A 72,089-nucleotide genomic window follows, 5' to 3' on the forward strand; every position below is an offset into this window, starting at 1 on the left:
TAACATGTACTTGTTCCCCCTAGAGGAGCGAGTGACGGGCCCGATGAAATCTACTTGTAAATCTGACCAAGGCAGTGTCATCCCCCTCTTTTGGATGGGAGCTCGGTGTGTGAGTGATGTTGGCTGAAATTGTGCACACACAAGACACCCCTTCAAGTATTTGTCGAGATCCTGCCCCATGTGTGGCCAGTATGCAACCTCTCACAAGATTTATAATGTAGTATGAAACCCCCGATGACCGGCTGTGGCCGCATTATGGGTGTGACTTAGCATCAGGCTTCGGAAGGAGGTAGGGACCACCCACTGGTCACAGCCTGATCTAGATCTCCTCACCAACAAACCGTCTTGGATTTGAAACATTTCTGAACATTTCATCAACACCATGAGGTCCTCTTTCCCAATGCAATCTGTATCCATCAGGGAAAGTTCTCAGGGTCCTCAATGTGTTGATAAAACTTACCAATGATTGGATCCCCTTTTTGAGCGTTGATTAAATCAGCATCTGGGGTCTCCTTACTCCACTGGGCAGTTGAGAGTTAATTGTGAGCATTTGTCTGGGACCTAGTGATAGCAGTGACCTGGATCTCCCCCAAAAGGGGCTCGATCTCAAGCAGATCCCCTTGGATGGCTCTGGTTTTGGCAGCTGTTCAGCTAGGTCATTTCCAGTTTTGTCTGGTCCCTCTATTCTGAAATGAAGCTTGATCTTTTTGCAGTAGATGTCATTCCACTAGAGGTGACCAGATCATAAATATTTTGTACTAGCTTGCCATGCTTAAGTGGTTTGTTGTTAGCACATAGCATGCCTCTGGTTTTCCAATTTACCAGGTGCTCCACGAACCTGTTCCAGACATAATCTGAATCAGTGATTATGACCAGTTTGTGGAGTTGGACGGCAGTGAGGATGGCTTCATGAACTGCCATCAGCTCTGCCACCTGCCTACTACGGGGACCGATTTTGTACCCAGCGGAGGTTTCAGGGGCATAATTCACTCAGGCATGCCCAACGCCAGCCACCAGTTCCTTTTCCCCATTGTTGTCAACTTGGAAGGAGCACCCATCCACATAAACGGTGGGCCTTCCCTCACACTTTTCTTCTTCATAGACTTTGTGCAGGGAATTAAGGTACGCCTCCAAGTTGTCCTGGGTTTTAAGACTTTCGTCCTCAAGACAGTTTTCTCTGGCACAATCATGCAAGTCAGCCAGACCTTGCGCGAGGGGACTCTTCTTGTTTTGGCCATATCTGACCTCAACAGGAAAGCCTTGCATTGACAGAATCCAGGAAGCAATTCTGGAATTGCTCACATTTCCGGACCAGATTCTGTCAATTTGGAGATATTGCAAAGGCTGATGTGGAGTCTTCACTATGATGTGTTCCCCCTGGATGAACGGGTAGCAATTTTACAATGCCCACACCATTTCCAGGAGTGCATTCTCACAATAATGGAATTTTTCGGCCACAGAGGATAAAGTCTTGCTTGGATAGGAGATGACTTTATTGACCTTGTCATGCTTTTGATATAATACTGCAGTCAAACATGTATTCGAGAACCCTGTCTCCAAGAATAACTCCTTGTTTTTGACAGGGTAAGCTAGACAAGGCACTTGTGAGAGGCTTCTTTTGAGTTACTTTACTGCCTCGGCTTGCTCTGGACCCCACTCCCACTTGACCCCCCCTTCAACAGATGGATCAGGGGTCTCGTAATCTCTGCGTAATCCTCAATGAACTTTCTACTGTAATTAGTCAGTCCAAGGATGCTTGTTAGCTCACGCAGAGTTGTGGGGTCTTTTAGTTTCAGGAGTGCTTCCACTTTCTTTCCTGGGGACAGAGACCCTCAGGAGTTACCTTATGTCCCAGAAAATTGGCACAGGTCCTGTACCCCTATGCCTTTTGGAAGGATAGTTTTGCTCCAGAAACCCTCAACTGTGTCAGAACATAATGGATTTCTGGTGTATGCTTCTCCACAGTTGAGCTTTTGATCAGGACATTATCTACATAGGCCAGGTTACCCCGTTCACCCAAGTCGGGCATGGCCTTGTGTAAGAAGATGTTAAATTCATTGCCGGAGTTGAAGTATCCAAAGGGAGTCCGGGTCCATGTATACTGCTGCCCCCCGAAGGTTAAGGCCAGCTTGTATTGGTCCTCCCTACTGACAGGTATGGTCCAGTCCCTTGGTCAGGTCAATGGAAGTGTATACCTTTGACCCCTGGATCTGGGCCAGCCCCTGGTCAATGTAGGGGAGAGGCCATCGGGATATATGGACCAGTTTGTTTAGCTCCCTTAGGTCAGCACAGAGTCTCCACTGACCATTTGGCTTTAAAATCCCCAGCACCGGATTATCAAAGGTGCTGTGGACTTGATGAGTTATCCCACGGGACACAAGGTTTTTGATAATTTCCGTCAGGGACTCCATGGATGCGAGAGGCAAGCAGTATTGCATCACAAACACTGGAGTCATACCAGGGTCTGTGGGAATTGTTGTTGTATGGATTTCGGTGCGACCACATTCATATGAGTCCATCGCAAAGAGATCTTGAAAATCTAAGAAAACTTGCTTCAACCTTTGCTTTTGCTCCAGACACTCACAGGCATCGGCTAGGTTAACTCTCTCTTCAACCATTTGCCTGAAGCCCGGAAAGACTTCTGGTTTGGCTATTTCAGCGGCCTCCTCCAGCTGGGTGGAGAGGTCCCTGGTTAAAGTATTGACCTGGACAGAGGGTTTCAGGCAGGGGATCCAGTCCCTGTGGACCTGGAAAATAACTTCAACCCTCCTGATATTTGTATTTTGTATTTTGTTTATTTGTATAGCGCACAAGGCCCGAGGGCAGCCGGGCGCATTATTTAGTTACAGTCAGCTTACATAGAAGTATTTACATTTAAAATATACAAAATATACATGCGACATAATCAAGGGTATACAATTTACAATATACAAGTGACATAATCAAAGGTATACAATTTACAGGATAGGGCAGAATGCAATGGCAGAGACATAAAAATAGCCTGTGGTGTCATAGAATATTGCTACAGTCAAAAGTCATCCTTAGTTGAGGGTGGATAGCCAAGCTTTGGCATTACGCTTGAAGGCAGTGAAGGAAGGTTCAGCTCTGAGTGGGTTGGGTAGTGTGTTCCACAGCTTGGCTGCTAGGACAGGGAAACTGCGACCTGCAGATTTTTGGAGGTTGAACCGTGGGATGACAAGGCAATTAGTGTGTGCGCTTCTGAGATGTGAGGTGAACCTGTTGGAAAGGTAGATGGGGGCTAGGTTAGCGATACTTTTATGTGTGAGTGCCAAGGCTTTAAGAGAGACTCTTTGGGTAACTGAGAGCCAGCGAAGGCTCCGTCTGTATTCAGAGATATGTGCAGCTCTAGGAATGTTCAGGGCAGCTTTAATAGCGTTGTATTGGATGATTTGAAGTTTTCTGATATTGCATTGGTTAGTGCCCAGATAGGGGGCATTGCAGTAATCGTTTTTGGAGAGGACAAGAGTCCTGGCTAGAGTTGTGCAATTGGCAGGAGACAGAAAAGGGCGGCAAGCTGTGATAAGCTTGCATGTGTAAGATGCGGCTGAAGAGGCTGCGTTAGTTTGTCTGGATAGGGAGAGGGTGGAATCAAGATAAATGCCTAATGTCTTGGTGTCCTTGGCCACTTTGATGGAGTTACCATTGATGCTGAAGGACTTGAATGAGGAGTCAAGTTTACTGAGTTTTTGGGGTGAACCTAAGATGAGGAGCTCAGTCTTCTCGTCATTTAAACACAGTTCATGCTGCGCCATCCAGGCCTGGATGACTTGATAAATGGCGTTGATAGCCAGGGAATCAATTTTGTGGTCACCTGTGATGGGAATAAGTATTTGGGTATCGTCAGCGTAGTTGCTGTACGTGACGCCCATACGGTCCAGTATGTCAAATAGAGGTTTTGTGAAAACGTTGTAGAGAGTCGGGGACACACATGACCCTTGGGGGACACCACATGTGACAGGGGAACGTTCAATAGTGGCAGAGGGGGAGAAGACCCTCATAGATCTATTGTCCAGGAATGATGTAATCCAAGCTGTGGCTTTCTCCGAGAAGTTAGCTGCTGATTTAAGGTGGTGGCAGAGGATTTGATGATTGACTAAATCGAATGCTGCAGAGAGGTCTAGAAGGAGTAAGAGAGCCAGTTTTCCCTTATCTTTTAAGTCTTCTATTTGTGTTTTTAAATCTACTAACACAATCACCTCTTTTCACAGGTCACCTCTTCATCGCCATAAGTGCACGAAGAGTACACCAGGAAATTCCCCCCATGCCGGGTGAAGATCCCGTCTGGTGTTATTTCATTGACGCTATCATTGTCAGAACAGTCATTGGGGATTGGTCCTACCAGTTCATTACCTAAATCTATGGAAAAATGTCGGTCATCAACCGCCATTCCAATAATGGTGCCTGCGCCCTCAGTGATATTCCTAAGGTCGCTGTTATCCATCAATATTGGAATGGTGTTGTGTTCTACATTCACTAATGGGGTTGGGTTTAACCCCAACCCTTGCTGTTGGAGACGGGCATTGAGGTGAACATATGCGTCAGGATTTTGGTGTTTCTGTCCTCTTTTAATTTTTAATTCAAGTGGGAATAGTCATGTCCATCCTGGGATGGTGATTTCCTCTCCAATTTGAACTTCAACTGCATACGGCAGCAATTGGGCTGACCGAAATGGCTTTTTCTGAAACATCAAAGTCCATGGGATTACCCCCTAGTCGGGACCAGGCTTTGTAATTTATCAGGTCCAAATTAATGGCAAAGCGATTGAGAATGTCACTGCCTAAATAGAATGCCGCAGGGCAGGCCCGGCTCCAGGAAATTGTATCTGGGTGGGCCAGGGTTTTGATCAGGGGGGCCCATATTCCATTGGGTGTGGGTCTAGGAGTACCCTCCACCAAGTGCTAGTGTTGATCCTGATTTCACAGACCCGTGATCCAGCAATAAATGTCATCCCAGATCTGCAAAAATATATTTGCATCCCTCTATAAAAAAACTTTTCATTTCAAAAGAGAAGCAAGGAAAATAGTGTTGCAACATCAATCTACCTATCTTCCCTTCCCATCTGCTCTCCCCTTTCTGTTATATCTGATCCTCCTTCACCTTTCACCATCCAGTCACCTTCCTTCAGCTGCCCTAACCCAGGTCTGCGACAACACCAAGGTGAAACTTTTGCTCCTAAAAGACGTTGACGCGCTACAACAAAGGGTGAACAACCTATAGGACAGGGCCGAGGAGGCGGAAGGGCGGGCACACCGAAATAACATTAGACTCTTGGGATTGCCTGAGGGCATTGAAGGAGCCGACCCCACTAACTTCGTTGAGAACCTGTTAATTCATGAGATCGGAGCAGGCAAGCTCTCACAGGGCTTTACAATTGAAAGAGCACACCGCTCACTTGCCAAAAGACCCCCCGGCACACCCCCCAGACCAGTGATAGCAAAAGTGCTGAATTACAAGGACAGCGAGACCATTTTAGCTTTCTCGAGGTCTGGTGGACAAATACAGCGGGACTCGGCGAAGATTGCTATTTACCCTGACTATACATTTCAGGTGCAGATGCAAAGAGCGCAATTCATTTATTCTAAAGCCAGGTTGAAGAAGGCCGGGTTGCGCTATATGCTCCTGTACCCGGCTAGGCTTAAAGTAATACGTAATAAAAAAACGTACCTATTCGATACCCCTGCGGAGGTTCGTGACTGGATGGACAGAGAGCAGATCCCTGACGTCGAGGACAAAGGGCGCAGCTTGCACCGAACTGCTTCATGAGCGATTGCTGACTTGGCAGGCAACACATAAATCCACGAAAGCAATGGGTAACTGCTGGAGAGAGCAGCAGGAATGATTATATAAGAGAGCATCGCTAGGAATGGAACGTCAATTCTTCAAACCCCAGACTAGTTTTTTTTTCTCGGGTGTGGTACACCCGCCCGTAGGGCACCACGAGACCTATGTCAGGTCGAATGGAGAGGAAACGGGGTAGTCTTAACAGGGGAAACCCCGCTGGACCAGTTTTCAGTTTGACTGTTTGTTTGTGTTGTTTACAGTTATTGGGGGGAGGGAGGGGAGATGCTGGCGCCAAAGTTGGAAATTCAAGCAAGGTTATAAACGGGAAACACAGAGACCAGGGGAGCCCTCTACACGCATTGCTGCACTGACGAGACCCCGAGTCCTGCTCGCCCCATATGACTGTCCACGCGACACCTATGGCTGACTCAGTAAAGATCGCCACTTGGAACGTCAGAGGCCTGAATAGCTTCGTCAAACAACAACGCGTCCACTTCTACTTGAAGAGATGCAAGGTCGGAATTGCCATGCTTCAAGAGACTCACCTTACTGCCAAAAAACTAGATGCCCTGGCCAAATCCTGGCGTGGCACCCTAGTGGGTTCCGCTTACTCCTCCTATGCCAGAGGGGTTCTAATTTGGATTGCTCCCTCGATCCCCTTCAGGCTTGTTAGTACTAAATCGGACAAAGAGGGGAGGATGGTTGTGGTTTGTGGCTCTATCGAGGGTAAAGAGGTATGCCTAGTTAGTACTTACGCGCCCAACCACAACGCACCTGTCTTCTTTCACTCCCTCTATACACGACTCACCCCATATTTGGACAGAATCATGATATGGGGAGGCGACCATAATTGCACCCTGAACCCTCTGCTGGATAGATCCGACAACAAGCACGATCGCCCCTCCCCCCCGGCCAAAATACTTTCCAAATTAGTCCAACACTTGCAACTCAGTGATATTTGGAGGGACCAGCACCTGGAACAACGCGTGTATTCATTCTACTCCCCACCGCATGCTCTGTACACCAGGCTAGATTACATTTTTCTCAGCCACACACAACAGTCTGCGTTTGTTAACGCGCACTATCTACCGCGGGTACTGTCCGACCACTCTCCTCTGTTGGTCACCTGGGAGGTGTTCCCGCCAAAACCCCCTATTCCTACGTGGAGACTGAGGGCTGAAGCCTTACTTGACACTGCATTCAGAGAACGCATAAGGGATAGTACCGAAGAATACTGGCAGAATAACCTACATAGTGCTGAACACATGAGCACTACCTGGGAGGCTTACAAGGTAGTCATGAGGGGCGAGATGATCGCAGCAGTTGGAGGGGCCCAGAGATCCATCACAACCCTGCTGGAGCGAGCCGAAAGAGACCTGTGTGTCCTCGAAGGCAGGGTCGACCCATACCCTGATCATTTACATAGAATAATCGAACTTAGACAAACCTGCCTAACGCATTGGGAAGCCCTAGGTAAACTGAGCTACGCCAAGCACACGGAAATAATCCATGCCCTGGGGGACAAACCGGGGAAACTCCTAGCTTGGCTCTATAAAAGGGAAACCCCTAGGCCACCTATTTGCCACATAAACACACCAGACGGCACTGCTGTGCACACCCAACAGGAAATTAATTTGGTTTTCTCTAACTTCTATCGGAACCTGTACTCTGAGACCCCGCCCTCTTCTGACACAGGGATCAAAGACGCCCCATCGACTTGCCTAAATTGGACTCGCACATGGCCGAGACCCTCGACGAGCCCGTCATGCCCAACGAGGTCAGGGTGGTCATCAGATCGCTACCAGCTGGGAAAACCCCGGGCTCAGACGGCCTCCCCAGGGAGTTCTATAAAACCTATGAGGAGACACTTGCCCCTATATTGGCCCAGGTCTATAGCAAGGCCTTCGAGCGTGGCGCCCTCCCGGACTCCCTGAGCGAGGCTGTGATAATACCCCTGCTTAAGCCAGGGAAAGACGGGGCAGATTGTAGCTCATACACGCCCCTCTCTATGCTAAATGTAGACTGCAAGATCCTTACTGCACTGCTTGCTAACAGACTACGTAGAGTGATCCCATTGTTGATCCATCAAGACCAGACCGGATATGTCCCCGGACGATCCATCACTGAGAACCTGCGTAGGCTACACCATATCATTTATAGTACCGAGGGAAGACCACAGAAACTTGCAGTGGCGTCACTCGACGCCACCAAAGCTTTTGATTCCGTGAGGTGGGAATGGTTATATGCTACCATGGCCACAATGGGGATAGGTCCTGTATTTCTGAAATGGACTGGTTTATGACGACCCAACTGCTAGGGTACGCACCAATAGAACCTATTCCGCTAAATGGTCCCTACACAGAGGCACCCGACAAGGTTGCTCTCTGTCCCCCATGTTGCACATTATTGCCACGGAACCTGTGGCAGCCTACCTGAGACAGGAATATGGTGATGGGGGCATTAAAATTGATGGAACGACGCATCTCGTCTCTATGTACGCTGATGACACCCTCTTGTACCTACAAGACCCTGAACACCTCCTGCCCTACATCTTAGAAACCCTGGACGGCTTTCACAAGCACACCGGGATCCAGATTAACAGAGGCAAATCTTGTCTCTACCCCCTAGCTGCACTACACAGTGAAGAATATGGATCTCTCCCCCCACTAGACCTCCAATGGCAGGTGACATCTTTCAAATATTTGGGGATCACTATACACAGAAACCCTGGTACGGAACATATTCTTAACACATTTGGGCCAAAGATTCTCTCACGAAATCCATGGAGTTTTGAGGGCGGCTCCTGCTTTTGGTGGCCGGGAGGGCGGGACTCCTTAAGATGGTCGCTCTTCCCTACCTTTTGCATAATTTCACTAATGTTCCCTTCGACATCCCCCCTCGTTTTTTAAGGACCTCAACAAACTCTGTGGGGGCTTCCTCTGGCAGGGTGGCAGGCATAGAGTGGCGTTGGAGGCTCTCCAGAGACCATACGAGAGGGGCGGACTGAAGATCCCTAATTTCGAACTCTACTTCCTTGCTAGCCAGCTAAGACATGTTGTGCAGTGGATGGCCGATGAGAACACAACGGACACTCGCCTCCTCCAACCGGCCCTCCCCCGGATGCTACTTAGAGATATGCTATGGACCAGAAAGGGTGCCCTTAAACACTGCCCTTACCTTCTCAAGCTAGGGATCCGACTTTGGAAAAGGGCCTGCAAGCTAGTGGGATCTGAAGATCCGTACTCCCCACAGATCCCCATTGCAGCACTCATGTCGAATCATACCTGGGGACAATTTGAGACCCGTACACAATGGGAGCCCTTTGGGGTGGCCACACTGGGCGATTTGATCCAAGAACAAGAGGTTCTAACCTTCTCGGATCTCTGCGATGCCACGGGCCTCCCAGCGGGGAAATTTCTGTTGCACAGAGTAGTCATACAGGCCTTGAATAGCAGATGGCCGGTCGCAGCCGACCAGACCGAAGAGGACGAATGCATCGAAACGATACTGAACACTGCTGAAGGGGGCCACGAAACCTCTCGTATCTATGAAGCCCTACTGCGGGGCACCACCAAGGTCGACCTCAAATGCCGGGGCAAATGGGAGACTGAATTAAACCTGATTTTTGAAGCCAAAGAGTGGGGTGATATAACCCACTACCACAAAAAGATCTCTCGAAACGCCCGCTTACAGCTCATCCAACTATATATCACGACAGAGCATATCTCACCCCGGCAGCTATATTGAAATTCACCGGCGCTGGCACCCAATTATGTCCCAAATGCAGAGAACCCAAGGTTGGTATGACCCATATGTTCTGGGGATGTCCAGTGATTAGAGAGTTCTGGTCACAAGTGAAGGAAAGAGTGGCCGGGGCAGACATTGAAATTGAAGTGGGCGAACCTTCGGCATGTATCCTGGGCAAGTATGGACGCAGTAGGAAGAATAAACCCCTAAATAAGCTCAGAGACCTTATATATATAACGCCCATAAGGCGCATAGCTATGGGGTGGAAAAGCCCCAGAGCCCCGCCTATGCCCCTATGGTGGGGGGATCTTTCTGAGTATATAACAGCTGATACAGCGGCATGGGAGACGGCGATCCAAGTGCAGAGACTTGACTCTAGCGAGGAGCTACACTGTTGGGTGGCCCTAACGGTACCCTTGCTGCATCCCGAGTCGCAGGAGGGCGAGCCGGACTGGGGAGGCGACCCGGGCCTGGGGCACGGACTCGAGTGGTACGATGAACTAACCGTGGTCTTGGAGGGGGGGAGGGGGGAGTTGCGGGCCTTATTATTCATACGCTTGATCTATTATCACTGATGCCAGTTCTGTTATCTTATGTTACGAAACTAATAAAATATATTAAAATATATATATATATATATTTTGAGCACAACAACATATCCTCCAATAACATACACATGTATACAAACCTCTCTTCACGCACCCATTCCACAAACTCCTTCCCCTCTTCTTTCCAACTGAACCCATACAGTAGTCCCATTCTTAATGTCTCCCATCAATGGTTCATGTCCAAAATTACATTTGAAACACAAAATGTTATTTTTTTGTTGCATTTGTGCAGCACATTTTAATTGCGTTGAGAGTGCAAGGGAGTGCTAGGGCTATAAGGGCTGCATCAGGAGGCAGACAGTGCTGGTTGAGGGGTTTGTGGCCTCCTGGTATTGCTCCTGGTGGGGCGTGCCCCTGTACATCATTGTCTGATACATACTGTTTACATACTGTTTACAATATGGAATTGTCCATGATGATTCTTTGTTTGATGTGTTTACGTTGATTTGCTATTGACTGACACAATTGTGTTCAATAAATGTGGCCCGGATATTTTCAAATTTAGATGTGTGTGTGTCCTGATGCCTGGGCTGCCCATCTATTAAACCATGAGTGAGGCTTTTTGGAATAGCTTATAATGTGAACTGAATCACTTCTAGGGGCAGCATCACACACTTTGGTGAAGTGGCAAAGCCATAATTTGAGCATAGCTTGAAATTTAGATACGTGACCACACATTTTCCAAACTGAAGTTGGTACAAATATGTGTTGAAGTTTGGCTTTGAATAACTAAAATAATACTAAATTGTATACAGATTACTTTAAAAAATGTACAAGTCACACGATAAACCAACCTGACCATCTATTCATCATTGTAGAAACATGTTGATGAAAAATTAAGGGGTGCATTTTGTTTTGAATCCTAAATTGCACAGATCAGAATTCTCCTGCTTGCCCATTTTTGCAAAAGAGGCCATTCATTAATTTTAATTATTTCCATCAAGCACTGGAAAAGTAAAGAGTAAAACACAGGCGAAAATCGCCTTTTCTATTTACTTTACCACTACGTGTCTGGAAAAGTGTAAATTACTTGCACAATTAACGATTGGGGGAGCCATCCAATTCAGGTGTAAAGGTCAGGCAGGTCCCATAGGAACCTATTGGTTTTCCGCCAAAGTAAAAATACATGCCGGTGGAATACCAATTGGATTTGGCAGGGGGGGCCTTGTTAAGTCCGATCTGCTATCCAACTTCACCTGTCAAATCATACAAAATCCTGCAGCACATAAAAAGTGAAACTACCTGCATTTAGCGCCACTTCTTCCACTCTGCTTGACCTGGGACATGATCCTCTATTACTGTAGCTTTATTTCCCCCCATCCTGAATGGAAGCCTACAAGCTCCAGCATAGAAATTAATGAGAACTTAAAAAAATCTTATACAGACACAAAGTGAAATGAAATGCATGACAAGGTTATTGTTTCACATAGCTTGTTCCGTATCCCTTTACTTACTAAGCACCCAACAATCACACTTAAATAGCTTCTTAAAATCCTATATATATATTTTTTTAAAGTGGCACAGCAATGGTCACTGCCTTTTTAACTTTTCTTATCTCTAATCACTACCTTTTGTAAATAATCTTCCTTTGAGACATGTTAAAAAGATAGGATCTCACTGGTAGGGCCTGATCAGCCATGGCTGTTTGTATCTGAGGGCAGAGAGTAGAGCAGTAGCGGGGGGGGGGATTGGCATTTGTCCCTTGTCCAAATGTTAAATCCACCTCTGATTGCACTCTTTAGAAAATATTTAAATACTGCTTTTTAGTTATAAAAGATGGACACATTTTATACTTTGATCGCAACATTATAGAAAACGCTCTTCTTTTTTGTTATTTTACGGGTGTTCATGTTTCATTTCCGGCATTGCCTAAACACCCAGCACCCAGGATTTACATTATACTTTCCAAACAAATCCCACAACACACATGACATATTCTGTTTGCATGCAAACTCTGTAATGTTTTTCAAACAGAATGAGGTTATCAAGTCAGTACTTATTAGTTTGAATCATGAAGCGTTCTGTCAGAGTAGACTAGCATTCCAAACAAAGATACATTGTATTTAGGTTGGAGCCCCACTGGTAAGTATACATGAGAAGATCTGAAAGTGGCCAATACTTGCCAAACTAGCCTCATCATTTTCAGGTAGGGCCTTGTTGGACCAGCTCAGTGAGGTGCAGCTTGATTCCCTGGTCGTAGCAAGCAAGACACCCACCTCTGGGCATATATACATTCACTTAGGGAGACAAACAGAAGCCAAAATGCATTGGCAAAGCCAACGTCTTGGGCTTTTGATTAGGGATGGATAGGTGTTTGCCAGGCACTGCCATAAGGGTACCACCTGGCCATAAAATGGGAACAGCTGGAAAATGGTGCCAGTAACTGGGCATATAATGGCATTGCCTGGCAAATGTCTGCTAATACCTATACGCAAGACAAAACTGCTGGCTTCATGATTGCTTGTTTAAGACAGGATTTCAGTGCAAGCCACAGAGCCATTGACAAATATATTGCTTATAAAATCAACTGGCTGAAGGCACACAATAAGAGAATGTTATTACACCAGGAGCTCATTTACAGAGGTAATTAAACACGCAAAAGAATGCTTAGATATAACAGTGACAGGCCCTATACAGCAAGACATTTGGTGTTACTTTGTGATGGAGCTTGCTCAAAGAGTTATAGAAAGGTTTGTTTTTGGTGGTGAGACATTGACATAGCCACGGCTAGTCGTTAGGTGGGTAAATGACCAGACACACCCATAAGATTTGTGTTTCTCCTCACATTTTATTGCCATCCTATCTGTGTTCCACAGCATGCATCATGGTTGTACCTAATAGCTCTTCCATACCATTTGCATATCAGCCATGACTCTGGGCCTCATCACGAGTCTGGCGGTAACCCTTAAATGCGGCGGTAGCACTATTACCGCTGCATTTAAGGGTCCGCCAGATCATGGCTTTGGCGGATTTCCCCCCAGCTCTTAGCTGGGGGGAAATCCGCAGCAAAATTGCCGATTCTCTGCGCGATTACTGCCGGCGGGAAATCCGCCGGCAGTAATAGCGTAAATTTTCCCCATTGGGCCCAATGGGGAATGAGGAATTTCCAAATGGGCCCAATGGGGAATGGGCAATAACCCTTCCGCCAAACCCGTGATCCGGCGCTAATAGCGCCGAGGGGTTTGGCAGTAGGCCTATTAGCGCCGGCGCTAATAGCTCCGGCGTTACCGCCCAACTCGTGATGAGGCCCTCTGTCACTAATGTCAGAGGCCCTTCCCAAACTGCTAGACCACAGGGCCTAAACATTCATATGGTTGCTTGTGTTCCAGTGCAGATGGAACACGGTCTATCAATTGAGATTGAACTGCTCCTTTTGGTGGCAGCACCAAAAGTCATTTGCTAATGGCTTTCCCCTTTTCTAATTGCACTGACATACTACAGAATTATGGCATGGAATGTTGTGCAGAGCAATGGTAGTGATAATTTTTAATTCAAAGCCTTGCATGTATCACTTTTTGATTTTACTATGCTCTCCCCTCCAGAATTACATTTTTGTTACTACCAACCTTATCTTTTCACTTATACTTAATGCAGCAGAGTATATACTTTGAATGTCATTTGTAAGGGCCCCCAGTCAGTTGATGCACTTTCTGCAGAAATCTGTGTTCAAGCAACTTTACTTGTCATTTATTGTTTGATATAGTTAACCATTTTATTAAGCATGATGTGAAAAACCACTATATTACCACAAAAAATAAACATACTTGAAATTACGGAAACCAAAATTGTGATTTTAGGTTTGAGAAAATAGTTGTAGGCAGCCTTCTTGAATAAGTGTGCTACCTCACTTAGAGGTGTGAATGTCCCCCATATCCCTAGTCATTTGTACTTTCATGGCGAGGGGCATAAATCTTTGTCTAGGGCAAGAAAACAAATCCTGGCCAGGCCTCCTGCAATTCAGCCTCTCAGAATGATGTCTCTGAGGTTGCTGCTGAATGTTAAGAGTGACATCCACACCCACTCGGTTGGTTACCAGTGGTGAATAACACCACTGACATGGCCTCCTTTCTAGGGGGGGCCAGAGGCTGGCTCTGGGGGGGCCTGGCCCCTTGGCCCCCCTGCTGGAGCCGGGCCTGCAGCAGGGACATCTCGCACGACCGAACAATTATGTACTATGCTTTTGTTGCCTATAGAAATTTTGAGCATACACCTGCTAGGCAGGAGATGTTTGGAAATGGGAGTTTCCAGCCCCATTTCCCACTTATTAATCAATTTAAATGTGGGAATGGCTGGATCTTTTGGGAGTTTTCGGACTATGGCTTCGCTGATGAAGCTCTTACCGTTGTTCACACACACTCAGGCGAGAACAGATTCTTTCCCCTCATTTAACTGAATAGGGATGAATAACTGTTCTCTAATTTTCTGAATGTCAGCTAAACTTTGAGCTGGTTTCTTATCACTCTTAGTATAGAATTTCAGAGTATTTCCTTCCAGTGTGGAATGCCACTTGAAACTGGAAAGAAGGTTGATTTTCAGAAATGGAGAGGAGTTCCCATCACCAGTTTGTTGTCCTACAGCAATTACTGTCACATAAGGGGTTTGGTTGTTCTGAAAATGGAATTCATTATGATCATGTTTTTGTTCAACCATGTGGCATGTGCCATTTAAACTAACATGGTTGACACTATGTTTTAATTTTATTGGCCGGTTAGTCTGGGTCCAGAGGACCTTGTTCACACAGTCTATTAGGGGAAACAACCTTTGCAGGATGTCATTCCCCAGTAGACAAGGTGTGCCCTCCGGAGTCACGACTGTGACCGGGTGTTTCACCTTGTGTCGCCCAATTTTAATTTCCAGATGCGCAGTCCCCTTGACAGGAATCTCATTCCCATCGAAGTTCTGAAGTTGTCCAGGAAGAGGAGAGAGAGGGATCTGGTATCTCTCCCCCTTCCTGAATTCAGCTGATCAAAGGCCCTCTTTGACAGAAGAGTTGCTTGGGATCCAGTGTCCACCAGTGCCGACGCTGTACACTGCCCTTGTATTTGGACCGGGGCATACAATCTTCCCTCCTTCTCCTCGAGGAGGCAAAGATAATGTGCATTTTGGGAAAGTTGGTTGGTCAATTTCCTGATTCTGGACTCTGACACACGGGTAGTTTGGGCATGATTCTGTGTTGGAGCTTGGGGATCTGCAAGAAAATTTTGACAGTTGGATATTTGGGGAGTTTTGGGCTCCCCTTTTTCTGATTCTGGGCAGCCCCCCCTTTTTGGAGGCAGTCACCAGAATAGGTTTGGGGAAAGGTAAGAGAATCCAAACTTGGGATCCTCCCGTTCCCTGCACACTTGCTACATATGCCCCATAGGGCGTTCAACTATATAGGCATACAGATGTCCTGTATATTATGAATAACAATTTATTTGGCAAAATGAATTATGTAGAAAGGTACTTTCAATTAAAAACAGTGTTTTATTACATTCAATATATTTAGTTGCGAAGAAAAAGCAAAGGATGCAAATAGCGGTGTCCAATTGTATTTTGGCCGACGCGTTTCGAGGATTCCCTCTTCTTCAAAAGGGCCTTTTTGGACCAGTCATAACAATTCAAAGAAACAGAGAAAAAAAATATAAGTAAAGAACAGTAAATTGATGTTTCAAAAGAGCAGATCTAAACACAACAGTAGTCAGATGTAGAGCGATTGAGCCATAGTTAAGAAAAGTTCCAGTACTGTATTTAATAAATGAAGGTTGCCGACCTTGCTAAGGTCACAGACAAAGAATCGAGCAAAAAGTCATTGTTAAAGTGACTAGAGGTTGAATTAGAGGAAACAATCATACTTATATATAAAGAAGGGGGGTATCAGAAAAGTTCCCAGTAGAGAATTCACAAGATAAGTAGCGCTAAGTATATTTATATAGCGGCCTATAACCAGTGATGGAATAAGTATAATGTACTCATGAATAAGCTCCACTCCTAAAGAGGTGAGTGAAAGCAATTCAACTCACCACTAAATGGTGTAATCTTCCACGCTTATTCATTTGATGCCGTCCGGTCGTGAAGACTAGGTTTCAAAGTCGGATGCCATTGAGGGAAAATGAATGCTGTGAGATAAAAGTATTATGTTATAAGCGGTAATGAGGTACATCTAGGAGTAACATACAGCTCGTTACGGGCCTTCCTATATCCATAATATAATCTTTCACAAGAAGATAGTAATACGCAAAAAAGTGCTATTTTGGCACAGCCACTAAATATAATGTGTCACTTATTAGTAGATATATCAACTCTGTATGTTACCAAATATTAGGAATACTGCGTGCATTACCTCGTCACAAAGCTTATGGAAATAGTATTGATATCCTGTGGAAGGTGTAGCAAAATGTATAAGTCTCGAGTAGTCCTAACAAGATTAGCGTATCCAGAGGATGACAGAGGATCTGTGTAAAAATAATTAGGAATAATAATAGAGTACATCAGAGTACATTTCTTCAATAGATAAATATAGACAGGCTCTACTATGCGCTGGAGTTAGAGAAAAGCAAGCAAGTACCTCCGTATATAAGTTTCTAGGATCCAAGGAACATCTCAGAAGGAGTTGCCCTGGAGACGGCGACGCCCGTGAACAATGCGGCTGCCGAACGTTAGCTGTGTTCTAAATCAGGAAGTGCACTGTAGAGTGAAGAAAGTATAAAAAGTGTAATGAACGCGTGTTATCTAATGTGTGGGTGGAAAACCCCACATCTATTAGGGCTCAAAAGACAGAGTATCGCATACCTATTAGATCCGAAGATGTGCTGATTGTGGACAAGAATCGGCGTGCAGAATCGCTGCACAATTGTTGCCAAGGAGACAGTCTCTGCCTGCGGTGCAGGCCGCCATATTTGTAAAGTGATATGATGGTCAGGTAGAAATGAAAAAGGGCACTATGGCTCCTGTGAGTTGCTTACCTCCATTTTAGAAGGGGGTAGAATATAATGTAACGAATAGGGTATAATGTAAGAAATATACCAAACAAGGAAGAAAGCAGACAGAGTCTGATGAAGCTGTTATGGGGACAGATCGAGACCGAAAAAATTCAAACATCCAGTGTTATAAGCGTAATTTCGAAAAGATCCCCAAAATTGGGTACGGGGTCCTGAACAAAATATATATAAGGAAATGTCAATAGAAGGCAGAGAGGTGCCCAGAGAAGCGGGGATATTTGAGGAAAACTTTGTGAGGGGGGAGCTATCCAAATTGCCAGACTTCTAAGGCGGCTCAATGGCTTACTGCTGACTACTGCATGATACAGTCCAAGCATATGTGTAGAAATAAATAATTTTCCATGTGCACGAAATTACTGCAATGATGGTTAAGTATATAACTACGAGATTCATAGAAGTAGTCACTTATGAGGAATAATACATAACGCAAGGAAAACAATCTTGTCATATTTTGATGTGTTGTCTAAATATAATTAGATCTTCATAATCAAGTAAGTAAACAAATACAAAGTGCTAATATGCATAGATTGTATAACTTGGCAATTGCAGTTATCAATATCAAAGTCAAGAGACCAACATGGTCTTTCAAGTTAAAACAGTTCAGGGAATATATAAGTCCTACACAAATCACATTTCAATGACAATGACAATCTTCGAGATACGGTCTTAAAATTACAAGTCATATAAAGATTGGTCAATGCATAGACTTATAGTTGTGAGTCAGGATAGGATACCTAGAGTGAGAGCAGGTGGGTATAACACATCATTGAGTATATAATCACTTTACAGGAAACAGCTCAGAGAAAATTCCTCATTCATGCCCCTGGGTTGCAGGGTATCAAGTGTATGCATCCAGTATTTCTCTCGCTGTGATAGAAGAGATTGGTAGTTACCACACCTTTGTGGTCATTTGATAATTTCTACCACTTGAAATTTAATTTGGGCTTCAGTATGTTGATGTTCAATGAAGTGTCTCGCCACAGGGGATCTAAGGTTCTAATACCTGATGGTAGATTTGTGTTCAGACCATCTCTCTTTCACGGGTCTCGTTGTTTGACCTATGTACAATTTGCCACAGGGGCATTTTAGCAAGTAGAGGACTCCTGTCGAAATACAGGTGGCAAAAACCCTGATTTTAAATTTCTTGCCTATTTGAGGGTGAGATATTATTTCGCCTTTGATCACATTATTGCAGTTAAAGCAATTAAGCCAGGGGAAAGTGCCCTTTTTCTTAGTACTTACCACAAGTTGCTTGTTTTTGGCAGGTCTTTCTGCTCTCACAAGTTTGTCATTTAAATTACGTCTTTGTTTAAAGGCCATCATGGGTGCTTTAGGGAATATTTTCAAGAGATCAGGATCATTATGCAATATGGTCTAGTGCTTTCTCAACATTTTACTGATTTGGAAACTCTGGCGTGAGTACTTGGATATGTACAATAGTGGTGTAGCCTTTGCCTTGACCTTTGGAATGCGCAGTTGTTCTTTCGTGAATGTGGCTGATCTAGTACAAGCTTCTCCTGTGACCTTCTCTGGATAACCCCTAAATTCAAACCGTTGAACATTCTGATTCCAGAGCAGCTGGATCCAAGATAATTCTCTTAAGTCTCAACATTTGCCTATACGGGAGACTTTTCAACATAGATTTTGGATGAAAACTAGTGAAGTGTAGGAGATTGTTCACATCCGATGGTTTATGATAAACCGTTGTGTCGATGATACCCTCCTTAATCAGTAGACTCACATCTAGGAAATGTAATGATGGTTCTCCTATTTCCATAGTGAATTTGATTGTGTTGTGTACTGAATTCAAAAATTCCAGAAAGAGGTCCAGTTCATCTCTCATGCCACACCAGATGCCAAAAATGTCATCTATGTATCGTTTCCATAGTAAGATCTTCATTGACCAAAATGGATGATCCAATACATGTTCCTTTTCAAATTTGTACACGTATGTGCTGGCATACACAGGTGCCATGGCTGACCCCATAGAGGTACCCGAAAGATTGTATATAGTATTTGTCCTGAAAATGGAAATAGCTGTTGTGTAGTATTATTTCCAACAATTCCACAACAAATTCCTTATTCCCTTTTATGTGTGAGTGATTCATCAAGAGCCAAAGTACAGCATTTATCCCTTCAGCATGTGGGATCGAGGTGTATAAGCTGCAAACATCTATGCTGAAAAGGATGCAGCTTGTATCTAAAGCTGTAATCTCCTCTCGGCAGTTTAAAAAATCAGTAGTGACCTTTAGATAGGTAGGTATTGCCTGGATTAAGTAATCGATCCACATAGATAGCCAATGGATCAAACATGCTATCTGTTCCTGCTACTATAGGTTTTAGGGGAGGATTTTTATTATCTTTGTGGACCTTTGGTAGGCCGTAGAAAACGGGCGTGATTGGGTGTTTATTCATTAGAAACTGGCTTGTTTTCTAACTGATCCCATCATTTTCAAATGCGTTGTCTATGGCTTTCTCAATGATGACTTTAATTCTATGTATTGGATCGCTATCCAGTTTGGTGTAAGTGACAGAGTCGTTAAGTAATTCCAGACATGTTTGTGTGTAATATGATGTATCCATAATTACAATTGCCCTTATCAGCAGGTTTGATGGTGAGTTCTTCGTCTCTTGCCAACTGCTCCACACATTCTAGTTGACTATTCCTAATGTTCAATGGTGCAGTACTCTGGTAGTTAATTCCCTTAAAATTATTAATCACACTTTTCTCGAAAAGGTCCAGAATGGAGTTTTGGATCTGTGGATCGAAAGTGCTTTTAGGGCATAGTTCCAAATTGTCATCATCCAGCATTTGGGATTCTTGTTCAGAATCGGATTCGAAAAAAAAATCTTCAGTCTGAGTTTCCTCATGAATTTATGCAGGCAGATTTTTTCCTCAAAGAGTGAGGTATTACAGGTAGGTACAAAAGAGAGACGCCGGTCATAAATTTCAAGTTGGCCGCTTATAAGATTTTTGCTTGAAAGATTAATAACCAAATTTTCACTCATTTGTTTCTTCCCTTTTGTGTTTTTCTTTCCTCATCGTGTTTTTCTCTTTCTCTTGGTCTGTCCCTCAGGCCTAAAAAAGCTCCTGATGTACTTGAAGTTGTTCCTGCCTGTGATGCTGTTGGGTGGGAGGTCGAGGTACCAGATGTTTCCTTTTGGTTTGCAGTTAGATCTTGCGCTTTATCTCACGTTATTGGTTCGCCTACACTGCTGTTGCTACTCTCACTGTCCGAGTTAGATGTATTGGGGTTGTTGGTTCTACCTCTATTAAGGTTACTATGGTGGTAGAACTCCAGCCAGGTGTAAACAATATCGTTTAAATAATGAAACTTATCTCGTTTGAATTTGCGAAGTTTTCTCTGTTCTATGTCTGCTTTATAGTTACTCAATTTGGAGTTGATGTCCTCCAGGAGTTGTGTTAGATCTTCAGTCGACTTAAATTCAGATAGTTGTGTTGTAAGTACTGTAATTTCCTTATCGATAGATGTCAAGGATTTGGAAAGTTCTTCAATAGTAAGTAAAATAAGGTCCAACAAGCACTTATTGAAAATCTAGTCCAATTTAGCAATGAATGCCTTGCTTTCGCTGCACAGGGTTGGTCTTAAATAGACCCTCAAACCTCTGGAAATTCTCTGCGATTTGTAGTACTCGATCAAAGTGCTAGCATGTAGTTTTTGTGATATGTCACATCTGATACATTTTTCTAATTGGAAAATTAATTTATCCGGAATGACTACTTTGTAAAGATTTGTCTGTATCTTTAATGAGAGCTAATATGCATTTTTCTTCCTTCGCATCAAATGCAAGTGTGGTTGAATGTTTATCAGTAATCTCATTAATGCGGGAGAATGACATTTTACGTTGATAGTTTCTTTATAAGGGTGCTGACCACTTGTTTGTGCCACACTGGACAACTAGTATGAATAAAAAACAGAAGAAAGAGATAAGTGGTGCACACTAGTAGGTAATAACTAAAGGCTACAATAAATTTAAATAAATCCAGCGTATGTTGGTTCACAATAGGTTTGGATAGTGTGGTTTCCTTGATTGTCATTCTGGGGTTCAATAATGGGCGATTCTGACTCAGTCCCCACATCCCCCCAGTCTTCATTAGGATCTCTTGGGACCCACTTTTCTATGGAAGGAGTTCCCCTGTCCCTGCAGGAGAACATCTTTTTCTCAGAATCCTCTGAGGACCTTTCCTCTTCAAATTTCACAAACTGATCTTTTGGGAGGCAGTATTTTTGTGGATCCAATTCCCTGACTCTCCCCTCATAGGAGTCTTCCTGGTCAGAGATATCAGCCCTATAATTTGGCAATCTGTACAGGGACGCCTGTCCATCAATTTCTGGGGGCGCTGATCTGTCAGTCCCATTTTACCAACCCTATTGAATTCTGCCATCCCCATGCCCCCTGGTTAATATGAGCCAGTAGACATTAAGCTGGCAGTGTTGATGGTATTGAAGGGGTTTGAGTCCCTGAGTACAGGGGTCCTTATGTTATGCTCAGGGGTTGCTCTGTCCCTCTCTACCTTTTCTTTGTCAGACCTTATTTCCTGGTGATAAGCAAACATCTGAGCCTTTTGTTCATCTATCAAGTCCTTACTGGTCTCAAAGATATGCTCTTGCTTTGCTACTTGTTGGTGGAGTTCATCATTCTTTTCACAGAGAGCCTCATTGTCACTCTGTGCTTACTGCAGGGTCTGGGAATACTGGGGCAATTTCTGCTGCATGAGACTCACCTCCTGAGTTTTAATATCTTTGGTCTGGGTGTTCTCTTCCAGAGCATCCTCCACCTGTCTGGCGTGTCACAGTAGCTTCACATACTCTGGCCCTCATTAGGACCCTGGCGGTAAGGGGTAAGCGCCAGCGTTAGCTGCGCCGACCCCTTACCGCCAACTACGAGTTCCCATAGCGCCATGGTCATTTTTCCGCCCGCTTTTTGCGGGCGTAGAAATCCATGGCGCTATGGGACCTTGGTGTTAATTACGCCACCGTAATTTACGGTGGCGTAATTAACTCCTTCCCCACTCCCATTATACCCTATGGGGCCGAAATGGGAATGGGGAAGGGTAAATGGGTCAATGGGGACTTACCGCCCCGCCGACCTCGGAATGGGGCGGTAAGTCCACCATCCGCCATGGCGTAAACGGACTTTACACCATGGCCGGAAAGTCCGTCGATGGCGGAAAAAATCCGCCAGGGTCGTAATGAGGGCCTCTGTCTTTAATTCATTGAGCTCCTGGAAGGCCAGCTTTCTTCCCTCTAACTCGTTTTTAATTGGCTTACTTCCTGACCTAAAGTGTCTCTCTCCTGACTTAGGGTGCCCCTCTGTTCAGCCAGATCGTCCCTTTGTTTTTTGATGGCATTACATTTCTGGTGCTCCTCATCAAATTCTGTTTGAGAGTGTAGGTCTCTCATAATTAATGTATTACTTTCCTCTTTCAAGGTTTCTATCTGGTTTTGTAGGGTAACTATATGTTCTGTGCAGGCTCTATTATAATTTAATTGTTGCGCCAGTTTCTGTTGACTCTGTTGCAGAGAGTCAACCCTTTCCTGACAATCCTCTTTTAGTGCCTATAATTGGGTGTCTTGCTCTGCATTCTCTTTCAGTAGGAGAGCCAGATCTTCTTTCAATTTAGTGACATAATCTCTAGATTTTGTCTCCAATTCTTGGCTCTTCTGTAGCCTTTGTTCTGCAGAGTCTAGATCATTCTGGATTCTCTCTAGTGATTCAATTTGATTCTGTGCCAGAACTATGTTTTCAGCGTGCTTTTCCCGTATCACTCCTATGTGGAGGTATAGGTAGGCCGCAATTCTGGCAATTTTACTTTGCCCCTCTTTAATTTTTGGGGCCATGTACAATTCACTAAGAGCTTGGTGTAATGGGCCCTTGTCCTGCTATGTATCCAGGTCAATGGCAGTGACCTGTTCTGTGATTTCCTGCAGCCAGAAATGTTCATTCTGTTCTGGCCACTTACCCCTGACAAAAAGCTTGTGCAGGGAGTGCTCCCTAGCCATTTTGATTTCCACTGGGATTGTCTAAAACTGGATCTGAATACAGGCCAGAGAGGGAAATTTTCAATGCCCATAAATCCACTAAGCATGTGGTAAACAATAGGTGGCCTAATAGAGTGGATTGGAGACCTCCTGCCTTCACTGATTGTCCTAGCATTATGCTCTACTCCATGTTCCTGCAAGGGTTTCCCTCCTCTTTGAATCGCCACAGAATCTTAACCTTATTCAGCGAAATTCCAAGGCTCTCCATGATCTCCTCAGGTGATATCAAACTGGTTGATTTCATCCATCCACTGAGACTGGACTGTGTTAGACTGGTATTTTTTTCCCAGGCTATCATGGATCTAGTCGCCTCAGAAATAGACTCTATCCACCCCTTTGGCTTTGATTTAGAACCATTCAACAATCAACTTATTAGCAGAGGGCTTGAGGTCGAGTCTTTCGATCATGTGGATGGTGACCCTAATATTCACTTTGAGGGGGTGGGGGGGTTACATCAGACAGAAGCAAACCTCTGAGTCGGATCTAAAACTGCTGGTGCAAACCTTGAGCGAGTCATTAGCAAAGATTCAAGCCTTGAATGTGAAATCATAGTCTGAGCCAATATTTTCAGTGGTATCTTGGAACTCTCGAGGTAACAAAACTTTGAGGACAGAGTCCGATAGTTTATGTTTCTTTACGGAGGCCAGCATTTGTTGTATTCAGGAAACTTGGGCACTTTCCCCGCTGGTGTTGGATGGGTACAGCCTACATCAAACAACAGCAGAAAAAAAAGTCCAGGGGAAGGCCCTCTGGGGGTCGGTTTATGGTGATACGTAACACCATGACCTTCAAGTGCCTCAAAGTTTTCTCTCCTCATAAAGGTTGCATTGCCATGTTACTACATTTTGCACCACCTGTTATCTTCAGTTACCTGTTGGTAGTTAACATTTACTGGAGTCCCGAGCTTGACCTGAAGGAATTCATTAGTATGGCGGATGCAATTATTCAGGAGTGTCAATCAGCATGTCAAATTCTGAATGTCATGGTTATGGGTGATTTTAACGCAGATGCGGGCACAAGCTCCGACAACCCTGGCTCATCAAGGAAACAAACACAGGGCTATCAGTGGAATGTCTTTCTGAGAAATTGGGGCCTGATGTGTGTAAATGATTACTTAAGTAAGGACATGAGTGCTTACACATGGTCTAATGGAAATGAATTCTCTACCATAGATTTTATTTTTGTAAGTGGGTCTTTAAGCAATTCTTTACTTGACTTTAAAATGATTCCATCTTTGGTTAGTGATCATAGTATCCTCAAATTGACCATTCGGGTTCAACCTACCCTTGAATCCGCTGAATGTTTTCCTTTGACAATGGAGTCGAACTCCGCTATGAATAGAATAAATAGGCATGGGGATAATGTTGAGAAAGTGAACAAGGTCTTTTTTGAGGACTATAACAAATATGGCTGTGAAAAAAAGATCTTGTTGTATGCACATGGGGAATTTAACAACTACATCAAGGAGGTTATCTTTGGGCCAAAAGGGATTGGGAGACCTAAGAAAAAGGGTACTATACACACTCATGTCTTTGATCCGGTTATACATCAGCTTAAAAAAGAGAGAAATCGTGAGATTCGGAAACTACTGAAACTCCCATTCACTCCATCTTTGGGAGAAACAATAAAAAAAGTAAAACAAAAATGGAGATCCAGGGTACGTGCCTTGAAAGCAAACATGGCGCAGAGGGATGCAGAAAATATACTGGAGGCTCTCTCAAAAACCAATACAAGACACTTCTGGTCCCTTGTTAATAGAAGAGGGGATGAGCACGCAAAAGAGCAAGGAGTGTGCATATCCTCGGTTGTCTGGGAAGGGCATTTTGGCTCTCTATATAAACCTTCGGTTTGTAACTGGGTGGTCCCATCTCCTCATGTCTGTGGAATTTCCCCTTCTCCTTACAGGATGTTCAAAGACTGATCTCTAGATGTTTGTCCTCTCGTGCACCAGGTCCAAATATGCTTGCAAATGTGTCTTCAAAGGTAACACGACTCTCTGAGCTAAAATTCTCTTTTTATTGTTTAAGAACATTGTTATAACCAAGGTCTTTCCAACCACTTGGCACATGTCTTATGTGGTCCCAATTTACAAAAAGGGCGATAGATCTACACCAACTAGTTATAGACCTGTCGCCCTGCTTGATGCGGATTCTAAGATATTTGCGTCCTTGGTCCTCGAACACATACATGTGTGGATGGAGGAAAAGGCTGTATTGTCACTGCAACAATTTGGCTTCAGGGAAGCGGTGGGAACTGATGCGGGGGGTTTCTTACTAACTATTATCCAGCAACAGACCAGACAAAGAGCTAGCCAACCTATATACTTGGCTTCCATTGACCTCTGTTCAGCCTTTGACCTAGTGGACAGATGCATATTGTGGAGCAAAATGCTTGCCCTGGATATGCCCCCACAGCTCCTAGCGATCCTATATTATCTCCATGCAGAATCTAAGATAAGGGTACGTCTGAATACTGAGGGAACTCTTTCAGAGGAAATTAATACAGGAAACGGTCTTAAACATGGGTGCATATTTGCCCCTACTGTCTTTAATTTGTACTTGTCAGATGTTGGTCTGCATCTGGAAGAGGCATCGTTTGCTGCACCAAAAGTGGAGGGTATCAGGATTGCGTGGACTGCATATGCAGATGACATACTATTGTTTGATTTAACACCCATGGGCCTGCAACGAGTTTTGTCTGCTTTTAAGAAATACACGGTAGATAATGCTTTAGTCATAAATCAAACAAAAACTTTTATCATGCAACTTAGTTACAGGAAAAGGCCAGCCAAATTTGCATGGTTTTTGGATCACGCTAAACTTACCATATGTCATGCCTTCAGGTACCTAGGCTACCCCATTTTTGAGACTGTTACCATGGTCAATCTATGAAATTATCTGGACAAAAAAATAATTCCATTAATTTCCCAACTATTTAAAAATTAATTGTAAATATGGGAAATTTTCAATGCTACCATGTATAAAAATGTACCGTAGTAAAACCATTGCCCAGTTTTGCTATGGAATGGAATTGGTCCCGTCTTGGTTTAGGAGCAAATTTTTGAAATATGAGGCACGTGTGCTAAGGTCCCTGATTTGGTATCTTCTGAAGTGTGTTCCACTAGCAGCAATACGTTTTGAACTTGGGTATACTCCCTCTCTAGAGTAATTCTTTGGCGTAGAGTCTCGTTGTTTAGGAAACTGCTTGTGAGTAAGGAATCCACTCTATATGGAATCCTTGGACGGTGCCTGGTCGCTGTTAAGGAATCCTCTGTGGTAGTGCGGGATTTGGAAAAGGAGGTACATGAAGTGCTGGCTCTAGTTGGGGTCTCTAAAGAACTGCGTATCAGCAATCCTACCAAGGTGAAGATACTTCTTCAACACGCAGACTGGAATCACACAGTCAACTTAATACAAAGCAAAAAACTATATGTGCATTTGGTTGGTAATCATAAAAAAATTGCTACAACTGAACCCTACCTGAGAAGATTCCCCAGCAAAGGGCATAGATAGGAATTCATGCGCTTTCGCTTCAATCTTCTTGATACGGGCCAAATCATGCCTATAATGCAATGTTTTCCCACTGCAGTGGCTAAATGTCTATTTTGTGACTTAGACATTGGAGAAGTAACTCTTCAACATCTGTTGACACAATGTTTGGGACTAAGATCTGCGCGCATTAAATTTTTTATTAAGTATGTGCCTAACCCAGAGTGTGTTGATTTGGAACCCCTTTGGAATGATATGTTGCATGGCACTAGGGCCAAACTACAATTGGCTATTCTACGCTTTCTAAAAGTTAAATGTGAATTATAGGGAGGCAGCTTGGCTATAAAAGAGGTCTATAAAAGATGGTTTTGTTTATGCATTTTGTATTTCTTTATTTGTTTTATTATGGTTTTATTTAGTTGCATAAGCCATTTATTCCTTTCTGTAAAATTAGGATTTGCTGTATTGCTATATTGCATGTTTTGGATTGTATGTAATCAAATTTTATGTAATGTAATTTTCTGAACCGTTCTTATCTGTTTTTATGAACCATTCTTATCTGTTTTTATATTTTGTAAAGGTTACTATGTAGCCAAAACAAATAAAATAAAAAATAAAAAAAAAATGGATTTCCACTGGGATCGTCATTTTGGAAATATCAATTTCTTTGGAGTATTTGTTTTGGGAGGCGCTTGTACAGTGTAGTACAGTACACCAACCAAGTAAAGTGTCACTACCGTGCAGGTTAGTCTGCTGTGCCAGACTGTCACGGGTGGTAATCAAACTCAAAATCACAGCACAAGCTCCTATATCTATTAAGTATTTCAATCAGGCAATACACCCTGGTCTCAGCCTAGTATGCAGTGCACCACCAAAATGCTTATTTAATTATATATATATTTAATTATATATATGGGTGATACACCACTCAGATCACACCCCTTTTTCAAATACCCCGGGTCAGAATGGACCAGGAATCATGCTGTTTGGTAAAGGTAATATTTATTTATTTATTTATTTAATATTCCAATCAAATATTTACTTTTTAATATATGGGGCAGCAATCACCAATGTGTTGACAATTGTTACGCTCCGGCACCGCTCAGGACTTCTTCTGTGTCCTTGTCACTACACAATAAAGACAGACCTACTACCAGGTCTCTCAGGAGAGGTTTAGCGCTTCATCGCGGCGTAAGGAATGTTGCAGCGCCATTCTTGCAGCACTGGCGTCTGCCCTGGAGAAAGCTGCACTGTCTCCCTTTACGACTTACATCTCCCATGGTTCCTCGCACCGCTTTATAGTCCATTGTATTCAGCTGCGAGAGCCTCGTTTTCATCTGATCATACCTCTTCCCTGATTTAATCAATGGCTGCCCGCAAAATGCTGCTTCTATTTGCATGTTGCTAATCGGCGCTCTCCTGACTTCTGTGTTAACTCTTCTGATTTTGTCTTCCTGTGAAACGAACCCTGGCTAACGTTTACGGACTGCCTCTGGATCACAATCTTCCATACCATTTACCTCTGTGTACCAAATCTTTGCAAACACCCATGGACTGTCTTTGGATCACGTTCCTGCACCCAACAACTTTCTTGTGTACTGAATCCTTGCAATCGCTAACGGACTCTCTGTGGATCATGTTCCTGCACCCAACGGCTTTCTTGTGTACCGAACCCTTGCTCACGCTCAAGGATTCTCTTGGCTTATTGCTCTACAGCGGCTCTCTCTTTCTCATTCGGGAAACACCGCTTACTAGAGACGTGACAATCATCAGTAGCCGTCCGTGCCCTGAGGACAGGTATTGAGTTATCTTCAGAGCGGTAAGTAAGATTGCCATTCACCAAGTACCTCATTGTATTTTGGAACAGTTTCCTTCTGCTCTGATTTAGAAGAGTTGTTTCCTCATCTCTGCCACCCATCTCCCTTCCTGTGTTCTAACTGTTTGGATTATACTCCTCCACCTGGACTGCCTTCATTCTAGTGCACGCTGGGACGCTCTGCTGAACAGTGCACCCACACGTCTTTAGTGCGCTCCTTGTGTCGCCCAGGCAAAGCTAACTTACTAACCATCCCATTTTTTATTTTACACTTTTGTTGTTTCCCTTCCTGGATATACAATCACCCATACTTCCAAGTAGTGGTAAGAATACTGCAGTATATCTCATATACTACATTATCTTTAGGAAGACTAGTGTTTGATAGCCTTTTCTGCTTCTAGGGGGATATCCAGTCCCTGTTCCATCAGGATAGAGGGAAAGGCGTAAAGGTAACAATGGTTAGCTATTAGATAAGGAAAGTGGCTCTCATTTTTCTTGGTTATTCACCTCTGTTCCTTTCTTTTCAGCTTGGTCCATGGCGGTGCTTTTCTCCCCGCTCTTTTATGCAATCAGTCTCTCTGTTTTTTACAGTTACAACAGAGGGTCATATCGCAGAAAAGATCGTCTTCCCTCATAGAGAGGAGGCTTGGTTGGAGGCTCCAACCAGGCTCTTCAAGCAACTATCCGAACCATCCAGGAATCCTGTCTTTGGGTACTTTCTGTTCGGTGAGTTACAACAATAACAGATAAGAAGGTATGTAATGCACTTAAATTCACTCTTTAGCAACACAGATGGAAAACATCAGAGAAAAGAACACTTTTGGCTTGTTTGGAGAGATAGCACTTAAGTAGAATTTCCCCCTGCAATATTCCTCAACTCACAAATAAACAATTCTAAATAGATATAAGGAGGTAGCAGGTAATCAAGAATAAGGAATAGAAAACAGAATTCAAATCCAACCTTCCCTCCCCAAACAACAGAGAAAAACGGATTTGAAACCCTACTGTTTAAAATGACATTTTAGAAATGGCTGAATAAAACACTGAAAATGTGCACAAATCCTAAATGAGTACACATTTCAATGGGAGCAAAATTGGCAAGATAATAGCAGTCATAAACAATAGTTTGAGCAAAAGTAAACATTTTGAATTTGAATGATACTCATCATACCTCTTCCATCCCGCCCCCCTTTTTCACTGTCTGCTCCCCCTGGACCATTTTGGATCTTTACTAGTTCCTGGTATTCAATTGGGAGTATCCCGGTAATTACCTCTGCCCCCACCCATTATTTTGTTGCCCATCCATTTTATCACTCCCCAGAGTGGGGGTCTGTATTTCATCATTTACGTAGTCACTGCCTGAGGTAGCTTGTGTGGTTGTATAGGTGTCGTCATATGACAATGTGTGTGCATCAGGGTTGGGGTCATTCATGTCGTACATGTTAAATTCATGTTCATAATAATCAGCTATGGAATAGTTCACCAGTGGGGCTCTAACAGTTTTATTCTTGTACAAGGTGGTGAGGTTTGTAGGGGCGCTGTGGGCCCATATTAGCTTAAAACCATCCCATAGCAGGTGGGAACCTTCTTGTATCAGTTTTACTCCTCCACCCCCCTCATTTACATCTATAGATATGAAAGAAATTTCCCAGTATAGTACTATGCTAAACAATAATGAGAAAAACAAAATTACAGTGAAACCAATCCCACACTCGTAGGAATGCAATTTAGTGCTACTGATAGTTCTCCTATTGCTATCTATAGTACAGTCGCTGGAATCGAGGGCCCTTGTTTCTGCCATTTCTGTGCCTACAGAGTGAGATACAATTTGGTTAGGTTCACATGCACATTTCTTCCATGTTCAATCTCTTTTCACAAATATATTTCTTCAATTAATAATATATATTGCGGTGGTCAGTCATAATTTAGAAAAAATAATGTCGAATGACAAAAATGTTGAAAAAAAAGGTTGAAAAAAAAATGTTGAATGTATTATTTTTTTATTTATATGTATTTTTTGGCTTTGGTAAGTATAAAAAATGGGTAAAATAAAAAAAGGGGGGTTGGGGGGAACCCCCCATTTAAAAAAGAACATATTGAAAAATAAATTTAACATTTTTTTTTCGACATTTCTTTTCTAAAAAATGACTTTCGACATTATTGTTTTCTAAATTATGACTATAAACCATATATTGCATAAAGCAAAGGAAATGAAACCAAAAGAGAACCAGACAGAAAGGAGAGAAAAAGATACAAAAAAGGTACAAGAGATGAACGTGAAAGAAGAGGGAAAAACAATTTAAAAACGTCTACATTATTCAATGGCTGCCTTCTGTAATTTGCATTTTTATGTCACTCTTATTCAATTTTATATACATTACATCCTCATTTATGATGTACACCTTTTTCTGCTTATGTATTTAACACTCACTGTTTCTTTTTCATCAATTGTATTTCCTTTGTTGCAGTAACGCTATAGAACCTCCTTATATTATCTGTGATGCTATGTTTGTGTTCTTCTTTCCTGATTATTTTATCCCTCAACAGCTGTAGCACTATTATGTGCTTTACGCACGTTTGACAACTGAATCCAATATTTCAGGCCCTTCACCTTCACTGCTGTGGGTGTACAATATATAACCTCGTAGGGGCTGTGAATTCTTGGAGCATTCCATCGTCTCACAAAACTGCATACAATACCGTCTTGCCAGGCATTCGTTGGACATTTGGGCTATCATTTGCCAGAGTTACTGTGTCACTTTCACTTTCTCGAGTGAATGGTGGCACTATTTGCTTTGCAATGATTCTTGATGCTCTGGTCAGTTTTCTTAGGTACTCTTGAAACTCCTCGCCCAATAATGTGGCTGTTCTGTGTGCATCTGACATTCTTCTTAGGGGTGACAAAGGTGTATGCATGCGTCTCCCTGTCTCTATCTCGTGGGGGGACAAGCAGTGGTCTTTGCTAGGCTGGTTTCTTAGTTCAAATAGTGCCAATGGCAAGCAGTACACCTAGTTCTTTTTTAGGTTATGGCACAATTTAGACAATCTGCTCTTAAGGAGGCTGTTTATATTTTCTACCATGCTGTTTGCTTGGGGGTGATAAATCGAACACAATGGGCCTCATTACGAGGTTGGAGGCAGCCATGGCGCCATTAGCGCCATGGCTGCCTCCAAAATTGTACCGACTCCGGTCTGGTGGATGGAGCAATTACCAGTCCATTGCGAGGTCGGAGGGACCAGTAATTCCCCATTCACCAGAGCCATTCCCCATTCCCATTTGAGCCCCCATAGGGCTCAATGGGAAGAGGGAAGGCGGCAATAATGGTAACGCAAATTGCGGTACTGTTATTGACCCCGGTATCCCTTTGCGGGTCCCGTCCTTAACGCCTGGTAAAACCAGGCGTTAGGGAAGGACCTGCAAAGGGAACTCGTAGTAGCGCGGTAAGGGATTACCCGCACCGGTGCCCTTACCGGTGCCGGTAATCCCTTCCCCCACACCTCGTAATGAGGCCCAATGTGTGTGTGATCCCCAGCATTGCAGTTACTGCTTTAAACAAGTTGTTGTCAGACCGTATGCTTTAAAGTGTGTTCTGTTGTCGGACCGTATGATGTCACAGATCTGCTATCGGGGAAAGACCTCTCTTACTAAGAATTTTGCTGTGCATTTCAGATCTGGGTGGGCACAGGGTCCTTGTTCGACCCAACGTGAAAAGGGAAAGACCACCACAATCAGGTATCGTGCTCCATTACACCGCTCTCCCATGTCTGCATAATCAATACGCAGTTCACAGAATGGTCCAATGCAGCGGGGCAGTGTTTCTCTCAGGGTTCTCAAAGTAATTCCTGAATTATAAGTTTGAGACGTTGTACATTCTATCACTAGCTTTGCCACGTGTTTCTACAATCCTGGTACAAACCAATTTTCTTGGATGTCTGCTGGTATGTGTTGTTTTGCTGTATGTGCAGCGAAGTGCAATTTTTGCAATGCTTGCAGTAATATTGCTACTGGCATCACTAATTTACCCGTGCAATTTTGCCGCCAGAGGAGGTCAGTGGATGATTGTGTGTATCCTCTTTTTGCCCATAGTTCTTTTTCTTCTGCTGGTGCCCTTTTTTGCAAATTTATTATTTGTGACACTGACATTGAGTTGTACCCTTCGCTTCTTTCTTCCTATCCATTTCCTTTTATCATGAATACTCCTTGTGCTTCTCTACCTAGGTAGGCTGCCTCTTTGGCAGCAGCGTCTGCTGCCACATTGCCCAAGGAGATGATGTCATCTTTATGGTGTGGGCTTGGCACTTAACTAGTGCTACTATTGTTGGTTCTTTCAATGCCTCTATAAGTTCTTTCAAAAGCTCAGCATGTTGTACTGGGGTCCCATCTTCTCTCCTAACCCGCTCCTCCCCCAGCGTGACAATCCTCCATGCACTGTAGTGGTCATGTAGGTGTAATCTGTATAAATGGTAACTGTACAACCTTTTGCTGTGTGCAATGCCTCAATTAGTGCTACTAGCTCTGCTGTTTGTGCTGAAAAGTGTGGTGGTAATCTTTCTGTACTATTGTCTCATATTCCCCATCTTCCATTCTTACCACTGCTGCCCCTACTTGTTTTTCCCCTGTCTCTGAGTTTATTGACGCTGATCGGTCCACAAAGTATATCTCCCCTTCCTCTAGGGCATTCTCGTTTGCTTTGGGCATGTCATCATCCTCCCCTTTGTATGTGGCACAGTCATGATATTTCATATCTTCTACAGTGCAGTCTTCAGTGAGGAACGTGGCTGGATTCACTGTCTTACACCTTACTATGTGTATGTTTACGCTAGACAGAATCATCTCATAGGCTGTGGCTCTCTGTGTTGTCAGCGTTGATTTTGCTCTTTCGAGTATGGCAAACAGTGAGTGTTTAACGAACAGCATCACTGAGCAACCCATTACAATTGTGGCACTTTTCTCAATCGTGAATGCAGTGGCTGCCAGAGCCTGTTCAGATACGAAGTGTCCTTGCATTACTGCATCATGTGTTCCGCTGTAGTACGCTAGAGGCTTGTGCCCTAGTGACATTTTTGTGTAAGCACTGCTGTCATCAGTAGTCCATTAGATTGTGAGAACAGATAGAACTTACGGTCATAATCAGGGGTTGCTAAAACAGGTGCTGTAGAAATTAGCTCTTTAAGTGTGCCAAAGCTGTGCTGATTTCTGGGGTCCACACTATTGTTGTGTTTTCTCTCTGTGCCTCTTTCAATGCATGCAATAAGTGTTTTGTGTATGCTGCATAGTCTAATATCCAAGCGCGACAATAATTGCACATGTCCAAAACTTCTGCATTTCCTTCATTGTGTTTGGTTTGTTTACTGCACGCACCGCTGCCATTCTGTCGAGTATTATTCACTTACCATCTTTTGATATGAACTGTCCCAAGTACAACACTTCAGTTAGGCAGTATTGCAATTTTTGTTTGTCTATCTTGTACCCTTTGTGTGCTAGCAGTGTGAGCAATGTTATTGAATTGTGTCTGCACTGTTCTTCATTCTCTCCACAAATTAGCAAATCGTCTACATATTGAATAACGGTACTCTTTGTGTCAATATTTCCGAGGTCTTCATGCAATAGCCTGTTGAAAATACTTGGGCTTTCGCAATATCCTTGGGCCAGTCTGCAATGCTCATACTTCTTTCCCCCCAGGATGAATGATGATAAACATTGCGACTCTGGGTCCAGTCGTACCGAGAAAAAAGCGTTTTTCAAGTCTACCACTGTGAAGCATGCCGCCTTTGGGATGCTACACAAAATGGGCGCAGGGTTCGGGACAAGTGGACATTATTTTTGTATGACGTCATTAAGAGGCTTTAGGTCCTGTATCATCCTCCAAGCCCCGCCCTTTGCTTTTTTGATTGGATAAATTCAAGTGTTACATGGTGAATTTGAGGGTACAATGATCCTTTGGTCTAATAGGGCATGTATTGTTTCCTTTATCTCCTCCTCTGCTTCTCTGGACATCGGGTACTGCTTTATACAGGGTAGTATTGCGCCGGGTTTAAGCTTTACCTTAACGTGGGTCGCTTCCTGCATTAGGGTCATGTCATGGGGCCCTGTGATTCATAATATGGACAGTACCTGTTGCATGTCTTCATTAAAAAATGCTGGCAGTGCACTGACAATGGCCATGAGGGGTGTTGTCACTTGTCTATGTTGGATCATTACTTCACATGGGATGGAAATCTCCATGATTATTTCGCCATCAGTGTCATTGTAAGTGAACAGCTCCTAGTCTTATATATTGTGCAGCGCTATGTTGGGCTTTATGAACAACACTGTCCGCCACTCACACCCATGCATGTCCATTCCTATAACCGCAATCCTTCGCGTGGATACTTGCACACTGTGCAAGTCTCTCGGGTAGCCATGGGGCGAAATACAAATTCTGATGTACTCGCCACTCTTGGAGTGTAATCTCTGGCACCACCCTTGCCAGCACCTGTATCCCTTGTATGAACATGTCTGGGTCAATTGGTATCCCATGTGTTGTCATCTCATTTTCTTGTGCGTGTATAAGCAACATGGCCCTCTTGGCACATATCCCTGGTGTTGAATACCCTATGCCTTTTTCCGTGAAGGATATCGTCATATTAAGTTTGCTGAGAAGGTCCCTCCCCAGCAAGTTTATGGGCGAGTCTTCATAGTACAGCAAGGGTGCTCGAACTATTTCCCCCCCACCCTTACATCCAAATCTTCAGTGTATGGAACCTCGATCATCGCCCCAGAAAATCCTTGCGTCTCCATCTTTCGATTCGAGAGAGGAAACCGGCCTTCTTTTAGACATGATTTTTCTGTTCCCAAGTCCACCATAAAGATGAACTGTTTGTTTCCTATCTCCGCCCCAACCAGTGGTTCCTGATCTGCACGAAGGGTCGTTGACAGTACTGGGCACGTAAGTGCTTTCTATGGGCTGTCCTATGCTGGGTGTCTTATTGTATCATGGTTGTTGAAAACATTATCCCCCACTACTGCTGTTGCTTTGAAGGGTGCCGGCGCTCGATTCGCTGTGGTGGCAAATGGGTTACCATGTGTGTGTGTCATATTGTTCTGTGATTGTGGGTGTTGCTGTGCGCTTTGCGGGGGTGCTCTGTGTTCATATGTGTACCGGGGATCTGCTTGCTCTTCACGTCTAAATCCACCCATAGGCAAGCCATATGGGCTGCCGGGGTGGGGGTGGCCATACTGGTGTTCGTTCTGGTAGGGTGTCATAGGGTGACTACGACATTCTTTCAAAAAATGACCCCACCTCCCACAGTTCCAACATGTTGTTTGCCCTCCTCCTCTAGGCCCTTGTCCTCCGTATCCCCCTCTCAACCCTCTGTACCCACCTCTTCCTCCTCTTCCGCCCCTTCCTTTCCATTGTGGCCCTCCATACTGCTCCTCGCTGGCCCAATGTTCCTGTCCATTTGCTGCCCAGTTTGCTGCCATTCTTGCCTGTATTGCTATTGGCCGCTCGTCCACATCTGCCAGCTGCTCTGCAGGGAGGGCGGCAGCTACTCCTGCAACCTTCACCAATTTCGTTTGTTCTCATTTGGCTTTGTCCGCCAACCTTTTCTGCACTATCTCCTTTTCCCTCTCTTTCGACCACCACATTCGGAAACTGGCTTTTTGGAAGCATATTTTTGTGGCACTCCGCCATTTTAATACATGCGCTAAACATGCGCACAAATACGGTACCCTTTTGGTGCCGTTAAACTGGAGGAGTGCCACAAGAAGGCTTGTTTGGTGTAAATGAAAGTGTTCATATACACCCATGTGTTGTATATGGACACTTTCATGTACACCAAAGCAAGCAGCTTCAACATTACATTGCAGCTGCTTGCTTTGGTGTACATGAAAGTGTTCATATACAACACACGGGTGTATTTGAACACTTCCATTTACACCAAACCTAGCAGCTTCAACGTTGCATACTGCAACGTTGAAGCTGCATGCTTTGGTGTAAATGAAAGTTTTCATATACACCGCACGGGTGTATATGAACACTTCCATTTACACCAAAGCGAGCAACTTCAACATTGCAGCATGCAACGTTGAAGCTGTTTGCTTTAAATGAAAGTGTTCATATACACTGCACGGGTGTATATGAACACTTCCATTTACACCCAAGCGAGCCGCTTCAACATTGCAGCATGCAACGTTGAAGCTGCTCGCTTTCAATCAAAGTGTTCATATACACAGCTCGCGTGTATATGAACACTTTCATTTAAACCAAAGCAAGCAGCTTCAACGTTGCATGCTGCAATGTTGAAGCTGCTCGCTTTAAATTAATTTGTTCATATACACCATAAAGGTGTATATGAACACTTTCCTATACACCAAAGTAAGCAGCTTAAACATCCTGCAATGTTGAAGCTGTTCACTTTGGTGTATAGGAAAGTGTTAATCTGCGTTCTCTGCAGCATTTTCGTAAAATAACGAATCTGACGTTATTTTACAAAAATGCTGCCGAGATTGGATTGCGCCCGTAACAGCTTAAAACAGGCGCAATCCTCACAGATCACTGTCGTGCTCTACGAGGACTCCCAGGCCCACATGAGAATAGCAGTGGAGCCTGGGAGTCCTCTTTTGGCCCAGTGAATCGTGCTGGTTAGCACCTTCACTGTGCCAAGATGAGAATATGGGCCTGACTGTTGTGTCACCTGCCTTCTGGAATCTCTGCTACTTTCTCCCGCACATTGTACATGTGTGAGAGTCTCAGAGAAGCTGCCCTCTGAGATTCCCTGCTCCATGTGCTCCACCCAAGTGTGAAGGACATACTGGGCACCACTTAGATTTTTCTCATGACATGTGTCCCTTTTACTCAGTTAGACACATAATTTCATTTGTTCCTCCTTTGTCCACCAACAATGACTGCTATATTCTCCAGACTTATAGATATCTCACATAAAAGCAAACGCCACATGCATGTGCCTCTCATGGTTACCCATTGAAAGTGAGTAGTCCGCCAAAATACAATCCAAACTCCCCAATGAGAGTCAGTAAAGGACACACCCCAATAGGGAATGATACCAAGGCTAAGAAAATAACCGCACAACAAAACAGGCCGCACTCATAGGAATAATTTCTTAAATTATGTTGCCTATTCCTATCTCTATCTATATCATTAGCGTTGACATTGGAGGCTCCCGTCGTTGCCATGGATGATCCTACAGAGTGAAGTATATAAAGTATGTTAAGTACATATCACATAAATATTCTTTCAACATTTTCAATTTCATTTATAACTCATCAATTTTTCTTATAATTTTCACCCATTTAACTTCTATCACAACATGTTAATTGCACATAAACTACACAGCTCAATTTTCTTTGTTCCACATGGAAAGAGAGAGAATCCTCTACTTATACATATATCCTCTACATATATCATCTCCCCTGGCATCAACCGGCAGTTTGGGCTGTCTGTGGCCGGTGTCATGGTGTCACTCTCATTCTCTTGTGTGAAGGGTGCTTCTAACTCTTTTGCTATCATCCTTGCTGCACTTGTCAGTTTTCTCGAATAATCCAGAAATTCCTCCCCCAGTACAGTGGCGCTTCTATGTGCATCTGATTGTCTTCTTAGTGGTGATACTGCTGTGTGCATACGTCTGCCTTTAACTACCTCATATGGTGATAAGTGGTGGTCTTTACTTGGCTGGTTCCTCAATTCGAAATAGAGCTAACAGCAAGCAGTACACCCAGTTTTTATTTAGGGTGGGGCATAGTTTGGACAGCCTACTTTCCAAAAGGCTGTTGATTTTTTCTACAATGCTGTTGGCCTACAGGTGATAAATCAAGCATAATTTGTCTTTAATGCCCAACAGTGTCTTTACTGTTTTGAAGAGATCATTGACGAAATGCGTCCCATTATCGGACCGTATGATGCCACATATTACCCAGTGGGGGAACACCTCTCTCACTGGAAATTTTGCCATGCATTTTGCATTGTGGGCTGGGAAGTGGAGCTGCAACCAACGATTTTGAAGCAGTAAATAGCATCGAGAGTGTATCGGAGACCCTCCCTGAGCCCGTGAGGCCTGGGGAAACAGCCATTTTGTCTCCACATTCTCCAACAGTTTTGTCTTGTGAATTTGTTCCGGATCTTGCATCCGATCTTGCTTTGGATTTGTCGCTTCCAACGGGGAGTGATGACACGTTGTTCACAAATCACTCAGTACCAGGAAGCACAAGGTACAATTTGTGTCCGAGGAAATAGACTTACTGCACGGTTCGGCTGTGCAATCGAAGGAAATCATCAAAGGGCTTGTCCTTTTAGGCCCGATCATTTGCATAGAAAGGGGATTCTGTTGGCAAGGGTTTGTGGAAGGACTAAGAAAACGCTCGGCCTGGAGGTCGCCAGCAAAATAACACTGGTGCTTTCGTTTGAAGACTACAATGCCTGCTTCCGCTCGTACAGGACTGATAAGAGAACGTGTGACCAGCTGCGAGAATGGACAAGCCACTGTGTGGGCCCCGAAAACGTATTGCTGTCTTGTGATAATGTTAATTAGTTTCACAATAATCATTGTTTTAGGTTTCTGGTATTTAGAAGAAGTACATCCGTTTGAGATTTTGTTGCCTACTGATAATGTACCTACTGTTTCTACTCCTTTCGTGCATCTGCATACTCTATCTCCTAGAGACTCTCAGCACAGACAGGATTATCACAACAACACACTTTTACTCATCATGAATGCTACACATGCCATATTTAACTAATCTAATTGCTGGGTCTGCTCACATTTACCGCAACATGGGGATAAGGGGCTAGGTTGGTATATTCATCCTCTACCCTTGACAACTGCATGTTGTGCTTCTCTTAGAGCACTATTCTTTGGCCGATGGAATGATAGCATCTCGGGGAACTTCGATAGGACTAACTTGAAAGAGTTCGAAAAACGTGTTCTGACACCCCAGGGATACTCGCTTTTTGCAAATAGGAGTAAGCTTAATGTTGCTTCTAATAGGCCGTCTGATGGACTGACCCGTCCTTTTCAATCTTTGATTTCTTTTAAGATGGCTCCTATAGGCAATAAGGATGCCACGCCTCCTTCTTACACTGTTAACCATAGCCCCGATTCAGTTTCTTTCTGCATACAAAAGAATGGGTGATTTTAAAGGTTGCGCCAATGTTGCGAATTTGACTGGTGAGGACAGACCTTTGTATGTAGGCGAACCTGTCTACTTTGTTTGCGGTAATGTAGCATTTCCATGGTTACCCATGGATTGGCAGGGACTTGTTATTTAGGGATTCTGTTACCCGGGGTATTCATTGCAAGTACTGTAGAGATTTCAAAGGCTCGTCCATGGCAAGACGAGAATGGTGACACTTCAGCACAAGATCTGGGAGATGTAGCTAAATCCTTTGTGCCATTTTGGGGACAAATAATGAACTCTGAAGATATCAGGAGACTAGCGAGAGTACTGGAGAGGACCATCAACCGGACCACTGACATACTCTATAATATGACTCTAGATCAGAAAGCAATAAGGTTAGTAGCACTTCAGAGCCGGATGACACTAGATGTCATCCTGGCTGAACGTGGTGGGGTATGTAAATTAGTGGGGTCCGCTTGCTGTGTTTTCGTGCCAGATTCCTCTCCAACTATCTTCAAGGCAATACAGAATCTGCACGTCCTAAGTTCAGAGGTACATTTTCCCGAGGGAAACTGGGATCTTAGTGCTTGGTTCTGGGACTTCTTGCGATCTTGGGGATTTAAATTACTTTCGGTCTTGCTGATCATTTTAGGTATTTTGTTGTTTCTTTGTTGTTGTATACAATGTCTTCCTGGTATGTGTTCGATGCTAGGGGGATGTTGTGCACAGGCGATGGTTACATTAGGACGCAAGGTATACGCTCCAACGAATATGTGCTGAAAGAAATCTTAGTATCTGATCTTATGGCAATTGACATCTCCGATAGTGATTCAGGATGTATGGACATTGAGACGTGGAGTTACTCGCAAAGTGACTAGAAGTAGTATAGCTCTTGGCTTAGGCAAAAAGGAGGGTTTGTTGAATGGAAAACCATATTGTGCCTCCTTTACTGTATTTATTGACCCAAGCCCAGTCGCTCTGCGAAGAAATCCGCGTTGCAAGGTTCTGACCTTAGATTGATTAAGCCGCCATTTTAGGTTCATCCGCCATTTTGATTCTCGCTCCAAAGTCACCCTGTATTCTAAAATGGTGGACAGTGTTCTTCTGTTAGTAACATGGCCGTCTTGACCTCTGTATGCATGTTAATGCCTAAACTGCCCGTAGGCCAAATGTTAGGTTCATGTAATGAGACCATGTCCTTCGTTGACCTATAGATCGAGGATTACCTGTGCCAACGTAACTGATCCGCGAGCATATATTAAGCACAATGTTGTGTAAATACTAAACACGAACACTTGTTGAACTGCATTGTATTAAAATATGTACTAAGGCTTATGTTAAATCCGAGAATATACTGTTGATATTGTGATTAGTTGAACATATAAACGGAAGGTGATCCATATGCATATAGCTGGGCGAGTCAGAGGCGAACTCGGCACAAACCCTACACTGGGAATTGTTAACGTACAGAGGGGCTGAACATCATGTTACAAAACTGTATAAAAGAACAAATATTCTGATGTACAGCCCCACTCACTTCACACACCGACCAGGGCTGGTATTCGCTGTGTTGTACTGAGGGCCAGATAGCTATCTGATACTTTTTGTTCCTTTGAAAACTGTTCAGTTACTTTGAATAAAGATCTGTGTATCTTTGTAAACCCGCGTTTGGTGTATTTCCTTTTGTGGTACTCAGCCTCGATATTTCCTTTTGCTTTTACACTGTTTGTGTATTGTTAACATAGCACGCATCACACATATTCCTGGTGTGGAGCACACTATCCCAATCTCTGTAAATGGTACTGTCATGTTCAATTTACAAAGGAGGTCCCTCCCTAATACGTTTATGGGTGAATCTTCATAGTACAATAAGGGTGCTCGCACTGTCTTCCCTCCTACTGTCATATCCAATTGTTACGTGTATGGAACCTCAACCACCGCCCCTGAAAACCCCTGCGTCACCATTTTATGATTTGACAACGGAAATCGGCCTTCTCTTAGGCATGATTTTTCCGCTCCAGAATCTACCATAAAAATGAATTGTTTATTTCCTATCTCCGCCCAAACCAGTGGTTCCTCAGCTGCATTGATGGTCGTTGATAGTACTGAACACGCAACTTTTATCTGTCGGCTGTCCTATGCGATGTTTTCACTATTGTCAAAACCGTTACCTCCTATCACTGCAGCTCCTCTGAAAGGTGCTAGTGCACCATTTGCTGTGGTAACAAAAGGATTTCCACGGGCCGGGGGCATGTGTTCCCTTAACTGTGTGTGTTGTTGTGAGTTTTGTGCCCTGTGTTCATCTGTGTACCGCTGATCGGATTGCTCATCCCTTCTGGGACAGCCATAGGTAATCCATAATGGCTGCCTGGGTTGGGGTGGCCATACTGGCCATACTGTTGTTCATTTTGATAAGGGCCCATGGGATGACTCTGACATTCTCTCGAAAAATGCCCCACCTCCATTTCGTGCCCATTTCACTGCCATTCTTGCTTGTATAGCTATTGGCCCTTCCTCCTCCTCCCTTTCTCTCTTTGTGGGGAGAGAAGCTACTGCTGCAGTGACCTTCACTAGTTTTGTCTGTATTAATTTAGCCTCACCTGCCAGTCTCCTTTGGGCTATCTCCTTTTCTCTCTCTTTGATCCTTTTACAGTGGTGCACTATAATGCTCTGTATTTCTGCCCAGCCCTTGGATTCTATCCCAGCTATTTTATCAAGAGCCTTCTGCAGTTCTTTCGGGAGCCCTCTTTTAATTATGAAATAAAACAGGGAGGTTGATTGATCCCAAGCCGTGCCTGTCTCCGCTCTCCACATCTCCTGCACCCGAATAATGTAAGCCATTGAATCTTCCTCCTCCCCATTGTACATTGCATCAATGACTGTAAATCTGGTGTATCCGGAAAACTCTCTCTCAGTGCATCCCATCTCTTGCTCTTACTGTGTTAAATGATGCCTCATCATGGCGGTCACAATCTAGTGTTATTCCGGGGAATCCTGCCTTTGCCCACACCCTGTTAGCTTGGTCACCTACCGCAGACACCAACAGGCTTTTGACGTCGTTGATTGCTAGGGGGACACCTGCAGTATTTTTCTCAAATACATATATCCACTTGCTTGCATCCCCCGAAAGGGGGGTAGCATCTTTAGCAATTTTGCTTTATCCATTTGGGCCCAAGAGACATAATTAGGCCTTCCCGCCCCTCTGTGTATCAGGGGTAATTGTAATTTGTTCCTTATCTTTTCTGTACTTACCTTTGTTCCCTTCTTCCCTAATATTGCCATCCTTCCGGTTCTGTTTCTCAACCTTCCATGCCCCTCTTCTTCCATCGCCCTCCCCAAGGGGGACTGTGCTATTCCTGCTGGCCCTCCACCTGTTGCACTCCCCAGTCTCCTTTCCTCTTCTTGGTCTTCTATGTCGCACCAGTATTCTTCCTCCCTGTCTGATGCCGCGTCCTCACCTTCTGCACCCCTCTCACTGGCCACTTGGTCTATTTCTATTATTCTTGTTGGAACAGTATTTCTCCCTTTTTCAAACCCTCCTGCTGATCTGTCCTGTGTTTGGAGCATTTGCGGCTGTTCTGCTCTGGGTGTGGGTGAGCAAATTTGTTCGCATATTCCTCTTAATCGTGACAATTCTGTTTGAGCCATTGTTAATCTTGAATCTAAGCCTTGAGTGAACTGCTCTTTTTCTATTGCTGGGGTACTCACCTGTGCACTTGCTCCCCGGACATTATATGGGGGTGCTGCTGGGTCTGTCGGTAAAGGCGCAGGGGGTGATGTGGGCTTTGACACATACACTTCATCACTATATCCTTCAGCTGGTGCTCTGCTTGGGGATAAATGGGTACAGCCGGGTTACCTCTACCCCTCTCTCTTTATTTTCCCCTTCTCCCTCGCCGCTACTTGTTGCAAGGGGAGATGCACCCTGCCCATTGATTTTGCTCAGGGGTACTTCTGAAAACAGTCTCAACAAGTCCAATATGTCTCTCCTGTTTTGGAGCTGTTTTCCCTTGTATTTTACGAACAGACATGTCGCTCAATATCTAGAACACTCTTGTCAAATGACCCCCCTTGGGGCCATACCTGGGGCAAGCCTTCCCCATTCAATTCTGTGATGCACTGGTCATTATATTTCTTTATTCTGTCTGCATACCTTGGCAAACTTTGACATATGTGTGAAAGTTTTTCTGCACCCATGTTTATTCTAACAATTCCTGTCTGTTCTACGTGTATCAGATCTAGGCAACCAATCAATAGGACACAATAATTCACCACTTCTTATGTCACTCTATGTGACAATACCTTTGATTGGACGTTGTCGGTCACACTAGCTCTAATAAAGCATTTATAAAATCACCTTTGTAATTACGCATTTTCTTTTTCAATACTTAGTCATAAAACATAGCGTGTAGCAAACATATATAACACATATTATACACCACAAGCCTTAGACATACCACACTTAACATTTAAACAAAAATCTTCCCTACTTGTTCCTCTCCCCCCTTCTAATATTTCCCCTGGTACTTCAGCTGGTCCGCTTATCTTAGTACCTTATGGACCTTCACCCCTGTCTATGAGTGCCCCATAACCAAAGAAAAAGGAAAGAAGATAAGCGTCTTCTAAATACTCTTCCGAGTCTTCCCCTTAAATGAGACTCCCACTGTTTCCACTTATTTTTTTCATTATGTCTGGTACTAGTCGAGATACTAATGTGCAGCGCCGCCTTCCACCCCCTCGCAGAGCTAGGTTACCGTACCTCTTTTCACCTTGTAATCCCCTTAGCTATACTAATGGCCATATGCAGAAAGAAAAGAATAGAGCAAAACCAGAAGGGAATATCTCCTAATTTCAGTGAATTTATGTCCCCTGTCCAATCCCAAACGCCCTTTTATCTGACTCCTTATACTACCATTTCTCCCCATCCCTCCCCCCTCTTACTGTCTTTTAATGTCGCTCGCACTTGATACTCACGTGTCTGTCTTGATCCGAGACCCTCCGGACCCGGTCTGTCAAGGTGCCGCCCCGCACTTAATGGCTGTGCCCGGCTCTGGCAAGCAGTACAGTGGGTTTTTGCAAAGCCGGGACCCGTACACTTGCTCCCCGGACATTATATGGGGGTGCTGCTGGGTCTGTCGGTAAAGGCGCAGGGGGTGATGTGGGCTTTGACACATACACTTCATCACTATATCCTTCAGCTGGTGCTCTGCTTGGGGATAAATGGGTACAGCCGGGTTACCTCTACCCCTCTCTCTTTATTTTCCCCTTCTCCCTCGCCGCTACTTGTTGCAAGGGGAGATGCACCCTGCCCATTGATTTTGCTCAGGGGTACTTCTGAAAACAGTCTCAACAAGTCCAATATGTCTCTCCTGTTTTGGAGCTGTTTTCCCTTGTATTTTACGAACAGACATGTCGCTCAATATCTAGAACACTCTTGTCAAATGACCCCCCTTGGGGCCATACCTGGGGCAAGCCTTCCCCATTCAATTCTGTGATGCACTGGTCATTATATTTCTTTATTCTGTCTGCATACCTTGGCAAACTTTGACATATGTGTGAAAGTTTTTCTGCACCCATGTTTATTCTAACAATTCCTGTCTGTTCTACGTGTATCAGATCTAGGCAACCAATCAATAGGACACAATAATTCACAACTTCTTATGTCACTCTATGTGACAATACCTTTGATTGGACGTTGTCGGTCACACTAGCTCTAATAAAGCATTTATAAAATCACCTTTGTAATTACGCATTTTCTTTTTCAATACTTAGTCATAAAACATAGCGTGTAGCAAACATATATAACACATATTATACACCACAAGCCTTAGACATACCACACTTAACATTTAAACAAAAATCTTCCCTACTTGTTCCTCTCCCCCCTTCTAATATTTCCCCTGGTACTTCAGCTGGTCCGCTTATCTTAGTACCTTATGGACCTTCACCCCTGTCTATGAGTGCCCCATAACCAATGAAAAAGGAAAGAAGATAAGCGTCTTCTAAATACTCTTCCGAGTCTTCCCCTTAAATGAGACTCCCACTGTTTCCACTTATTTTTTTCATTATGTCTGGTACTAGTCGAGATACTAATGTGCAGCGCCGCCTTCCACCCCCTCGCAGAGCTAGGTTACCGTACCTCTTTTCACCTTGTAATCCCCTTAGCTATACTAATGGCCATATGCAGAAAGAAAAGAATAGAGCAAAACCAGAAGGGAATATCTCCTAATTTCAGTGAATTTATGTCCCCTGTCCAATCCCAAACGCCCTTTTATCTGACTCCTTATACTACCATTTCTCCCCATCCCTCCCCCCTCTTACTGTCTTTTAATGTCGCTCGCACTTGATACTCACGTGTCTGTCTTGATCCGAGACCCTCCGGACCCGGTCTGTCAAGGTGCCGCCCCGCACTTAATGGCTGTGCCCGGCTCTGGCAAGCAGTACAGTGGGTTTTTGCAAAGCCGGGACCCGTACACTCTCTCGCCCTACTGAGTGCGCATGTCAAGGTGTACCGGTTGCCATAGGCGGGCAGCTCTTGAGGGGGTGCGCCCTTGGTCTCCGCTGTGGTCGGGGGCGTCTCGTCTCAGAAGGAATGGAATCACGTCCAGGAGTCACCAAATGAAAGTGAGCAGTCCCCCAAAATACAATCCAAACTCCCCAATGACAGTCAGTAAAGGACACACCCCAATAGGGAATGTGACCGAGACCAAGTGCGGGTGAGTTTAAGAGGTAAAGTTTATCTAGATAAGATAGGGCATGCAGAGAACTCTGCTTACTCCGAGATGGCTCTGCCAAACAATACATGGTTATTGCATTAAAAAGGTTTAAAGCGTCATCAGTGACGAGATCGTATATGGTACAAAAGTTGCATTTCAATTGGTGGAGCTGCAGATCCAGTATGTCTTCGTAAAGGCCGCTTGCATTCGATTGGTTGGTTGCTTAGCAGGAAGGCGGCCATCACGTGTGTCAGCTGGGCTGGTCAGTGCGAGGTGAAGGCCATGTGGTTCTGGATGAGGTGATTGATACTAGCTCTCTAATCTAAACACTACTTCAAAGTATGCAATAAAAAAGACAATCATTTGTATTCTGACAGGTTGGGAGAAAACCATATATTTCATAGATTGCTGTTATATACATTGTCCTGAATCACTGGTCAGGTGAAAGGTATGGGGGGTCATCTCTGTCAGGAAGAATGGGGGTGAACACTCCATGTGGCCCCAGTGGAGGGATGAGAGGATACATTTGTTGTGCTGGGACATCCGTGAGAAATGGGTCTTTAGCAGCATAGTCGCAGGGAGAGGAAAAAGTGGGGGCTGTTTCCACGCCATGCGTACGCTGCCGGGGAGGGAGAGAAGGCCCTGTGGCTGGTAGAGTGTGGCCTAGTTCAAATAGTGAAGTTTAAAATACACAATGAAATGGAGTTCGAGCAAGACTTCATGGTCTCTTCTGCGGGGCGTAGGGGAGGAGTTTTGGTTGTAACTCGGACCAGATCTTCATATATGTTAAGTATATGGGTGTAATAATGTCCGCTCTGCTGCAGGATGGCTCCATGGGCCACACATTATACATCATAACCCATGATTCCCTTAACATCTTCTATCCTTACATGTGCATACATTACACAAAGGGAATGGACCTAAAGCGTAGAACAAAAATATGTGGGACCAAATATCCTATCTACAATCAGTTAGCTAACACATTCGTCAAAAAAACATCCCTTTAAATCTCATAGACACAGTTTTATCACACGTGAGTACACAACAAAATATATGGTCACAAACAGGATTAGTATCAGGGGTGAATCTGGGTGTCATGCACTTGTGGGGCAGGCATTTGTTACATCAAATAAGGGGTGAGGGTAGAGGTTGTATGAGTAGTATGTCCTTTGAGTAGGGTCTGTGGGTGTGGAGCAGGTTTGTGGAGATGGATGGGTTTTTTTCCAAGACCAGGCCTTGGCCCTGTCATTTACAGGGCAGAGATGCTGGCAGGAAGACGCGAGATACAATGTTTTATTTGTAACCTTTCGCGGCCAGCTTTTCGTGGGAACAGGACAGTCACAGAGACACCGGAAGGGAGGAGGTGGGGGAGTAACAGGCTGACTGTGCGCGGCCCCATGAGAGACATGCAGGCCTGCAGGCTGGCATTTCTGTGAGGCCTGCGGAAGCTGTTACAAAATGGAGCTGATGTTTGTACAAAAGGGAGTCTGTAATCAGACTGCTTACGGATGTTGCACCTGTATGTGTCGTCCCGAGGCTGCCTGGCACCTTTGGCCAGAGGTGCATGGCAAGCCTGGGGACGAACATAGTGTGTGTATGGAGACAGGAATGGAGGGGAGGAGGCCAAAAAGACCTTTCCTCCCACACATTCCCCCCTTTCGTTACTTAAGTAACAAATATTGAAGTTCTCCTAACCTCTGGCACTCTTTTTCTTCTGCTATTGCCTCATCCCATGCAGGTGTTTCCTTTTGTGGCATCCATGCCCTGCCTACTGCCCTTAGGTTTCCTCCTGCCCTAGCAAATTCATCAGGGTGCAGGTCATGTAGATACATCCCCCATCACCCTCCAGGTCCACCCAAACTTCGTTGTACTATTCTTATTCCCGGGGCTCCTTGATTGTTGTATGATACAACCTGTCTACAATGCACCCTGTGTTGTATATTGCTGTCATTCTGTATTTTGACTCTGAGTCATCCCCTGTTTGTACTTGTGCCTCGTGTGTTATCTGTACCACTCCTTTTGCACGGCCTATTGTCACCATCATCATTGCACTGTTAGGTACCACATTTGCACAGTGCCTAGGGCCTAATTGGCACACACAAAAAATTTAAAGAAAAACGATGGTGGGTATCAAGAGTTTGACAGTAATTCCGAGCCAGGATTGAAACCACAAAAAAAGATTGTCGAACCATGTGCTAGGCTCCACTCCTTTTTCTTCCTTCATCCACTCGCTGAGGTTGTGTACTGCCGCTATAACATGAGAAAGCGCTCCATTGTCCACATCTGCAGAAGGTGTGAACATGCAACATGCGCTCCTGATTTTTCGGCAAACACCTCCATCCATTGCTGCCAACAGTTCTAGGAAATACCTGTTCTGCATTGTCATTAACCGCAGGGCTCTTAGCTCTACCTTTATCATGTTGTTCCCCTCTTCTGTGTCATTGGCTAGTTGGATCAACTCCCAGCGAGTGATCTGGAGTCATTTTGCATTGGCCCGTGCTTGGATGCTTGGAACGAGGGACGCAAAGAACGTCTCTTTGGATGTGAACAGCCAAAATCGATCAGTGATCTGTGCCAAGAGTTCAGAGGATGCCTCAGAGATGTAATTGGATGATCTTCGTTTTCGTGACACTGTACTTTGCAGCTTGTCCTTGGAGATGGCGTATAATGAGGGTTCTTCAGTTGTTGGCAGGGGATCTGGATACTTGATTGTCAACAACCCTCTCCCTCATTGGATATGACTTTCGGGTATCACCACGAGGGCGGAATGCAGCGTTGCCAGAGCGCATGTACCCCTCCATGTCTGTGTAAGGTGCAAGTACGCGTGTCTGCCACAAACCCAGTAAGTGTCCATTAATGTAGCTGTTCCTTTTTTCATGTCTGGAATGATGAGAGTTTTACTACAGTTCTTATTTGTGCCCAGATGGGTTTTCCCTTCTCCATGCAAGCATAACTCATATGGTATTTCTCTCTGTAGCTTGAATGGTATTGCGATATGTTCTGTCCATATCGGGGCACATGTGCTTCTGCTTTGCATGTTATTTGCTCTTCTTGCCATTTATTGTCCAGAAATAATGTTCTTTATAACCAAAAAATGTTCTTTTAGGCATATCACCCCTTGTGGTTTGTGGTAGAATGTCTTTGCGTTCTGCAGCATTTCAAATGAAACAGTGTGTGCTTGAAAAGTGTTTTTTATTCTGCACAATTCAAGATGAAGGAGACATTGGGCCTCGGCAATAGGCGACTCTTGTGGCAAAAGTACTTTAGGAGAACTTGAGGCGTGGGGTCTTATAGAGCACACGTAACAGCTCTCGTTTAGAGTTTGTTTTGCTGTTGTGCTCATGTCTACGTACCATTTGTTAGACTGTTGTGGGTGTTGTGGATCTTCTATGGTGTCTAACCCTAGCCCATGGTACTTGTCATATTTCACCCGCCCCACCCCCCTTTTCCTTCTTCTCCCCCCAGGTTGTGTGATGTTGTTCTTTTAGCCCATGTCCTATTGGGAATATTCCACCCCCCCTTTTCCCACTCATTATACATTGCAACATATTTATCTATAGTTTCAGCATTTGCATCTTGTATGCTTGTGGTTACTGAGGTAGCTTGGGTAGTTGTATGCAGTTCGTTGTTCCACCATAAAAATTCAGGTGCATCTATGTCCTCTTTCTCACAGTTGTTAAACACAGAATGGTTATAGTGGGCCATGGGATTAATTAATACATGGGCACTGGTTGTGTAGTTTACACCGTGCGTGTCATTTTTATGGGCCCCATGTGCCCAAATCAATTTAAATCTGTCCAATATAAGGTGGGTGCCCTCTTTTAATAATTTCACCCCGCTTCCGGCCTCCTTTATATCAATAGATATGAGGCTATTGCCCAGTACAGTACAAGGCCAAAAATCATGGAGAAGAAAATAATCGCACAACAAAACAGGCCGCACTCCTAGGAATAATTTCTTAAATGATGTTGCCTATTCCTATCTCTATCTATATCATTAGCGTTGACTTTGGGGGCCCCTGTTGTTGCCATGGATGATCTTACAGAGTGAAGTATATGAAGCGTGCTAAGTACATATCACATAAATATTCTTTCAACATTTTCAATTTCATTTATAACTCATCAATTTTTATTATCATTTTCACCCATTTAACTTCTATCACAACGTGTTAATTGCACATAAACTACACAGTTCAATTTTCTTTGTTCCAAATGGAAAGAGAGAGAATCCTCTACTTATACATATAACCTCTACATATATCATCTGCTCTGGCATAAACTGGCAGTTTGGGCTGTCTGTGGCCGGTGTCATGGTGTCACTCTCATTCTCTTGTGTGACGGGTGCTGCTAACTGTTTTGCTATCATCCTTGCTGCACTCGTCAGTTTTATCAAATAATCCAGAAATTCCTCCCCCAGTACAGTGCTGCTTCTATGTGCATCTGACAATCTTCTGAGTGGAGATACTGCTATGTGCATTCGTCTGCCTGTAACTACCTCATGTGGTGACAAGTGGTGGTCTTTACTTGGCTGGTTCCTCAATTCGAATAGAGGTAATGGCAAGCAGTACACCCAGTTTTTCTTTAGGGTGGGGCATAGTTTGGACAGCCTACTTTTCAAAAGGCAGCTGATTTTTTCTACAATGTTGTTGGCCTGCAGGTGATGAATCAAGCATAGTTTGTCTTTAATTCCCAACAATGTCGTTACTGTTTTGAAGAGATCATTGATGAAATGCGTCCCATTATCGGAGCGTATGACGCCACATATTACCCAGCTGGGGAACACCTCTTTCACTAGAAATTTTGCCAAGCATTTTGCATCTGGGTGTGCGCAGGGACCTTCTTCCACCCAGTGTGAAAACGGGTAGACCACCACTATTAAGTATTGTGCCCCATTGCACCTTTCTCCCATGTATGTGCAGTCAATGTGCAGTTCACAGAATGGCCCAATGGTACGGGGCAGTGTTCCTCTCAGTGTCCTTAACGTTATCCCTGAGTTGTACGTTTGACATGTTGTACACTCTATTACCATTTTAGACACATGCTCGTGTAACCCTGGCATGAACCAATTTTCTTGTATCTCTGCAGCTATGTGCTGTTTTGCATTGTGGGCTGGGAAGTGGAGCTGCTGGAAAGCTATCTCTAACAATTCTACTGGTATTACAACTTTACCTGTGTTGTTCTATCTCCATAGGAGGTCAGTGGATGACTCGCTACGCCCCCTTTATCCCCACAACTCCTTTTCTTCAGGCGGTGCTTCTTGCAGCAGTTCAATTATTTGAGAGATTGGCATTGAATTATATCCCTCACCTTGCCCTTCCTCCACATGTTTTTGTAGAACAAGTTCTCCTGACATCTCTTTTTTAGATAGGCTGCATCTTTTGCAGCAGCATTGTTTCCTAATGAGATGATGTCACAAGTGTTCGTGTGGGCTTGGCACTTAACTAGTGCTACCACTGTTGGTTCCTTCAGCACCTCAATCAATTCCATCAATAATTCAGCATGCTGTACAGGGGACCCGTCTGCCCTCCTAAATCCTCTTCTCCCCCATCGTGCTAGTCCCCCAGGCACTGTTGTTGTCATGTAGGCAAAGTCTGTATATATGGTAACTGCGGACCCAAGGGCTGCATGTAATGCTTCAATCAGGGCAACCAACTCTGCTGCTTGTGCCAAAAAATGTGAGGGCAGTCTTTTTTGTACGATTACCTCGTATTCCCCTTCCCCATGTCTCACCACCGCTGCCTCTACATGCCTTTCGCCTGTCTCACAATTTATTGATGCTGATCCATCTACGAAATACACCTCGCCCGCTGCGAGTGCATTTTCACATGCTGTGGGGGTGTCTCCATTCTCCCCCCATAAGTTGTGCAATCATGGTTGTGTGTGTCTTCCACTTTACATGCTTTCAAGATAAACGTGGCTGGGTTTACTGTCTTGCAACGTACTATATGTATGTTTGCGTTGGACACAATTATTTTATACGCAGTAGCTCTCTGATTTGTTAGTGTGCTTTTTGATCTCTCAAGTATTGCAAACAATGAGTGTTCCACGAACAGGGTCACTGAGCATCCCATCACAATTGTGGCACTTTTTTCAATGGCGAATGCTGCGGCTGCGAGAGATTGTTTGCAGGCTAAGTGTCCTTGCATCACTGCATCGAGGATGCCGCTGTAGTATGCCAGGCGCTTGTGGCCTAGTGATGTTTTCTGTGTTAGTACTGCAGTCATTAATGTTCCATTGCAGTGTGAGAACAAGTAGAATTGGCGATCATAATCGGGTGTCTCTAGGGCAGGTGCTGTGGAAATCAGTTCTTTTAGCATTTCGAAAGCAGTGTGCATTTCTTGTGTCCTTACTAAAACAGTATGTTCTCTCTCTGCTTTTTTGAGTGCATGTAGTAGGGGCTTTGTGTATGAGGCATTGTCTGATAACCAGGCATGGCAGTAATTGCACATGCCAAGAAACGTTTGCATCTCTTTCACTGTTTTGGGCTCGCCAACTGCTCGTAAAGTGGCTGCCCTGTCTGGTATTATTTGTTTGCCATCTTTTGATATCAGTTGACCCGGATATAGTACTTCAGTTAGGCAATATTGCAATTTCTGTTTGTCCTCTTTATATCCCTTGTGTGCTAACAAAGTGTGTAGTGCCACTGAATCTTTTCTGCATATATCCTCATTTACACCACAAACCAACAAATCATCCACATACTGAATAATGGTGCTCTCAGTCTCAACATTCCCAAGATCTTCAAGTAATATCCTGTCAAAAATTCTCGGGCTATCACAGTATCCCTGGAGCAGCTTGCAATCTTCGTACCTTTTCCCGCCTAGTGTGAACGCTGTCAAATATTGTGGTTCGGGTTCCAGTGGTAATGAGAAAAAAGCATTTTTCAAATCCACTACTGTAAAGTGCGTTGCTGTTTTTGGGATGCTACACAAAATTGATGCGGGATTTGGGACAAGTGGGAATTCTTTTAGTATGACGTCATTAAGGGGGTGTAGATCCTGTTTCATCCTGCACACCCATCCATTTGCCTTTATAATGGGATAAATGCAAGTATTGCACACAAAGTTGATGGTACAATAATCCCCTGCTGTAATAGTGCATGTATCGTTTATTTTATCCCTTCAGCTTCTCTTGATAGGGGGCATTGTTTTACTCTGGGTAGTAATGCTCCGGGTTTGAGTTTTATTTTTACAGGTGTCACTTCTCACAACAGCCCTACCTCATGGGGGCCTGTAGTCCACAATATTGGTGGTACCTCATTCATGTCTTCATTGAAATACTGTGTGGGTGCACTGATTATTGCCTTGAGCGGGTTAGGTACTTGTCTGTGTTGGATCATTATCTCACAGGGGATTGCTATTTCCATAATTATTTCCCCGTCAGAGTCTGTATCTGTAAACAACTCTTCATCAGAAAAATCGCATAATGCTATGTTGGCATTGATGCATAACACTGTGCGCCACTCACATCCATGCTCATCCATGCCGATCACTGCAATTCTTTTGTTTGATACCTGCACTCCATGTAAGTCTATAGACATTACCGACACGCTACTATCTCTGGAGGTGCCATGGGACAGAACACACATTCTGATGGTACTCGCCACTCGTGGCAAGTAAGATCAGGCACCACATACGCCAACACTTTTAGCCCCTGTATGAACATATCTGGACCAACTGGTACCTAACGCACTTGTTGTGCTGTGGCCTGTGTTTGTATTGTTAACATAGCACGCATAGCACATATTCCTGGTGTGGAGCACACTATCCCTTTCTCTGTAAAAGATACTGTCATGTTCAATTTACTAAGGAAGTCCCTCCCTAATAAGGTTATGGGTGAATCTTCATAGAACAATAAGGGTGCTCGTACCGTCTTCCCTCCTACTGTCATATCCAATTCTTCTGTGTATGGAACCTCAACCACCGCACCAGAAAAACCCTATGTCTCCATTTTATGATTTGACAACGGAAATCGACCTTCTCTTAGGCATGATTTTTCCGCTCCCGAATCTACCATAAAAATGAATTGTTTATTTCCTATCTCCGCCCCCACCAGTGGTTCCTTGGCTGCATTGAGGGTCGTTGATAGTACTGAAAATGCAATTTTTCTCTGTCGGGTGTCCTATGCTGAGTAGCTAACGTTTTCACTATTGTCAAAAATGTTACCTCCTACCACTGCAGCTCCTCTGAAAGGTGCTGGTGCACCATTTGCTGTGGTAACAAAAGGATTTCTGCGGGCCGGGGGCATGTGTTCCCTTGATTGTGTGTGTTGTGCGTTTTGTGGATATGCCCTGTGTTCATCTGTGTACCGCTGATCGGGTTGCTCATCCCTTCTGCGACAGCCCCCATAGGTAATCCATAGGGGCTGCCTGGGTGGGGGTGGCCATACTGTTCATTTTGATAAGGAACATGACCCCACCTCCCGCAATTCCAACATAATCCTTGTCCTCCTCCCCTGGGTCATTGGCCTCCGTATCCGTACCCACCCGCTCTATACCCTCTATACCCACCTCTTCCTCCTCAAGCGCTCCTTCCCTGCCATTGTGGCCCTCCATATTGCTCCTTGCCAGCCCATTGCTCCTGTCCACTTCCTGCCAGTTCGCTTCCATTTTTGCTTGTATAGCTATTGGCCCTTCCTCCTCCTCCCTTTCTCTCTCTGTGGGGAGGGCGGCTACTGCTGCAGTGACCTTCACTAGTTTTGTCTGTATTAATTTAGCCTCATCTGCCAGTCTCCTTTGGGCTATCTCCTTTTCTCTCTCTTTGATCCTTTTACAGTGGTGCACTATAATGTTCTGTATTTCTGCCCAGCCATCGGCTTCTATCCCAGCTATTTTATCAAGAGTCTTCTGCACTTCTTTCGGTTGCCCTCTTTTAATTATGAAATAAAACAGGGAGGTTGATTGATTCCAAGCCGTGCCTTTCTCCGCTCTCCACATCTCCTGCAACCGAAGAATGTAAGCCATCGGATCTTCCTCCTCCCCCATTTGTCATGGCCACTGGACAAGGGCCCATGTTTCTACCACCTACAGGGTCCAAATTGACCCAGTCCTGGCGCCTCTGGCACCAGGCTCATGTAAAAGTGTGCTTTGCACTTTATTCCTAAGGCACGTGCATCCAGGTCGGGCGTGGCCATAGGAGAACATTGGGGAGCACGTGCAAGAACCTCTGGGAGTGGCAAGGTGGAGCCACAAGGTGGGGCCAAAGGGAGGGGCCAGGGCCAGCCTATTTAAGATCAATCCGCCCGCATCCTGGTGCTTCGTGTTAGTCTGCTTTCTGCAGCGTAACACATACCACCACCTGCAGAGTCCTTACCTTTTTTCCAGCTCCTCACCTCGAAGCGCATCTTACCCGGCTCCAGCTACACCATCGCTGAAAGCGCATTTTACCTGGTTCCCGCTTGATGTCGCCAGGCCATCCCTGCAAGAGAAAAGAGCACACAAGGTTAGAAACTGCATAAATAACTTACGCTTGGCCGTGTAACACCTGAGTCTTGCGTTGTACCCTGAAAGCTAACTTACCACCTAGTTGGGAGCTTTGCCATTCTTTTGGGCTTCATTGGGGCTCGCTCTAAACACTGCAACTCCGTGTAGTCATCTTCACACCTATAGGGGAGCGAAAAGACATTGCAAGAATTACAAACTATAATCACAGCAAAAAGACATTGCAATAATTACGAACTATAATCATGGCAAAAATGACATTGCATTAGAACACCGACAATAATCATTGTTAAAAGACTCTTACCTTCCAAGTGGTTGGTTGCAGCCAGTCTGGGCTGCCACACCCACGGACCAGTGAAGCAACTAGGTCCATCCAAGGCACCCCTGCTAATGAGAAGCAGGACGGAAAGCTCATCCCTACAAGAAATCAGAGGCAGTACCAGCACCCGGAGCAGTCAACATTGCAGCAGCTGGGGAAAGAACCAATCCAGTGGAGCAAAGTCCAGGGAGGGCTCCAACATCCCCACAGATACCAGGTGAGCGTAACACCAGTGTACATTGCATCAATTATTGTAAATCTGGTGTATCCGGACAAGTCTCTCTCAATGCATCCCATACTTGTGCTCTTACTGTGTTAAATGATGCCCCATCATGGTGGTCACAATCTATTGTTATTCCGGAGAATCCTGCCTTTGCCCACACCCTGTTAGCTTGGTCACCTACAGCAGACACCAACAGGCTTTTGACATCGCTGATTGCAAGGGGGACACCTGCAGTGTTTTTCTCGAATGCATATATCTACTTGCTTGCTCCCCCCGAAAGCAGGAGTACCGTCTTTAGCAATTTTGCTTTATCCATTTAGGCCCAAGGGACATAATTCGACCTTCCCACCCCTCTGTGTATCGGGGGAAATTGCAATTTCTTCCTTATCTTTTCTGTACTTACCTTTGCTCCCTTCTTTCCTAATATTGCGATCCTTCCGGTTCTGTTCCTCAACCTTCCATGCCACTCTTCTTCCATTGCGCTCCCCAAGGGGGACTGTGCTATTCCTGCTGGCCCTCCACCGTTGCACACCCCAGTCTCCTTTCCTCTTCTTCTTGCTCTTCTATGATGCACGAGTATTCTTCCTCCCTGTCTGATGCCGCGTCCCCACGTTCTGCACCTGTCTCACAGGCCACTTGGTCTATTTGTATTATTCTAGTGGGGGGAGTCATTAATTCGGAACAGTATTTTTCCCTTTTTCCAACACTCCTCTGCTGATCTGTCCTGTGTTTGGAGTATTTGCAGCTGTTCTGCTCTGGGTGTGGGTGAGCAACTTTGTTCGCATATTCCTCTTAATCATAACAATTCTGTTTGAGCCATTGTTAATCTTGAATCTAAGTCTTGAGTGAACTGCTCTATGTCTATTGCTGGGGTACTCACCTGCGCACCTGCTCCCAGGACATTATATGGGGGTGTTGCTGGGTCTGTCGGTAAAGGCGCAGGTGGTGATGTGGGCTTTGATACATACCCTGCATCACTATCACTATATCCTTCAGCTGGCGCTGGCTTGGACATCATTGGGTGCAGCCACGTCACCTCTACCCCTCTCTCTTTATTTACCCCTTCTCCCTCGCCGCTACTTGTTGCCAGGGGAGATGTACCCTGCCCATTGATTTTGCTCTGGGGCACTTCTTCAAACAGTCTCCACAAGTCCATTATGTCTCTCCTGTTTTGTTTTCCCTTGTATTTTACGAACAGATATGTTGCTACCATATCTAGAACCCTCTTATCAAACGACCCCCCTTGGGCCATACCTGGGGCTAGCCTTCCCCCTTCAATTCTGTGATCCACTGGTCATGATATTTGTTTATTCTGTCTGCAAACCCTGGCAAACTTTGACATATGTGTGAAAGTGGTGTTTCTGCACCCATGTTTATTCTATCAATACCTGTCTGTTCTACGTCTATCAGACCTAGGCAACCAATCAATAGGACTCTATACTTCACCACTTCTTATGTCACTCTCTGTGACAATACCTTTGATTGGACATTGTCGGTCACACTATCTCTAATAAAGCATTTATCAAATCACCTTTGTAATTACACATTTTCTTTTTCAATACTTAGTCATAAAGCATAGCACACAGCAAACATAAACAACACATATTATACGGTATCAGCTAATATTATCCCCATATGTGGCCGCCGTATATAATATCGCTGGGCAAAGGTTGTGGCAATATTATATGGGTGACCATATATATAGGGACAGGGGCAGCCAAAAAAAAAAGAAAAAAACACAAAAAAGACAAAAAAAGGGTTTGGGGTTGCAGGGGTGTCCCCTGCATGTTCCATGCAATAATGTCCCCACAAAAAACGGCCATTTTTCAGCAATATTTTTGCATGGAGATATTTTTGAGGGGACATTATTACATGGAACCTATTATACACCACCGAACCTAGACATACCACACTTAACATTTAAACACAAATCCTCCCTACTTGTTCCTCTCCCCCTTCTAATATTTTCCCCTGGTACTTCAGCTTGTCCGCTTATCTTAGTCCCTTATGGACCTTCCCCCCTGTCTATGAGTGTCCCCTAACCAAAGAAAAAGGAAAGAAGATAAGCGTCTTCTAAATACTATTCCGAGTCTTCCCCTTAAATGAGACTCCTACTGTTTCCACTTATTTTACTCGTTATATCTGGTACAAGTCGAGATACTACTATGCAGCGCCACCTTCCACCCCCTCGCCGAGCTAGGTTCCCATACCTCTTTTCACCTCCTAATTGCCTTAGCTATACTAATGGCCATATGCAGAAAGAAAAAGAATAGAGAAAAACCAGAAGAGAATGTCCCCTAACTTCAGTGAACTTATGTCCCCTGTCCAATCCCAAACGCCCTTTTATCTGACTCCTTATACTACCGTTTCTCCCAATCACTCCCCCACTTACTGTCTTTTAATGTCGCTCGCACTTGATACTCATGTATCCGTCTTGATCCGAGACCCTCCGGACCCGGTCTGTCAAGGCGCTGCCCCGCACTCAATGGCCGTGCCCGGCTCTGGCGAGCGGTACGGTGGGTTTTTGCAAAGCCGGGACACGTACACCCTCTCGCTCTAATGTGTGCGTACATCTAGGTGTACTGGTTGCCGTAAGCGGGCAGCTCTTGAGGGGGCACGCCCTGGGTCTTCGCTGTGGTCGGGGACGTCTCGTGTCAGAAGGAACGGAAGGACGCAATCACATCCAGGGGTCACCAAATGAAAGTGAGCAGTCCCTCAAAATACTAAACAAACTCACCTATTACAGTCATTAAAGGACACACCCCAATAGGGAATGAGACCAAGTGTGGGTGAGTTTAATAGGCAAAGTTTATCTAGATAAGATAGGGCATGCAGAGAACTCTGCTTACTCCAAGAGCGCTCTGCCAAACAATACACGGTTATTGCATTAAAAAGGGTTACAGCATCATCAGTGACGAGATCGCATTACAATTGGTGGAGCGGCAGATCCATCATGTCGTGGTCAACCATACCACCCTGCTCAATCGTCTTTGTGATAACCTCGGTATCACTGATCAGGCTCTGGCCTGGCTGACCTCTTTTCTCTCTGATCAACCCTCCCAGGTACAACTTGGGTCCTTCCTATCTTCTATCTCCCTCTTCACATGTGGTATTCCCCAGGGGTCTATCCTCTCGCCCTGGCTTTTCAACCAATACCTGGAAACTCTTGCTTACTGCATCTCAATGTTCTGCTCAACTTTCCAGTGCTATGCTGACAACACCCAACTCATTTTCAGGCTTCCTTCAGCCTCCTCCTCTCCTTCCCTCATCTTCGATTGTCTAATCGGCATTCAAAATTGGTGTGCCGCCAATGATCTTTGTCTAAATGCCAACAAGACTGAGATCCTCCTTATTGGTACACCATCTCCATCCTTTCCTCTCACTCTCTGGCCGGCCTCCTTTGGCCCTCCTCCCACCCCCACTTGCGTGGCTAAGATCCTTGGGGTTATCGTTGACTCTACACTTTCCTTCTCCACACACATCTCTGATGTCTCCAAAAAATCTAACTTTTTACTTCACCTCCTTAGAGGTACTCTACCTTTCCTCTCCTTCCCTCAAAAGCTCACTGTCTCCCAAGCTCTGGTTCTTTCCAGACTGGATTACTGTAACAGCCTCTTCCTAAATCTACCTGCCTCCACTCTCCGCCCTCTACAACTAATCCATAACAGGACTGCAAGACTTGTCCTTGGCCTCAAGCCCTGGGATCATATCTCTCCAGCCTTGAAATCCCTTTCTTGGCTCCCAGTGGATGCAAGGATTAAATTTAAAACCTTCTGCATTGTCCACAATGCTTTCTGGGGCCTGGGTCCAAAATACCTTCAACTATCCCTCCGTAAATATCTCCCCTCTCGAGCCCTTCGCTCCTCTACTTCTAACTCCCTCAGGGTTAGTCGTTTTGCAAAAAAATGAGCTGGGGGTAGATCCCTGTCTTCGGCTGGTGCCTCCCTTTGGAACAGCCTCCCAGCCACCTTGAAAGTTGAGGAAAAACATCTTCGGTTCTGGAAACTTCTCAAGACCTTCCTCTTTGCCTCTGCCTTTGCCCCCCTTCTCCCCTGTTGATCTGTTTCTTCTCATGGCATTGTGCACCTGGCCACCCTCTGTTCTTTCGGGCCCAGGTATCTGCTCACCCTGCCACCCTCCTGCACTGCCTCCAGGGCACCATCTGCACTAGGGTTCTGTATCTGTACCCATACAGTCCCCCTCCCATATTTCTTCTGCACTTATCAGATATACCTTTCTGACTAACTTTCACCTGCCACTTGCTGGCTGCACTACCATGGTTTAAAGCCCTTATTTATTATGTATTCTATTTAATATTTATGTATGTTTTCTCTCCTATCCTTCGCACTTTCCACTCCCCCCCCTTCCTTGCACTTTTCCCCCATTTTCCTTTCGCATGCACTTGCACTTTCTTAAATGTCACTGGGCATAGTAAGATCGCTGTTTTTTTCAGTTTTTTCTCTTCCTTGTTCCCCTCCCTTTTTGCCTGGTCGCGCTCTGAAACACTTGTGTACGGGCGCGATATAAATAAAATATAATTTAATTTCATTTCTTCATAGGGGCTGCTTCCATTTGATTATTTGGTTGCTTGGCGGGAAGGCAGGCATCACATGTGTCAGCTGGGCTGGTCAGTGTGAGGTGAAGGTCATGTGGTTCTGGATGAGGTGAATGATACTAGCTCTCTAATCTAAACACTACTTCAAAGTATGCAATAAAAAGATAATCATTTGTAAACTGACAGGTTGGGAAAAAACCATATATTTCATAGATTGCTGTTATATACTTTGTCCTGAATCACTGGTCAGGTGAAAGGTATGGGGGGTCATCTCTGTCAGGGGACATGGGTGTGACACTCCGTGCAGGCCCAGTGGAGGGATGAGAGGATACATTTGTTGCGCTGGGACATCTGTGAGAAATTGGCCTTTAGCAGCATAGTCGCAGGGAGAGGAAAAGGTGGGGGCCATTTGCCCACCATGCGCGGCACTACCGGGGAGGGAGATAAGGCCCTGGGGCTGGTAGAGTGTGAAACAAAAGAGGTGATGGCTGGAAGGTTTAGAATGAATCTTAACCTCTGGCATTGCTCTGGGCAACCCTGCAGACCATCGTTCTTCGCCTGCCAAGCCATTACAGAAGGGGAAAGACCATATGCAAATCAGGTTTGGCCCCACCCCCAAGAGAGAGGGTATGCCCAGACGTGGGTCCCTTGCTCGCTGCGCCATAGGGAACCAAGCTGCACCTCACTGAGGAGGCCCAACAAGGCCGAAACATGTCTGGGGTTGCTTGTGTTTCCGTGCAGAGGGGACCTGGCCTAGCAGTTCGGGCTGGGCTGCTACCATTGGTGGCAGTACCTGACTAATTTTCATATGGCTGGACCCCTTTTGCAATGGCGCAGACGGGCTAAAAAACGGTTGTGTGGAAGGTTGCCCAGAGCAATGCCAGTGGTTCAGATTCATTCAAAAGCTTCCACTCATCACTTTTGTGCTTGCTGTTAGAGTGTGGCCTAGTTCAAATAGCGAAGTTTAAAATACACAATAAAATGGAGTTCGAACAAGTTTTCATGGTCTCTTCTGCGGGCGTAGGGGAGGAATTTTGGTTGTAACTTGGACCAGATCTTCATATATGTTAAGTATATGGGTGTAATAATGTCCACTCTGCTGTAGGATGGCTCTATGGGTCACACATTATACATCATAACACATGATTCCCTTAACATCTTCTATCCTTACATGTGCATAAATTACGCAAAGGGAATGGACCTAAACCGTAGAACAAAAATATGTAGGACCAAATATCTTATCTACTACAATCAGTTAGCTAACACATTCATCAAAAACATCCCTTCAGATCTCATAGAAACAGTTTTATCACACGTGAGTACACAAGAAAATATATGGTCACAGACGGGATTAGTATCAGGGGTGAATCTGGGTGTCATGCACTTGTGGGGCAGGCATCTGTTACATCAAATAAGGGATGAGGGTAGAGGTTGTATGAGTAGTATATCCTTTGAGTATTGTCTGTGGGTGTGGAGCAGGTTTGTGGAGATGGATGGGTTTTTTCCAAGAAGAGGCCTTGGCCTGGTCATTTAAAGGTCAGGGATGCTGGCAGGATGGCGCGAGATACAATGTTTTATTTGTAACCTTTCGCGCCCAGCTTGTCGTGGGAACAGGACAGTCGCAGAGACACCAGAGGGGAGGAGGTGGGGGATTAACAGGCTGACTGTGTGCAGCCCCAGGGGAGCCTGCAAGCCTGCAGGATGGCATTTCTGTGAGGTCTGCTGGACCTTTTACAAAATGGAGTCGATGTTTGTACAGAATGGAGTCGCTAATCAGACTGTTTACGGATGTTGCACCTGTATGTGTCGTAACGAGGCTGTCCGACACCTTTGGCCAGAGGTGCATGGCAAGCCGGGGGACAAGCATAGTGTGCGTGTGGGGAGAATGGAGAGGAGGGGGCCAAAAAGACCTTTCCTCTCACAGCCCATGCAGCTTTCCCTCTCACGTATTCCATCTCCCTACACTTACACGAGATGACACTTGTGTTGTTTGCCAATTTCATTTCAAATCATGGAATTAATCATACAGTGAAGAGGACACATGATGCGAGAGGATGTTCAGTGAGAAGGAAACTCGAGGAGGGGTAGTTAGGAGAAAAAGAAAAGAGCGAAAGGTTAAAGAAGGAGAACGAGAAACGAGAGAATGAGAGAAGAGGAAAGAGATACTCGAGAAGGACAAACGACGTGTCAGGATGACGTGTCAGGGAAATGAGTCAGGGGCACCTGCACTGTGTCAGAAGGCTAAAGATAAGGACGATGGGGGAATAGGAGTGACGAAGTCATGTGACACCGCAGTGTGATTTAGGTGGATGAGTGAAGAGACATGTGGACACGTAGGCTTTTCTAATACTCATAGAAACAAACTCTGAAGGACGCAAGCCTTCATTTATTCTGCAAATGGATGACGCTCGTACAAATCATTTCACTTGTTTCTCCATCGATTTTTGATCCCCTCTAACCCCAACGCCACTTACGAAGAATATCCTGAATATTTCACTACGCTCTTGTTTGCGCTTTCTAGCTCTTCTCGGCGGCACTATACATTCACTGTTATTGTGCACTATTCTAGAAATACCTACATCTCAATATAGGTCAAAAGTGAACATCTGAAATCGTTGTTAAATATTTGGCATCTTTTTGTTGGTATGTACATAACACGTGTCTAATGCTATGCTTACCTTTATTTGTATAATGCCTATAATCATATTTCCAGGAAGTGCACAGCGGTGCTGTACTAGAAATATGCGCATGGGGGCAGTAACAGACTATCAAAAAACTCACCATTTATCAAGACTGCTTTTCTCGAGCTTCACCCTTGAAATATAGAGACCGGGCTATCAAAATAGTTAGGTTGTTTGATCCTGATGTTCCCACATCTTGTAATTTTGATCAAAACATCTATCATACCGCAGCTCTGGCTTTTGCAACTAAAGTGAAATATGAGTATTTGCGTTAGTCCTATTCGACCATTTCAACGGCACACTTTTTTCATGTAAAGTTCAGAGACTACAAATACAAACAGGTAAGTAGCATGGACAGTACTATTTCTTTCCTTAAAACGGATCAAAACAAGTGCGTGAAGGAACGGTAAACATATCAAAGTTCCAAATCGAGGTCATAGGCAGACCAGCCACATTCATCTCTAAAATATGTGCATACAAAACACATATGTTAATGTAGAAAGAGAAACACAACATCAAGAGAATTTGAAACAACAAGGGCAGGCGACCCCGACAGCAATAGCGGCGCTCGGCTCCACTTTTCTGAAGTCTACTGAATTACAATTCTTTTTTTTTGGTTCCACAGCTTCTAACATACCATTTCCATTGAACCTCTGGCTTCTTTTGGGTCACTGATGAAGAACGGGGAACTGGTGACTGTCGCAGGGGGTCAGCTGAGGACACAATATAAGCCGATAGCCAGAGAGGTAACTGCCTGGAGAGCGCTGCACACAGGCTGGCGGACACACCGGTAGAAAAAGGACGCTTCTTGTGGGATGGACAAACAAGTTTGAAGATGTGCAGTGCGCCTAAGTAAACTATAACAAGCATTGGTAATGGCATTCGTTTTCGCTTACGTGCTGTTAATTGTGTTTTACATTTATTAATTTAGATTTGTGTTCGTCCTATAAAGAAGGGTCTAAACTCACAAAACATGCACACTGAAGGCCCATCACTTGACCAATGCTAGGTGAGCGGTCAGCTTCTGCTGGCCGATTCCATTTTCTTAAATCAGCAGCTGAGGCACCAAGCTGTAACTTACAATGCCTGATACCAAGACACATACACCGTTTTAAATCTCTATTTCACCCAACATGCCATTCTCAATAATGTTAAAACCCTTCTTCAAATTGAAATTACCAAATACCAGAAACAGTGCACAACAGAACAATCCATTACTACATGGCCAAAAAGTAGGACTGCACCAGTCCAAAATAGAATAGTCATACATGATACACGAGCCCATGCATAAAGAAGGCATGTACTATTTGATAACTATAATGTATCGTAAGGTGAGAACATTCTACTGTGCCAAGACTGAGCATGAGCTTACCAGTCATGACCAGGCAAAGAGGGTATCCACATTCATGCAACCATGTTAGTCATAACTGATGAAATAAAGGTCGGATAGTGTGAGCGTCATATGCCAATTTCTGGCTTGGAAACAAAACATTAGATCAACATTTATTTCTTAACTTGTGTGTTCAGGATAACTGAGGCTGCTGCTGCACACTGTCTGCACGTTTCACACTTAAGGACAGAGGTTCAATTCTTAACCCTGCAACCAAGCTACAAAGTGTGATAATACCACAAGCACATAAATATTCAGGCTTTGGGAGTGAGTGCAGCACAACTGTGTGCAATTCTCATACATTACATCTGTGGGCGCAGTGGTGGTAATGGCATCATCTTTAAATCTTCTTGCACTCTACTACCTGCCCTCGGGTCTTCCTACCTAGTATTCTTTCCAGTATCATTTCTTCTCTTTTTCATATCCTTTTCCCGTATCATTTCTACATGTTCACCGACCTCCTGGTCCATCCACCGGCTTCACTGATCATCTTGATTCTCTTCTGTTTTATCTTCTTCGCTCTTCCTCGCCTTTTCTTTCCTTGGTGATTTTAATCTCCCCTTCTCTCTTCCTCTAATCATTCTCCACTTTTATCATTTATTGACTGCTATCATTTAAACTTCATTCCTTCTGCCCCCGACGGCTCTTGTCTCAACCTCATTTTCTCCTCTTCCCCTGTTCCTGACTGCATTTTTGCTCACTCTCTCTACTCTTTGGACCATCATCTACTTTCTCTTGCTATTTCTCTTCCCCCCTCCTCCACCTTTCCCCTCTATTCCTACCTTCCTTCATAGTAATCTCTGCTTTTTCAATCTTACTTCCTTTTTCTCCTCACTTCATGCTTCTCCTTTCCTTCTTACTTTCCTAATGATGCGGCCAGTATTCTCGGTATAGGGCGATTTTACCGACAAAAAATGGTTGCAATGACTAAAAGTTCTAAAAATGCTACTACCAAAGGTTCCAACACCAAAAGTTCGAACCTTTGGTGGTAGCACTGTAAAAAAAAAGGGGGCTGCAGGGGTGTCCCCCGCATCGCCCCGATCACTATACATTATGGTATAGTTAGCGGGGTCTTCGGGGGCCAACCCGCAGCCTTCCATTAAAAAAAAAAGGAAAGGACCCTGTGGCGCCAGTTCCAGATCACGGAAGTGAAAGGGAACTGGCGCTGCAGGAACCCAGTGTGAAGATGAAGTTAAGTGGGGTTTGTTTATGTTGGGGGTGTGCTGAGAGTGTGGGTGGGGGAGTGTAATGGGTGTGTTGTGTGTGTGGGTGTGAGTATGTATGTGTGTTCGCATGAGTAAGGTGCAAACCTTTGGTAGTTCGGACCTTTCTAATGCGAACGTTTCGGCCGTGGTAGTTCCAGCCGTGGGCAAATCACTTAGAACTGTATTCTCCAGTCTATCTTATTGTCTACTCTTGATTCTAAATATCCTGCTCATCCTTTCTTACCAACTCATAAGGCTTCTCAACCTTGGATTACATCTGCCCTAACCTCCCTCTGTCGTAACCGCTGTAAAACTGAGCGACACTGGAAAAAATATCAATCTACTCCTTATCTTGCTCTACTCTCCTCTTTACACTATTCTTATGATCTTACTCTGCTTAATGCTAAAAAATCTTATTTCTCTGAACTTACTATTTCTCTCTCTCATCATGCTTGTCACCTATTTCAGGTACTTCACACCATTCTTTCACCTAAACCCCTTGATCCATCCCTTGTTTCTTCTTTTTCATCCTCTGAGTTTACAAATTAATTCACATCGGAAGTGGCCACTCTTCGCTCCGCCTTTGTGCCCCTGCTCCTCGACATCCCCCTTTCTGTTGCCTCACTTCATTACCATCCTCCGGATCTCTTCTCTCTGATCTTAATACTTTTACTCTTCTTACTCGTGCCCACCCTACTGCCTCACCTTCTAACCCAATTCCATCTGCTCTTATTCCCAAGATCTACCCTCATCTTCTCCCTTATTTCACTGCTTTCATTAACTCTTTGCTTAATAATTCTTGCTTTCCTCCTCATTTTAAATGCGCGCTCATTCACCCTATCCTGAAGAAACCATCTCTTGATCTCTTTGTTCCTGGCAACTTTCATCCAGTTTCCCTGCTTCCCTTTCTATGTAAACTTCAAGAGCGTGCGGTTTACTCTGAAGCCTCCAATTATATTAATCTTCATTCTCTTTTACCGCCGCTTCAGTCAAGCTTTCAACCTTCCCATTCAACGGCAACTGATCTTCTTCCTGCCCAACATTCTAAATGCTCCTCTATTCTCATCCTTCTTGACCTTCAGATGGCGTTTGATACTGTTGGTCATTCCATTCTCATGCCTTCTCTCTCCAATCTTGGGCTATCTGGTTCGGTTCTTAAATGGTTTCTTTCTTACCTTTCTCAGCATTCTTACTCAGGGACCTGTGCTGGTCAGAATTCCTCTTTCTATCATCATCTCTATGGTGTTCCTCAAGGGCCTGTTCTTGGCCCCTTGCTCTTCTCTCTTTATACTGCCCCTCTTTCTGCTCTTATTTCTTCCTTCAATCTTTCCTTTCACCAATACGCTGATGACATCCACATTTTCTTTGCCTTTTCTACCTTTACTAATACTTCACATTCTACTGTTTCCAACTGCCTCTACACAGTTCCAAGTTGGATGTCCTCACACTTTCTTCATCTTAATCCCTCAAAAACAGAGGTTCCATTCTTACCCTCTACTACAATTCCTTCTCCTATCCCCTTTCCTTTCTTTTCCCCCCTCTTCCCTTCCTTTTCTAACTGTTCATAATCTGGGTGTAATTTCTGTCCCCTTCTTTCTTCTACAGCTCGATCCTGTTGCTACGCTCTCTTTAACATTTGTCACACTGAATCATTTCTTTCTTTTCACACTACTAAGGTTCTTCTTTCTTGTTTAGTTTTTTCACGTATTGCCTATTCCTCTGTTCTCCTTTTTGGTCGCCTGGCCTCCCATCTCCTTCCCCTTTGTTCTGTCTATAATTCTTCTGTTCATCTTCTTTTCTCTCCTTATCCTCTCACTTCCATGACTCCCACCTTACTTTCTATATCTCTTCTTCCTTTATCATTTCCTTTCAATTGTCTTCAAGTGTATCCATGGAATTGCCCCTCTTGTTCTCTATTCACTTTTTTCACTTTATTCCCCACCATGAGTCCTTTGCTGCCAGAATCAGTTTCTTCTTTCTGTTCCCAGACCCTCTAGTGTCTCTTCTCATTTCTGATCTTTTGCTCTTCTTGCCCCTAAAAGTGTGAACTCTCTTCCTCTGTCTATTCGGTCATATTTCTTTCTTCGTATTTTTAAGACTAATCTTAAAACACATCTTGTATCGACTCTCTCTAATAATTGATCTCTATTTCTTCTGCTTTCTTCTCTTGTGATGTATTTGGATAATTTTTAATTCTGCCTGTACCATTTCCATTTTAATTTTGTTTTGTATTACCACTTTTGGCAAAAGGCACTATAAAATTATTACATTCAATTCTCCATACAACCTTTAATTCTTACTTAGACTTCTCTTGCTCTATGCTCTAAGACGCACCACACTTCCATGTAAGAAGAGGGGGAAGAGAGAAAAAGAGTTAGCAAGAATGAGATAAAGCAAAAGAGAATGAATGAGATAAAGAGATAGAGACTTAACGAGGCACATATTCAGGGGGAAAAGATGAATGACGTAAAACATGGAAGTGCAAGAGAAGAGGGGACTGTGACTAACTGAGAGACTGTACCTCAGATAGTCAAATTAGGACAATTGACTATTATGAAGGATAAACAATATGAAGAAGGGGGAGGACTGTGACAAAAGAGGAGAGCCATACATAAGGAGATGGAGTTTGATGAGTGGAGGACTGTGATTAAGGTTTCTGAACAAAGAAAACAGATAGTGATGAAGGACTGGGATGAAGGAGAAAGACTGTCACAAAGCACAAGGATGGTGATGAAGGACTGAGGGACTATTATTAAGGTGAAGAACTCTGATGAAGGTTAAGGACAAGGATCAAGGAGAAGGGCTAGGATGAAGGTAAATGATTGATGAAGGAGAATGACTGTGATCAAAGATAAGGGCTGTACGAAAGGAAATAAATCAGATGATGTATTGTGATGATTGAGGACTGCACAAAGGACAAGGACTATGATGATAGACTGCTAAAACAAGAGGGAATTTGATGAAAGTGAACAACTGTGACAACATTGAAGGAATAGGGTGACGGATGAATGTGCCAAAGGACTATGATAAAGGGGTACAACTGTGACAAAGGAGACGACATGCAGTGAGGTATGTAAATGAAGAAGTACTAATAAGGACTAGGCAATGTAGAAAGACTGATAATGATAAAGTCTATGATTCAGGAAAAGGACTATTGTGAAAGAGAAGGAATGTGACAAAGGACACTGACTGGCAATGCTGGAGGAATGTGAAGAAGGGGACAGACTTTGATGAAGGACTGTAACACAGAAGAAGGACTGGGATGAAGGAGGAGGACAGTGACAACGGTTGGAGATAGTGATGAATAAGACATTCTTTGGTGATATAGAACTGTGATCAATGGGAAATTCTATGATGGAGATGAAGGACTGTGATGTAGATGAAAGACATTGAGGAATGAGGATTTTGTCAAATGACTGTGAGAAGGAGAAGGACTGTGAATAAGTATTGTGATGAAGTGGAGAGTCTGTGAGGAAATAGGACTGTGCTGGAAAAGAAGGACTTTGATGAAGTACTATGCTGAAGGCGAAAGACTGCATTGAAGACAGACTGCTATGAAGGAATGTGACAAAGACAGACTGTGTCTAAGAAGGATTGTGATTAACAACTGTGACCAGAAAGAAGGATTTGATGAGGAAGAACTGTACTAAAGGAGAAAGACTGTCATGAAGAAGAAAGCCTGTGAAGGAGAAGGGATGTGAGGACGATGGGTTCAGATGAAGGAGAAATAATGTTATGAAGGATAAGGACCGACAAAGGACTGTGATGGAAGAGAAAAGGACTATGTTAAAGGAGTAGGGCAGTCACAAAGAAGTACTTTGATGAAGGAGACAGATTGTGATGAAGAAGTTAGACTTTGATAACAGGGAAGGATTATGTTGAAGGATACATATTGTTTTAGAGTACAGAGAGAAAGTCAAAGGAGTGTGATAAAAGAGGAGGACATTGAAAAATCATAAGAACTGTGAAAATGAAGCAGAAGGATTGTGACAAAGTAATAGGAATGTGATGAGGTAATGTGCTGAAGGAGAAATTCTCTGATGAAAGAAAAGGCCAGTGATGAAGGACAGAACATGTGGACTGTGATGTGAAAGAGAACAACTGTGATAAAAGGGAAGGCATCTGACGCAAGATGTTGATGAAGAAGAATAACTGTGACAAAGGACTGGAATTAACTAAAAGGACTGTGAAGAATGGGACTGACATGAAAATGGAGTAGGACTGCGATGAAGGAGAAGGACTAGGTAGAAGAAGAAGGACTGTGACAAAAGGAAAATACTGTGATGAAGTACTATGTTGAAAGATAAGGACTGTGACAAAGAAGGTCTGTTATGTTGGAATGTGACAAAGACAGAGTTGTATTAATGACTGTAATGAAGGAAAAGGACGGTGACAAAGAAAGAATGTGATGGAAGAGAATAAATATGATGAAGAACTGTGCCATAGGAGGTGAATAACAGTGATGAAGAACAGTGATGTAGGAGAAAATCTGTGATGTTGGAGAAAGGCAGAGATGAAAGAAGAAGATGTCGATGAAGGTTGAGGACAGTGACAATGAAGGAGAATAACTTTAATGAAGGATTGTGATGCAAGAAAAGGATTGTGATGAAGGACAAGGAGTATGATGAATGACTGTGACAAAGGGGGAGTACTGTGGCAAAGGATGGTGATGAAGTAGAACGACTAATACTATTTTGAAGAGAAGAATAGTAAGAAAGAAACACTGGTGTGAAGGAAAGTGACAAAGAAGGACTATGATGAAGGAACACTGTGGTAAAGGACTGCGACAAGGAGACAGACAAAAACAATAAAGACTGTTATTAGCAATTAGCATGTTGATGCAGAAGGACTGTCAGGGGTTTTGACCCATGTTCGAGTTATTATGCTGCAACATTTGGTGCTGTGGGTTTAGGAAATCCAAGATGGCGCAAAAGCCCACATTTGCGCCAGGATCCAGGTAAACCACGCAGTTTTTGCGCACACCAAAATGGTCGCCTGTCATACCACCCACCAGTGCGAGCGTGATGGGCCAGGAGTGGCATGGGTGAAATGTGTGCAAAAGGAATAACAGCAGTGCCGGTTGGCTCAAAAAGCGCTTTGAAATCACCTTTGTTTCTCTGAAATGCAAGCTCAAAATGCCTATTTTAAACATTGCAAGATTTTCAAAAATATCACTGAACACCAGCAGACATTTGGCAGAATGAATTCTTGTGTGCATACAAAATCTGGAAAGAGAAAGAGCCCAAAATAATGTCCATAATGAAACTGGCTGAGCCGTGGATGTCAGCAGCTGAAGTGAAATTGGACTGAAAGACACTAAAATCTAAATGTTTAAAATAAATGAGTGACCTACTGTTGAGTGTCACATAGTTTGCAATTGTTAAATGTCATAGTTTTGAACTTAGAATCAGCGTTCTAGCTGCATGTGTAAAAATTGTAAGTTTGATTTGGATGAAGAAAAACTGGGAACAAAAGTGACATTTAGCTGAAGCCTGGCTTAAAGAGATTGAATTCTGCCTGGCAACTACCCCCGACAGGAGTTGAAACTTGCTCAGCCACTCTTCCCAGGCCTGGCTGCATTTTGCTTTTGCTGCTCCCACCAAAGGGAGATGACACCTCTCTGATTGGATTAGGGAAGGAGCAGCTGGGGACTGCAGGAAACTGAACAATGAGTCTTCCTTGGTTCAGGCAAATGTTAAATTAGGGGGGGTCGTAAATGGCTTCCTCTTGAGAGAAACGGGGAGGGGCAGTGCTCTGTGAGTAACTTGAGTTGGAGGAAGTGGACAAACCAGAAATTCCACCATGTGCTTTGGGAAACCACACCCCTCTGGGCCAGAGCATAATTTTAAAAAGATGGATAATTCATAGTACGGACTTGTATAAATTATGTAATTAATATCATTATTCTTGTGATTTTTCTGTGCACATTTTAAGAGGTGT

This window comes from Ambystoma mexicanum, chromosome 6q (assembly GCF_040938575.1).
Source record: "Ambystoma mexicanum isolate Mex_15411 chromosome 6q, UKY_AmexF1_1, whole genome shotgun sequence".
Taxonomy (NCBI): domain Eukaryota; kingdom Metazoa; phylum Chordata; class Amphibia; order Caudata; family Ambystomatidae; genus Ambystoma; species Ambystoma mexicanum.